Genomic DNA, 70,972 nt, shown 5'->3' with positions numbered 1-70,972 from the left:
CCAAACTGGCTTCATCTGCGGCAGATGCATTGTTGAGAACTTCATCTACGCGGCCGACATCCTCAGTGCCTGCCACATTCAGAAGGCACCTACTATGGTTTTCAAACTTGACTTCCACAAAGTGTTTGACTCTATTTGTTAGGAATCACTCTTCCTCATTCTCCTCTCTAGAGGATTCCCGCCTACCATCATAAGCTGGACCCGAACTCTGCTTGTCTCTAGCAAGACGGTGATGCTGCTAAATGGGACTTCGGGTCATTAGGTCAACTATGAGAATTGTCTACGGCAGGGTGACCCACTTTCACCCTACCTCTTTATCATCGTCGCACACCTGCTTCAATGCTTAATCATTCAGGCTTTCTCGCCCGACCAGCTCTGCCACCTGATCTACACTGGCAGACCTCCGATTGTGCTCCAGTATGCTGACAACACCCTAATCATTGCCCATGCCTCTAGCCATGCCGCAACCACGCTCAAAGACATCGTTGACAAGTTCGTCCTTGCTACTGGCCTCTCTATCAACTTCTAGAAAACTACCTTCGTGCCCATCAACACGGACCCCACAACTAGCCTTAATATCGCCCAGACCTTCGGTTGTGACCTGTCCTCCCTCCCCCAGATTTATCTAGGTCTCCCCCTCTCTCACATGCACCTTCCGTTCTCATCTTTTGAACCCATCATTCAGCGCTTTCTAAAATACCTCTCTGTGTGGGCGGCAAAACTTCTCACCCGAGGAGCTAGACATACCCTCATTTTTTCCACTCTAGACGCCCTCGCTACTCATTTTATGTCTATCTTTAGACTACCCAAGAAGATTATCAAAAGGTTAGACGCTATCTGTAGATCCTTATGCTGGGTGACTAGCGAAAATTGCTCCGGGGTAAAATGCCTTGTCGCCTAGAAAAATGTGTGCACTCCCAAGACGGCTGGCGAGCTTGGTATGAAAATTTTGGCTCTCCAAAACAATTGCCTCCTCATGAAATTCACTTTCAAAGTTCTCCAAAAACTTGACCTGCCTTGTGTGAACTGGTTCTTCCAACACTACTCTCTCAACTTCACATATAAGCCCCCAACCCCCCATTACCTTTGAGAATTGTTTACCAACAGCTCTGTCACCTTCGTAAAATTTCCTTCGTCCTTACTAACAATGGCACTTACACCTTATTTTGGCTCGACGCTTGGCTTCTGCCGACTCCGCTCGCAGAAAACTACCCCCACTTCTTCTCTCACTCCACTTCATCCTCTATATTGGTGGCTCATGTCATGCATAATGGCTTACTCCCAACTCTATAGAACCTCCTAACCAATGTGGCTTCTACCGAGCTTGCGTTTGTTTTGTCTTGCTGCAGGATGTTACCACAAGCAATGCGCCCGGTGACAGATTCCTCACCCAGGACTCCTGGTTCACCTAGAGGTGTGCCTACTCATTGCTCTCCTCCGACCATGAGCTTGATCTCAATGCAAGGCACATTTGGGGCTCCAAGGCACCTATCAAGGTTAAGATCTTCAGCTAGATCCTCTATCGTGACAGGCTAAGCATGATGTCGAACTTACATCGCAAGACCATCACGTCGGTGTCGTCTTTCCCTCACTACGACTTATCTTTTAAGGACACGACGTACCTCGCCTCCTCTACCCATGCGTGGCTCGGGTCTGATCCCTCTTGGGACTCCAGGCCCCTCACTACATCCACCTCATCTAGGATACTCCTACCACTACTAGGGAAAACCCTAGTAGTAGCGCGGGATAATTGCTAATAGTAGCATGGGGGGCTGCGCTACTGCTAGGGCGCTACAGCTAACTTTTAGCAGTAGCGCGGGTGGTACCCGCGCTACTGCTACTTCTAGTAGGAGTAGCATTGTTGCCACCCGCGCTGCTACTACTTAGTTGTAGCGCGGGTCAGCGCCCCGCGCTACTACTAACTAATTCAGAATTAAAAAAATTAATTGCAGCCATGGCGGCTGCTTCTGCTCGGCGTCATCGTCCTCTCCATTCATGGCTACTACTAGTCCTGGAGGGGATGAAGTTGTTCGTGGTGATGGTGCTTTCCCACCCAACTTGTGCCCGCAGCTCTCGTCTACTGCTGCTACAAAAGAAGAGAAAATTATTAGAAAGGGAAGAGAGAGATAGAGAGCAGTAGGAGGAGTAACTCACCGGTGGCCGCCGGAGTTGGTGCCGATGCCCGAAACCCTAGATGGAGCTCGGGGGGCCTGCTGCTGCTTGTCGTGGGACCCTTGACCCGGCGAGGAGGTGCAAGTGGTTGTGTCCATGCATGGATCTGGCCGCCGCCATGTGGACGACGCTCTGCTGGTTTCCCTCTCCTTCCAACAGCGGAGAAGGAGGAGGATGGAGGGGGAGGGGAGGGGTCTGCGAGAGGAGGTCGCCGGATTTGTGAGTGGCGCCGAGGTGCGAGGCCGGCAGTGGTGCTGGGCGAGGAAGGGAATGGCGAGTGGGAGGAGAAGGGGAATCAGAAGAGTGTGGGTTTGGATTTGGGCCTCCGCGCGTAGGGGAAAGGGAGAGGAGGGGGAGGGGGAGGACGGGTGGGGAAAAGGTGGTGGGTGCGAATTAGCAGTAGCGCGGTACGTAAAACGCGCTGTTGCTAAGAAAGTAGCAGCAGCGCACTTTCGGTACAAGCGCTGCTGCTAACTGGGACCAAAAGTGTGCCCGATTTGAAAATTAGCAGCAGCGACCTTAGAAAAACCGCGCTACTGCTACGGCTATAGCAGTAGCGCGGCTCGCGGCACCGCACTGCTGCTAAATGGAGTTGGGTGGGCACTGTCGGTCGATATTTGTAGCAGCGCGGGTTACGCCGAGCGCGCTACTGCTAAGCACTTGTCAGTAGCGGGTTTTCTACACCCGCGCTACTGCTAATTAGCAGCAGCGCTCCTTTTTGAGCCGCTCTGCTGCTAAGATTCTGTGTATAGGGTTTTCCCTAGTAGTGTACGCTGGTTGGCCTCAACATCAACATTTGGCCTACCGCCGTCCTCGCCATCCTATGGGACCTCTGGGACTCCAGGAACGCTCATGTTTTCCATAACAAGATGCACTCCCCCCTAGATACTATTCGGAACATTATCTCAGATTTTACGCTTTGGGCCTTCAGATTTAAGGACCACATTAGCAGGGAGTCTGCCGTGTCTTGGCCCTATACCTCTCCTCTCTCTATAATCTCTAATGTAACCTGCAACCTGCCCTTGGGAACCTTTGAGTAATATAATCAGGTAGGGATCATCTCCCCCCTCTCCCCTAGGAGATTGTTCAAAAAAAGATCAACTCATAAAACTCTGGTCTATTGCCCCCTTTAGAAAGTACATGGCGGAGAACAACCTAGTAGCAAATTCACCAAGCAGCACGTTTAGTAGTAATTCTTGTATATCATTGTATCATTCTGGACTTTCTTTGTAACTATGAACTTAAGTGGCGTCGTAGATCTCCCTAAATATAGATCGTTAAGTGCCAATCTAACCACCAAATCTGAACGTCTTGGTTCTCAAGATATATATTTGTCGCATAGCGTGTTGACTCATTTCATCTCCTTTTGTCATGTGTCGCATTAAATCCTTTCATCTCCATTTGTCGTGTAGTGTGCTGACTCATTGCATCTCTCTTTATCCCATGTTGCATTGACTACTTACATTTCCTTTTTGTCTTGTGCCACTTTAATTCCTTAATTTCATCTCCGTTTGTCATCTGGCACATTGACTCCTTTCATATGCATTCTTTTAGTTTTTGTAAGAACTTTCCACAATACGTCACTTAAATCCAATTAATAGGGTTTGATATAACATATGATTGTATCTCGTAACAAAATTATTCATGTGCATGATTTTTATGATGTCAGTACAACAAACCAACAATTCAAGCTCCATGGAAATTCACAGGATACCATTGCTCTCTGTTATTTTGTGATTAAAAAATGATATGATTGAAGATGACCCACCTTGTGTACATCACAAATAGTTTCTTGTATTCTTCTATCATTTAATGGTGATGGTACAAAATCCATTAGATTATCTTGTCGTTGTTTAGGTGCATCAAGATTTCTTTCTAATATACACCATGTCTACAACTGTGTGAGTACTAAGGGTGATTAATTTCTATGCAAATAAAGTAACATAGAAACACTTACTATCTTCGGAAGAAAATTCCTATACCAAAGTCAATGATTTGTGTCCAATGGAGAGGCATTGAAACCAAAACTTTTGGAGTTAGATTGTTGGATCAGCGGACATGGAGTTAAATTTAGGTCGAGAGATCCCCTTTCATCATTTTATAGTGTAGGTTCTTACAATCATGTAAACCGAGCTAATCATACAAAGGTTTGGATTTGTAGTTTATCTCTATTTCTTTTATGCAACTTGTGCCTTTTACCCAGCCGTTGTAATCTCTATTGTATGGCTCGATCAATATAAGACCATCCGGACCTACGAGGGTCAATATGCTTTGACGTATCGGTATCGTGATTGAATAAATAGCTACCCTTTCCTAGATTCATATCAATGGCATCATCTTTTTCCTCCATTCCTGATTCCCACAGCCAATAAATATCAGAAAACTCACGAGGGAACACTACATTATGTGGGAGCACAAGTCTGGCCCACAGTTCGTGGTGTGCAACTCACTAGTTGTTTTGATGGATCTCCCCCGACACCATGCAAGATTATCGAGAAAACAACCAATGAGGAAAAGAGTGAATCTCCAATCCAGCCTATGTGGTTGGCTTAGGACTAATACATCCTAGGAGATATCCTCAATTTGTTTTTAAAAGACGTCTTGACACAGGTGGTGTGAATGACGAGCGTGCCACAAGTCTGGACCATGCTTGAGAATATCTTATCAGGTCAATTTTGAGCACAAGTCGTCAGTAACAAGATAAGGGTTGCCAACATTCATGAGGGAAACATGAAAGCCATGGAGTATTTCTCCAATATGAAAGCTCTTGAAGATGAGCTCTCTTCCATTGGCAAGCACGTCCATAAGAATTACATGATGTCGTACCTACTAGCCGGGCTCAATGTAAATTATACCCCACTAGTGAGCTTTGTCAACAACTATACTCTTATTTGTATGAATATTGTGTAAGTATGCGACGTGAATACCAACGAAAGATGTATCCATGAATATTATGTAAGTATTGTGCGGTTTGGCTGCGGCGTCCAGCTCGGCGCAGGCTCAACGGTCTTTCTGCTGCTAGGTTCATCGCTCAGGTCAGAGCTGGCTAAACACCAACGCGGGTGGTCATCTGTTTGGCATGGGCCGGTATGGGTCTTGGCGTCTGCTGCGACGAAGGCTTCGTTGATGAAGTTGATGGTGATGTTGGAGTCGTTGGCTCGTGGAGGAGCGATGACGATGAAGCTTGGTGTCAACCTCGACAGTGTTTTTTCTTCTCAGTGGCGTGTGTGTCTTCGTGTGGGTAGCCAGGAAGGACGATGTTGCCATGTGTGGGCTTTTATGATGGTTTTAGACGGGTTTTTCATATATTAACTTGACAACTCTCTCCTCCTTTTTAATGAAACCAGATCCTCCGGGGCGACTTAAAAAAAGGTCGGACATGACCTTGGAGCAATCGTAGGACTCGCAGTAGTTCCCGCCATCACGGTGAGAAAATCCTCATGTGACACCATTCCATCAATATCAGACGAAACGTCAAACAGGGTCCAAACGACATGATTCCATCTGCTGTAACTGAAGAAGACAAGGGGCGCACACCAATAGACGTACAGTCTCATATGAGTCCTCACTATGTTGTTTTGCATATACAGAAATCCTGAACATAAGTGAAGCAAACCTGACCACAAGTTTGGGGCGAAATGACTCTCAGTCAGTGTTACAAACCCCAACACAACTCAGGTAAAGTAAACCAGGTTCGCTCTGTATAGAAATCCTGACCATGAGTGAAGCAACTTAGCTTGCTCTGTCACTAGAACCCAGGAACAGAGCAACACAAATGTGGAGCAGAGGGTCCATTCCAAGGACGAAGAAAACAACAGAGCCCCCAGATTCCTTTAGATCGACAAGAAATGCGACCATTAAACCGAACGAAGTAGGAGTGTGTACTATGCCAAGTAAATCTCACTTTGAAAGAACTAAGCATCTTGTAACTTAGCATGCAGGCTCAATGCAAGTGCATTTACTGAAAATTTCTCCACTAAGAACTCAACTAGTCTTGCTTTCATTTTCGCCATGAAGCTTAGGCTGCAGAAATCTTTACCTAATAATAAAGCAAATTGGGTTTCTTTCGTCCGTCATGGCATTTTTCAACTCGCAGTCCTGTTTTAACTTAAAACGAATCGTTATTTTTGTATTTTACACAAAAGTCCCTGTATTTTCTTGAAATCAATCCGCCGTTCGGATTTAAGTCACACCCGAACCGTTATTTTACATTTTTCAAAACCCCCTCTGATGTTTTAGGTAATTCATCCGTGGATCATATTTAAGTCAAATAAATGCTTCTTAAAATCATCCATATCTTTTAAACCGTAATTCCGATTTAAACATGTTATATATGAAATTTGATTAGAAAAATATGTAGAATATGAATATGAGATTATTTTTACCTGTTAAGTATTTTTAAATATTATTTTGGAATATATTTGAGTCAAACCAAATGATTTTCTAAATTATCTGTATCTTTTAAACCGTAACTTCGATTTTAACATATTATATAAAAATAATTATTAGAAAAATGTGTGGAATCTAAATATGATGTTAATTTTACATGTTAAATATTTTTAAAATATTGTTATGGAAGCAAACTTATAATTTATAGCACAAGATTCATTTTTTTTATACCGGCGGTGATCCAGATTGCAAATAAACACCCCACTATAACCATATACGGAAAATAAAACATCGATAACTACACATGCATACCTCTGAAAAATGTCGTAGGGGAAAACAACAGATTTCTCATCGCGAGAGTGAGAGAAAGCGAGAGAGAGAGAGAGAGGGAGAGGGAGAGAGAGAGAGGGAGAGGGAGGAGAGAGGGAGAGAGAGACGCCTTAGGGTTAACCATATTCAACACACATTTTTTGTTGTTTTGTGTGAACATCGAGGCCATCGCCGGCGAGGATGAGAAGGAGGATAAGCGACAACACAAATATGATACCTCGCAAAAATAAAGGAGATGGACCTATTGTGGTCTTGAGTGATGGTTGTTGAGTTAAGAGCGTGTGTTATGTTTTCTCTCCCGTTGCAATGCACGGGCTCTTTTGCTAGTGATCACAAAAGGGGCAACTAAATTTCTAGCTATGCACATGTTTTTTTTCAAAAATCTAAAAAAAATCTCAAAGTGAAAACTAATGTTTCATGGTTTTACGGGTTTCCAAATAAAGAAACAAAACATCTGGTAAAAAATGAAGCTAAATATTCAGACTGGAACAATTAAAATATAGAAATTCAGTGTATAATTATCATCTCCATAATATAAAAATTCGACACCGATCAATCATTTTAGTAAATAGCTTGCAATAATACTGTTATTTGCTGAAGTTTTAACTCATCTCACGATAGATGTGGTCATGGAAGATAGTTACTCACTGCTTTGGGAAATGAAATTTGCACATAAAAGGAAAAAAAACAGAAACAGTAAATGTACTGCTAGCCAACAGAGCAAAACATATTAGAGAATGTTACTGATATAGCATAGGTTCATATAACAGAGCAGTACATATCGTAAACATTTTACGAAACTTATCCTTCTCCAAATAATATCTAAGAACTTAAGAAAAGGACAAACTAATCTCAGGTTACTAAGGTTTCAATTTAAGTAACTATGCTCAAGTTAATCCACAGTCAGCATATTAAAGTCTGTGTCTCTTAGATGTTTTCTCCCATATATCCGCAATGACAGTAGGGCATTCCCTTTTCAGTTTCTCATAGCCTTTACTTGCCACCACCACAGCAACCATTCTATTCGAAGAGTTCATAATAAACTCAATGCCAGCATCTTTGAGCTGGCTGCAATGGCGCTGGTGGGCTAGAGCTAGCGTGGTACCCCACAGTCTCGGCACTTAGAACCTCGCACAGCTTGCTCTCGCACATCAATTTCATCCTTTCCATGGCATACCTATCTGCAGCGACAAGCAAATGCCTAAGCATTTCTTCATACTCGTCATTATTCAGGTCACCCATCCGAGGCAACGAATCCTTGTAGATGAAATGAAGCAGTCCTCTGAAAGCAGCGGGATGCATGTCTTCAACAGTTACAATGCACCTTTGTTCGTCCCTCATTGGACCATAAAACTCCGCCCAGAAGACCACTGAACGCATTGCGAGAATGATCTTATGAGCTGAGAAAACCTCATGCTTGACAATGAAAGATACATCAGCTCCCTCTGTAGCGCCCAGCAAGTTACTGAGATTATCCAATAGCTCTGATGACGACGGCACTCGGACCACAACTTCCATCTTGGGCTCCTCCACATGCACCTCCTTGAAGTTGATCACTGTAAGATTGCACTGGATGCATAGAATGTCGTCAATAATATACTCTCCAAGTTCACTCTTCCTCCAAAATTTGGTAAAGCCCCAGCTCGGGGTCACGGCTGCATTGTAACGGGTGTCAAAAACTGACGGGTCTATCTGGCTAGGGTTTGGCTGGGCATAAGTCTGTGGCCGCGGATCCACTGTGGCCTGGTCGAGCAGCCACATACTGTAGAGCGCCCTCACCTCAGTGTTCTCGGTCTTGAGCTCGAGGTAGACAGACACCCATTTGTTGCTCTCTTCCCTTCTACCGTCGGGGTAGAAGCGGACGCACCAGTCGTAGCCGCTGACGGCGAAAGTAGCAGACTCGATGACCTTCCCAACGCCATGTGCGATAGGCGGAAAGCGTCTTACCCTCGTATGAGGGGGCGCCGTGCATGTTTATAGGCAGGGGCGCACATCCCTGATGACAGCGCATACAAGTTGTTAAGATTACATCCTTGAAGGAGAACGGATAAGAGAGAATAAGAGGAGTTCGGTTTACAGGAGATAAGCTATCTATCCAGCCGAAGCACTTAAACATCTATCTCTATCTATCCCTATGTCACATACAATGCTACGTTTAACACCCTCCCTTAATCACAACTTCATCAAGTTGAGATTATGCTTGAAGTCTTCAAAACTCCGTGTGGGCAAAGCTTTGGTGAATCCATCTGCAACTTGATCTCTAGAGTGCACAAACCGAATGTCAAGTTGCTTATTAGTAACCCTTTCTTTGACAAAGTGGAAATCTATCTCGATGTGTTTTGTTCTTGCATGAAACACAGGATTAGCAGATAGATAGGTAGCGCCAAGATTGTCACACCACAAACATGGAGTTTGAGTATTTCTCACACCAAGTTCCTTAAGAATGGATTGAACCCATATAATTCCTGCTGTTGCATTTGCCAATGCTTTGTATTATGCATCTGTACTGAATCTAGACAGTTGCCTGTTTTCTTGCACTCCATGATATGAAGTTAGGACAAAAAAATATTGCAGACCCACTAGTGGAGCGCCTATCATCTAGGTTGTCTGCCCAATCAGAGTCTGAGAAGGCACTGACCAAAGTAGATGGTGACTTGCTGAAATTAAGACTAGTGCTCAAAGTATTTTTGACATATCTAACTATACGTTTGGCAACAGTCCAATAAACAGTAGTGGGTGCATGAAGGAACTGGCATACTTTGTTAATAGCAAAAGAAATATCAGGTCTTTTCAATGTTAAGTACTGCAGTGCACCTACCAAACTCCTGTATTTAGTGCTATCTTCTTTACTTAGAGGTGTACCTTCTGTGAGAGACAGTTTCTCAGAACTTGACAAAGGAGTAGGTGAGGGTTTACAACCTTGCAAGCCATCATTTTTCACCAAATCAGTGGCATATTTTTCCTGGAAGAGATGAAGCCCATCATCATGTTTCTTCAATTCAATCCCTAGGAAATAATGAAGATCTCCAAGATCCTTAAGAGCAAAATCTGCACTCAAATCCTTCAACAATCTAGATATTGCCTCATCAGATGAACTTGTAACAATAATATCATCAAAATAAATGAGGAAAAATATGGTAGTGTTCAATTTATTGTAAATGAACAATGAGGTGTCAGACTTGGAAGGAACAAAGCCAAGTGTTTGTATCTTATGGCAGAGACGTGAGTACCATGCCCTTGGTGCTTGCTTTAACCCATAAAGTGTTTTTTCAAATTTGCATACAAATGAGGGTGCATTTTCATTCTCAAACCCAGGAGGTTGTTTCATGTATACCTCCTTGTAACGCCCCAGATATACTTTCCCAATTTGTACTCCAACTCTTGCCGTTTCCGGCGTTAAGTTATATTTATTTCCTCGGGTTCGGGTTTTGTCTCCGTGTGTTGTTTTCGTTTTTCTTGCATCTCATATCATGTCATCATGTGCATTGCATTTTCATACGTGTTCATCTCATGCATTCGAGCATTTTCCCCGTTGTCATTTTTACATTCCGGCGCTTCGTTCTCCTCCGGTGGTCATTTCTAGCTTTCTTTCGTGTGTGGGGATTAAACATTTCCGGATTGGACCGAGACTTGCCATGCGGCCTTGGTTTACTACCGATAGACCGCCTGTCAAGTTTCGTATCATTTGGACTTCGTTTGATACTCCAACGGTTAACCGAGGGACCGAAAAGGCCTCGTGTGTGTTGCAGCCCAACACCCCTCAAATTTGGCCCAAAACCCACCAAACTCTGCTCCATGTCCTAGAGCGTTCGATCACGATCGCGTGGCCGAAAACCGCACCTCATTTGGACTCTCCTAGCCCTACTTATGCCTATTTATACCCCCTCCATTTTCGGATCTTTCCCTACCTCCGAACCCTAGATCCACCCCACGCGCCCGCCGGACAAAGTCCCTGCCGACAGACACGTCCAAACTCCTCCGCCGCCGCCACGTGGCACGCCACGATTCGCCACCGCCGCCGGACCACTTCGCCGCCTCCCGCCGCGTCAGGCCCGCGGGGCCCGCGTCTGGCCCGCGGGGCCCAACTCCCTCGCCGCCTCCTCGCCCCGAGAGCCCATCGCCCCGCCGCCGTCTTCCTCCCGCGCGACCCCGCGCCGGAGACCGCGCGCTGCCGCACCGGAGCTTCGCCGGCCGCCCGCACCGCCTCGTGTCGCCGGCCCAAGTCGCCGGAGCTCGCCGCCGCCTCGCCTCGAAGCCGCCGCCGCCCCACCACGCCGAGTCGCCGCCATGGCGAGCCTCCACGCCGGCCGGCCCAGCCCGGCCTCTCCTCCATCTCCGGCCACCTCCCTCGACGCCGGCGTCCTCGACTTCCGTGCCCCGGCGTGAACAGTGTCGCGCCGATCCAGATCTGACCCGGGATGAACAGTAAACCCTAGGTGAAATTCTTCCAAGTCCCAGGATTTTTAGTCCAAGTTGCTATGTTCGAGGCCCCGTAACTTTGCATCCGTAGCTCCGTTTTGGGCATATAATATATAAAAATGTTCGCCTCGACGGGTACATCATTTCATTACATTGCGTCATTTTCATTCGAGCTGATCTTGATGCCCAAAATGCTGTTGGTAGGAGGCTTCGTGAGTTATTTGTCAGATCTGCTAGTTCATCTTAGACTTTTGTCATTTTTGCCATGTTTATTGTGTGCATGTTATGCCTGTGAGTCCTTCATATGTATTGTTAAGCATTTTGTCTTCTTTCCAGAGGTGCAACCCATGCATTTTTAGGATGTGTGTGGTGACTTGTGCAAGCTTGCAAAGAGAGGCACCCGGGAAATCTGTTTTCAGGGACTTAGTTGTTTTCACTAAGTCTGGGATATTTTAGTTCATGATGCCATATGTTCAGCTTGTTTCCTAATGATCCGTGCCTCTTTTGAGGATGTTCAGTAAGGGACTTTTGTTATCCATGTTATGCTCTATCCATACATGTCTTTGTTTGCAATTATGGTGCACCCTAGCTTGAGTCAATCGAGCTCTACTTTTGCTTCATGGTGAATCTGGGCAGATCGTCAACTCGTTTGCGATTTTGCCGGCGTTGTTGTAGTTGATCCGTGCATGCTATCCCATTGTTCTTGCCATTTCTAGCTTGTATTTTGTGCCTTCATAATGGGTGTGTGCCTGCCTTTCCATGACTTGCACCGTGGTGAGTGCATCGAGCTCGTTTACATGCCTTCGTGAGTTATATTTCAGCATGTCTCAGTTTTCACTAAGTCTGAAAACTGATTGTGTTTTAGCTATGTTCGTGTGCCCGTTAATATATTTTGTGATCCCTTTTGGCCCCAGGTCACTTTGGGACTTTTGTTAAGCTTGTTGAGTAGCTCCATGCCATTTTCTTACTTGTCATGTTCAGGTCATGTATCATGTTGTTTTTCTGCTCCGAAGAGAGCATCGTGATCTGAAATTTTCAGACTAGTGTTAATTTCACTAAGTCTGGAATCTGTTTTGCATATTCATTTTTGCCATGCTTGTTTGAACCTCTTAATGGATGAACTTGCCTATGGCTCAGTGCTAGTGTTTTGTTAACCATCTTGTGTACATCACTTCCATGTACTTTGTTTTCATGTTTGGTGGCTGTAGCATGTTCATTTCGTTGCATTTAGATGCCTACTTGCTGTAAATCGCAGACCGGTGTCATATCTTAAAACGCTTGCCATTTCCAAACCGTAACTCCGATTCCAATGATCTTTATATCGTTTTCAAGCGATTTCATCCCCTCTATCCAGTGGCACCCTGGGAATTCCAAGTTGAGGCCAGGTTCATGCATTTCCTGTCATATCTTGCATTTTGCATCCCGCATCGCATCCCGCATAGCATATCATCATTTCATCATATTGCTTGGTCTTGCACGTGGTTGATTGTATCCTTGTTGCTTGTTTGTCTTGTTTGGGTAGAGCCGGGAGACGAGTTCGCTACCGAGGAGCCCGTTGAGCTTGCTTGTGAGGATCAAGTCAACTTTGACAACTGTGCAGGCAAGATGATCATACCCTCGAAATCACTACTATCTTTGCTATGCTAGTTTGCTCGCTCTTGCTTTGCCAATGCTACGATGCCTACCTTTTGCTTGTCAGCCTCCTAATTGCCATGTCAACCTCTAACCCACCTTGTCCTAGCAAACCGTTGATTGGCTATGTTACCGCTTCGCTCAGCCCCTCTTATAGCGTTGCTAGTTGCAGGTGAAGATTGGAGCCGTTCCTTGTTGGAATATTTATTTACCTGTTGGGATATCATTATATGTCTGTGTTATTTTAATGCATCTATATACTTGGTAAAGGGTGGAAGGCTCGGCCTCTCGTCTAGTGTTTTGTTCCACTCTTGCCGCCCTAGTTTCCGTCATGTCAGTGTTATGTTCCCGGTTTTTGCGTTCCTTACGCGGTTGGGTTATAATGGGAACCCCTTGATAGTTCGCCTTGATTAAAGCTTTTCCAGCAATGCCCAACCTTGGTTTTACCATTTGCCACCTAGCCTTTTTTTCCCTTGGGTTCTGCAGACTCAAGGGTCATCTTATTTTAAACCCCCCCGGGCCAGTGCTCCTCTGAGTGTTGGTCCAAACCGTCAGCCGCCGATGGCTACCAGGGGCAACTCTGGGCTGGCCTATCGGAAGTTTGGACAATCTGAGTGTGCCCTGAGAAAGAGATATGTGCAGCTCCTATCGGGATTTGTCGGCACATTCGGGCGGTGTTGCTGGTCTTGTTTTAACCTGTCGAATTGTCTTGTCGTACCGGGTTACCGAGTCTGATCGGTGTGACTCGGGTGGAGGTCTATTCCTTCGTTGACCGTGAGAGCTTGTCATGGGCTAAGTTGGGACCCCCTGCAGGGTTTGAACTTTCGAAAGCCGTGCCCGCGGTTATGGGCAGATGGGAATTTGTTAATGTCCGGTTGTAGATAACTTAAACCTTAATTAATTAAAATGAATCAACCGAGTGTGTTACCGTGATGGCCTCTTCTCGGCGGAGTCCGGGAAGTGGACACGGTGTTGGTGTAATGCTTGCGCAGGTTGTTCCTCTAGTTTCTCGCTCGCGCCTTGCCTCCTCTTCTCGCTCTCTTTTGCGGATAAGTTAGCCACCACATATATGCTAGTCGCTTGCTGCAGCTCCACATATTCTTGCCCTATCCTTCCTATAAGCTTATATAGTCTTGATCGCGAGGGTGCGAGATTGCTGAGTACCCGTGGCTCACAGATACTATAAACTCCAGATGCAGGTCCAGGTGATTCCGCTCCAGGTGACGAGTACGAGCTCAAGTGGGAGTTCGACGAGGACTCTCAGCGTTATTATGTTTCCTTTCCCGATGATCAGTAGTGGTGCCTAGTTGGGGTTTGATTCAGGGCCTTGTCGCATGTTGGGTTCTTTTCCATTTTGGCGCCGTAGTCGGGCCATGAGTGTTTGTTTGATGGATGTTAATTATGTACTCTGATGTGACGTGGCGAGTGTAAGCCAACTATGTTCTTCCCCCTTTTATTATATATCACATGGGTTGTTGTAATGATTGCCTGACTTGCGACATTGCTTTCAATGCGGTTATGTCTCTAAGTCGTGCCTCGACACGTGGGAGCTATAGCCGCATCGAGGGCGTTACAAGTTGGTAATCAGAGCCTTCCCCGACCTTAGGAGCCCCCATTGCTTGATCGTTTTTAGAAGCCGAGTTGTGTCTAGAAAAATGTTTTGAGTCCTTAGGAATTATATATCGGAGAACTTAGGAATTCTTTTTACTTCTCAGTCTCCTCATCGCTCTGGTAAGGCTTCCTGACGTAGAGTTTTGACTCTTCTCTTCTCAAATTTCACTAAAAAAAATTTTAGGATCACGCGAGTATCTTGGTTTTGTTCCGATGGTTTTGTGACGAGAACATTGTTCTTGGTGCCTCCTGTCTTTAGGGGTTGTGGCAGTGTCCCAGGGAGTTGAGCTCCGAGGTGTTGTCGTCACAATTTTATCGTTGCAATTCTGGTATACTTGAGATTTGTGCGCGACATCGAAAATCTCCTTTATGCAGTTCGTTGGTGAGATAACCTCGACGCCACCCAGTACTGGGGCGGGAGTTCGGGAGTATCGCCATAACTTGTATAACGGATGCTTTTCGAAGGTTGAGATAGATGGTTTCCGAAGGTTTCTTGGTTATGTGTTGAAGGATGGATACAGCTGGATGTAGGATTTGCTAGCTTGAGTGAGATATTATGCTCCCCTGTATCCCCAACACCTGATTGCATAACCGGAAAATTTCGGGAGTTTCATAGGAGGGAATTCAAGTAGCCTTAGGATATCTTTCCGACAGATGTATGATATGAAATTGGGGTTCGACGTCTAGTGGTTCGCCTATTCACGGTCGATTTTACAGTGGTCTCATTGTGTCTTAAAGAGTCCTTGGCTATGCTGACTCGGGGACGCTTCGTATGTCATGTGCACTACCTTGTACATGATGGTGCTGTACGATCGAGCCCGTGTAGGTCCCACCACGAAAACTTCGGACGAAATTTCTATCATGTATTTGTTCCGGCTTATTCCGCAAGCCAACCCTTGGTTTTATTTCGAGTTGTGGCATTCGTTTTGCTTCGACGTCATATGTTGATTCCATCCCTCGTTGTTGTACCCCTTCTACCTGATTCTTCGTGGCTTCGCAATTTAGGAATATGTGACCACTTCAAGAGAAATGCATTCGTTCATTTTGTTCGGATGTGAAGACTTTATGTTGCAATTTTCATTCTGTTGGTTTCAGCTTCATTTATCTGTCTATGTGCTAACGGTGGTCAACCTCTTCAGGATGGCTCCCGCTAAGAGCACCAGTCAGAACCAGAATCAAGATCCGCCACCGCCTCCACCTCCTCCAGAGGCATGGCAATTTGTGATGGCCGCAACCAATGCAAACACTCAGCTGATCATGCAAATTATCCAAGAGCGCAATCAAGGCAGTCAAGGGAATCAAGGCAGCAATCAGAGTCACTTTGCTACACTCAACCAGTTCCTTGCTAATGGGCCAAAGACTTTCAGCAATTGTGTTGAGGCAACCGATGCTGACGATTGGCTTGTGGATCTGTGTAAGCATTTCGAGTGCAGTAACGTCAGGCCTGAGGACTTTGTCAAGTTCGCTTCCTTCCAACTCAAAGATCAGGCTGCAGAGTGGTTCCAGCAGTACAAGGACTCCAGAGGTGGACGTGTTATCACTTGGGATGATTTCCGTCAAGATTTCTGAGCTCATCACATTCCGCAGAGCGTGGTTGAAAGCAAGCGTGAGGAATTCCGCAATCTGAAGCAAGGCTCTTTGTCTGTCTATGACTACAACAAATTGTTCCAGAAGCTTGCCCGCTTTGCCAAGCAGGACGTGCCTGATGAGAAGAGCATGATATACCAGTTCAGGGGTGGTCTCAGAGAAGATATTCAGCTCGCTCTTGTCCTCTTCGAGCCCTTGAGATACGATGAGTTCTACAACATGGCACTGAAGCAAGAGGCTGCTCAGTTGAGGTGTGATGCTTCCAGGAAGCGAGTCAGAGATGTTACTCCTTCTTCCTCTACTCAAGTGGCCAAGCAGCAGAAGTTTTGGCTTCCTCCTCCTCCGTTCCGTCAGCCGTATCAGCAGAAGAGCAAAGGTGGCAGTGGTTCTTCCCACCCATCCAACCCAGGCTTTCAGAACAAGACTTCGTCTCAAGCTCCAAGATCGAGTGCTCCGTATCACCGTCCGCTTTCAGAGGTCACGTGCAACAAGTGCCAACAGAAGGGTCACTATGCCAACAAGTGTTTCAACCAGAGGCGTCTTCCTCCTCCTCCTCCTGTCAGATCGGCAAGTACAGCTGTGGTCAAGCATAACCCCAAGCATGCCAAGGTCAATTTGATGAATGCAGCTCAGGCAGAGGACTCGTCAGATGTGATCATGGGTAACCTTCCTGTTAACGATGTTCCTGCAAAAGTTCTTTTTGACACTGGTGCATCGCATTGCTTTATCTCGAAACCTTTTGCATCTAAGCATGAATTGACTTCCCAAGTTATGCATAAACCGTTAGCAGTCGTCTCTCCGGGTAAATGTTTGCTTGCTAATCACGAGATTCCGGATATTTCTATCATGATGGGTGATTTCAAGTTTCTGGCTTCTCCAATGGTTCTTGGTAACTCGGATATTGATCTTATTCTCGGAATGGATTGGCTTTCTAAGCACAAGGCTCAGCTTGATTGTGCAGCCAGGCAGATCCAATTGACTCATTCGTCTGAGAATGTAATTATCTTTGCCGCTCGGGATAATACTGTCCGTCTGTTTTCTCTCAATGAGAAGGGTGAATTGGATGCCATCTCTCAAATTCCTGTCGTTTGCGAATATCAAGACGTTTTTCCAGAAGAGCTCCCAGGAATGCCTCCGCACCGGCCAGTTGAATTCGTTATTGAACTTGAACCTGGCACGGAACCTGTGTGCAAACGTCCTTACAAGCTCGGACCTGAGGAGTTGAAGGAGCTGAAGAAGCAACTCGATGAGCAAGAAAGATTGGGTCTCATCCGGCCTAGTACTTCTCCGTGGGGTTGTGGTGTTCTTTTTGTGAAGAAGAAGGATGGATCGAGCCGACTTTGTGTTGATTACCGTCCGGTGAACAAGAAGACCATCAAGAACAAATACCCACTTCCCAACATCAATGAGCTGTTCGAACAACTCAAAGGTGCCCAAGTATTCTCCAAGCTTGATCTCCGTATGGGTTATCACCAGATTCGCATTCGTGAAGAAGATATTCCCAAGACGGCGTTCAGAACAAGTTTTGGTTCATATGAATACACCGTCATGTCTTTTGGCCTCGCCAACGCTCCTCCGACGTTCTCTCGCATGATGAACTTCATCTTCAACGCCTACACCAATGACTTCGTTTTGGTCTATCTCGATGACATTCTGGTTTTCTCCAAGAACAAGGAAGATCATGCCAAGCACTTGCGTTTGGTTCTCGATAAGCTCAGGGAACATCAGTTCTACGCCAAGTTCTCCAAGTGTGAATTTTGGCTCGATGAGGTTCTTTATCTTGGTCATATCATCTCTGCCAAGGGCATTTCTGTGAATCCCGAGAAGGTATCCGCAATTGTGAATTGGGAACCTCCTCAGAACGTGAAGCAACTCCGCAGTTTCCTCGGTCTCGCAAGCTATTGTCGAAGATTCGTTGATAACTTTTCCAAGATCGCGAAGCCTCTCTCAAATCTTCTTCAGAAGCATGTCAAGTATGTTTGGTCTCCAGAGTGTGATATTGCTTTAAACACTTTGAAAGAGAAGTTGATCACTGCTCCAGTTCTGACTCCGCCTGATGAAACCAAGCCGTACGAGGTCTTTTGTGATGCCTCTCTCCAAGGTCTCGGCGCAGTTTTGATGCAAGAGAAGAAAGTTGTTGCTTATACATCTCGCCAGTTGAAGCCTAATGAGAAGAACTACCCCACTCATGATCTTGAGTTGGCGGCAGTTGTGCATGCTCTTTTGACTTGGAGGCATCTTCTATTGGGAAGAAAAGTGGACATTTTCACCGATCACAAGAGCCTCAAGTACATCTTCACTCAGCCTAATCTCAACCTAAGGCAAACTCGATGGGTCGAAATGATTCAAGAGTATAATCCGAGTATTGAGTATACTCCAGGCAAGGCCAATGTGATTGCTGACGCTTTGAGCAGAAAGGCCTACTGCAACAGTCTGATTCTCAAGCCTTATCAACCCGAGATTTGTGAAGCTTTCCGCAAGCTGAATCTGCAAGTTGTTCCTCAAGGTTTCCTCGCCAACCTTCAAGTCTCTCCTACCTTGGAAGACCAGATTCGCCAAGCCCAGCTTCTTGATGCTATGGTGAAAAAGGTGAAGATTGGGATTGCCAAGAGTCAGTCCAAGTACAAGTGCTACCGCCTTGATGACAAGGACACTCTCTTCTTCGAGGATCGTATTGTTGTGCCCAAAGGTGAACTTCGTAAAGTGATCATGAACGAGGCTCACAATTCTCTCCTCTCCATCCACCCTGGGAGTACGAAGATGTATCAGGACCTCAAGCAAGCTTATTGGTGGACTCGAATGAAGCGCGAGATCGCTCAATTCGTGAATGAATGTGATGTCTGCAGAAGAGTGAAGGCAGAACACCAAAGGCCAGCTGGTCTCCTCCAACCTCTTGCCATTCCAAAATGGAAGTTTGACCACATTGAAATGGACTTCGTGATTGGGTTTCCAAAGTCCAAGCGTGGCAATGATGCTATATTTGTTGTCATCGACAAGCTCACCAAAGTGGCTCACTTTCTGCCTATCAAAGAGTCGATCACTGCAGCTCAATTGGCGGAACTCTATACCTCTCGCATTGTCTCTCTGCACGGTATTCCTCAAGTGATATCTTCAGACCGTGGCAGCATCTTTACCTCGAAGTTTTGGGATTCTTTTCAGAAGGCCATGGGCACCAACATCCGCTTCAGCACTGCTTTCCATCCTCAAACAAGCGGTCAAGTCGAGCGTGTCAACCAGATTCTTGAAGATATGCTCAGGGCTTGTGTGATCTCCTTCAGCATGAAGTGGGAGGATTGTCTTCCTTATGCTGAATTCTCATACAACAACAGTTTTCAAGCAAGTTCGGGCAAGGCCCCATTTGACATTCTGTATGGCAGGAAGTGTCGTACCCCTCTCAACTGGTCTGAAACCGGTGAACGTCAGCTGCTGGGTAATGACTTAATCACAGAAGCAGAAGAAATGTGCAAAGTCATTCGTGATAACCTCAAAGCAGCCCAATCTCGCCAGAAGAGCTACTATGATAGTAAGCACCGTGAATTGGCTTTCGAGATCGGAGATCATGTTTACCTCCGTGTCTCTCCTATGAAAGGTACTCGTCGCTTCGGTATCAAAGGGAAGCTTGCCCCTAGATACGTGGGACCTTTCAAGATTGTCAGCAAGAGAGGCGACCTCGCCTATCAACTCGAGCTTCCTTCAAACTTTGCAAATGTTCATGATGTGTTCCATGTCTCTCAGCTTCGAAATTGCTTCAAGACTTCTGACCGCACCGTCAACTTCGAGGACATTGAGCTCCAAGAAGATCTCTCTTATCGTGAGCACCCAGTTGCTATTCTTGAACAGACTGAACGCAAGACTCGCAACAAGTCAATCAAATTTCTCAAAGTCAAGTGGTCTCACCATTCCGACCGTGAAGCTACCTGGGAACGCGAGGATCACCTCCGTTCTGAGTACCCGGAGTTCTTTCAGTCCTAGATCTCGGGACGAGATCTTTTCGTAGTGGTGGAGTGTTGTAACGCCCCAGATATACTTTCCCAATTTGTACTCCAACTCTTGCCGTTTCCGGCGTTAAGTTATATTTATTTCCTCGGGTTCGGGTTTTGTCTCCGTGTGTTGTTTTCGTTTTTCTTGCATCTCATATCATGTCATCATGTGCATTGCATTTGCATACGTGTTCATCTCATGCATTCGAGCATTTTCCCCGTTGTCCGTTTTACATTCCGGCGCTTCGTTCTCCTCCGGTGGTCATTTCTAGCTTTCTTTCGTGTGTGGGGATTAAACATTTCCGGATTGGACCGAGACTTGCCATGCGGCCTTGGTTTACTACCGATAGACCGCCTGTCAAGTTTCGTATCATTTGGACTTCGTTTGATACTCCAACGGTTAACCGAGGGACCGAAAAGGCCTCGTGTGTGTTGCAGCCCAACACCCCTCAAATTTGGCCCAAAATCCACCAAACTCTGCTCCATATCCTAGAGCGTTCGATCACGATCGCGTGGCCGAAAACCGCACCTCATTTGGACTCTCCTAGCCCTACTTATGCCTATTTATACCCCCTCCATTTTCGGATCTTTCCCTACCTCCGAACCCTAGATCCACCCCACGCGCCCGCCGGACAAAGTCCCTGCCGACGGACACGTCCAAACTCCTCCTCCGCCGCCACATGGCACGCCACGATTCGCCACCGCCGCCGGACCACTTCGCCGCCTCCCGCCGCGTCAGGCCCGCGGGGCCCGCGTCTGGCCCGCGGGGCCCAACTCCCTCGCCGCCTCCTCGCCCCGAGAGCCCATCGCCCTGCCGCCGTCTTCCTCCCGCGCGACCCCGCGCCGGAGACCACGCGCTGCCGCACCGGAGCTTCGCCGGCCGCCCGCACCGCCTCGTGTCGCCGGCCCAAGTCGCCGGAGCTCGCCGCCGCCTCGCCTCGAAGCCGCCGCCGCCCCACCACGCCGAGTCGCCGCCACGGCGAGCCTCCACGCCGGCCGGCCCAGCCCGGCCTCTCCTCCATCTCCGGCCACCTCCCTCGACGCCGGCGTCCTCGACTTCCGTGCCCCGGCGTGAACAGTGTCGCGCCGATCCAGATCTGACCCGGGATGAACAGTAAACCCTAGGTGAAATTCTTCCAAGTCCCAGGATTTTTAGTCCAAGTTGCTATGTTCGAGGCCCCGTAACTTTGCATCCGTAGCTCCGTTTTGGGCATATAATATATAAAAATGTTCGCCTCGACGGGTACATCATTTCATTACATTGCGTCATTTTCATTCGAGCTGATCTTGATGCCCAAAATGCTGTTGGTAGGAGGCTTCGTGAGTTATTTGTCAGATCTGCTAGTTCATCTTAGACTTTTGTCATTTTTGCCATGTTTATTGTGTGCATGTTATGCCTGTGAGTCCTTCATATGTATTGTTAAGCATTTTGTCTTCTTTCCAGAGGTGCAACCCATGCATTTTTAGGATGTGTGTGGTGACTTGTGCAAGCTTGCAAAGAGAGGCACCCGGGAAATCTGTTTTCAGGGACTTAGTTGTTTTCACTAAGTCTGGGATATTTTAGTTCATGATGCCATATGTTCAGCTTGTTTCCTAATGATCCGTGCCTCTTTTGAGGATGTTCAGTAAGGGACTTTTGTTATCCATGTTATGCTCTATCCATACATGTCTTTGTTTGCAATTATGGTGCACCCTAGCTTGAGTCAATCGAGCTCTACTTTTGCTTCGTGGTGAATCTGGGCAGATCGTCAACTCGTTTGCGATTTTGCCGGCGTTGTTGTAGTTGATCCGTGCATGCTATGCCATTGTTCTTGCCATTTCTAGCTTGTATTTTGTGCCTTCATAATGGGTGTGTGCCTGACTTGCCATGACTTGCACCGTGGTGAGTGCATCGAGCTCGTTTACATGCCTTCGTGAGTTATATTTCAGCATGTCTCAGTTTTCACTGTCTGAAAACTGATTGTGTTTTAGCTATGTTCGTGTGCCCGTTAATATATTTTGTGATCCCTTTTGGCCCCAGGTCACTTTGGGACTTTTGTTAAGCTTGTTGAGTAGCTCCATGCCATGTTCTTACTTGTCATGTTCAGGTCATGTATCATATTGTTTTTCTGCTCCGAAGAGAGCATCGTGATCTGAAATTTTCAGACTAGTGTTAATTTCACTAAGTCTGGAATCTGTTTTGCATATTCATTTTTGCCATGCTTGTTTGAACCTCTTAATGGATGAACTTGCCTATGGCTCAGTGCTAGTGTTTTGTTAACCATCTTGTGTACATCACTGCCATGTACTTTGTTTTCATGTTTGGTGGCTGTAGCATGTTCATTTCATTGCATTTAGATGCCTACTTGCTGTAAATCGCAGACCGGTGTCATATCTTAAAACGCTTGCCATTTCCAAACCGTAACTCCGATTCCAATGATCTTTATATCGTTTTCAAGCGATTTCATCCTCTCTATCCAGTGGCACCCTTGGAATTCCAAGTTGAGGCCAGGTTCATGCATTTCCTGTCATATCTTGCATTTTGCATCCCGCATCGCATCCCGCATAGCATATCATCATTTCATCATATTGCTTGGTCTTGCACGTGGTTGATTGTATCCTTGTTGCTTGTTCGTCTTGTTTGGATAGAGCCGGGAGACGAGTTCTCTACCGAGGAGCCCGTTGAGCTTGCTTGTGAGGATCCAGTCAACTTTGACAACTGTGCAGGCAAGATGATCATACCCTCGAAATCACTACTATCTTTGCTATGCTAGTTTGCTCGCTCTTGCTTTGCCAATGCTACGATGCCTACCTTTTGCTTGTCAGCCTCCTAATTGCCATGTCAACCTCTAACCCACCTTGTCCTAGCAAACCGTTGATTGGCTATGTTACCGCTTCGCTCAGCCCCTCTTATAGCGTTGCTAGTTGCAGGTGAAGATTGGAGCCGTTCCTTGTTGGAATATTTATTTACCTGTTGGGATATCATTATATGGCTGTGTTATTTTAATGCATCTATATACTTGGTAAAGGGTGGAAGGCTCGGCCTCTCGTCTAGTGTTTTGTTCCACTCTTGCCGCCCTAGTTTCCGTCATGTCGGTGTTATGTTCCCGGTTTTTGCGTTCCTTACGCGGTTGGGTTATAATGGGAACCCCTTGATAGTTCGCCTTGATTAAAGCTTTTCCAGCAATGCCCAACCTTGGTTTTACCATTTGCCACCTAGCCTTTTTTTCCCTTGGGTTCTGCAGACTCAAGGGTCATCTTATTGTAAACCCCCCCCCCCCGGGCCAGTGCTCCTCTGAGTGTTGGTCCAAACCGTCAGCCGCCGATGGCTACCAGGGGCAACTCTGGGCTGGCCTATCGGAAGTTTGGACAATCTGAGTGTGCCCTGAGAAAGAGATATGTGCAGCTCCTATCGGGATTTGTCGGCACATTCGGGCGGTGTTGCTGGTCTTGTTTTAACCTGTCGAATTGTCTTGTTGTACCGGGTTACCGAGTCTGATCGGTGTGACTCGGGTGGAGGTCTATTCCTTCGTTGACCGTGAGAGCTTGTCATGGGCTAAGTTGGGACCCCCTGCAGGGTTTGAACTTTCGAAAGCCGTGCCCGCGGTTATGGGCAGATGGGAATTTGTTAATGTCCGGTTGTAGATAACTTAAACCTTAATTAATTAAAATGAATCAACCGAGTGTGTTACCGTGATGGCCTCTTCTCGGCGGAGTCCGGGAAGTGGACACGGTGTTGGTGTAATGCTTGCGCAGGTTGTTCCTCTAGTTTCTCGCTCGCGCCTTGCCTCCTCTTCTCGCTCTCTTTTGCGGATAAGTTAGCCACCACATATATGCTAGTCGCTTGCTGCAGCTCCACATATTCTTGCCTTATCCTTCCTATAAGCTTATATAGTCTTGATCGCGAGGGTGCGAGATTGCTGAGTACCCGTGGCTCACAGATACTATAAACTCCAGATGCAGGTCCAGGTGATTCCGCTCCAGGTGACGAGTACGAGCTCAAGTGGGAGTTCGACGAGGACTCTCAGCGTTATTATGTTTCCTTTCCCGATGATCAGTAGTGGTGCCTAGTTGGGGTTTGATTCAGGGCCTTGTCGCATGTTGGGTTCTTTTCCATTTTGGCGCCGTAGTCGGGCCATGAGTGTTTGTTTGATGGATGTTAATTATGTACTCTGATGTGATGTGGCGAGTGTAAGCCAACTATGTTCTTCCCCCTTTTATTATATATCACATGGGTTGTTGTAATGATTGCCTGACTTGCGACATTGCTTTCAATGCGGTTATGTCTCTAAGTCGTGCCTCGACACGTGGGAGCTATAGCCGCATCGAGGGCGTTACACTCCTCTTCCAGAACGCCATGCAGAAACGCATTCTATACATCCAGTTGTCTGAGACTCCAGCCCCTGGAAACAGCAATGGACAAAACAAGACGTATGGTTGCAACTTTAACAACGAGACTAAAGGTATCCTCATAGTCTATTCCATAACGTTGCTTGAAACCCTTGGCAACAAGTATTGCCTTGTACCGATTAATGGTTCCATCAGACTTCCTTTTTATTTTGAAGACCCATTTGCAATCAATAAGATTTTTACCTTATTATGGAGGAACTAGATGCCACGTGTTATTTTTCTCTAGTGCCAAAAATTCTTCCTTCATTGCCTTTTTCCATTTTTCATCACAAAGTGCTTACTCAAGAGTGCTTGGCGAACCTGGTTCACCTGTGGAACAAACTAGGCCATATTTCGTTATATGCTTATAATCAACAGGTTGGATCACACCTTGTTGTAGTCTAGTTCTTCGTTGTGACAGTGTAGCAGGATCAGTTGGCGCAGAAGATCCCGGAGCAAGGACAGGAGTTCTAGATGCTGCGACACCCAAGGCAGATTCGCCTCGTGCTTCTCCTGGATCTTCTGTGGCCGCATCTCATGACCCAGGCACTGTAGAGGCTGCAGAAGATCCCGGCCGGCCGACCGGCTCATCATGGGCGCATGATTGCGCGGGACCGAGCAGATCAGCACCGGATCCAGCGCCTGTCAGCCGCGGCTCAGCGCGCCGCTTGTAGCAGCGCGACTCATCGGGGAAGCACGCGGCGCGTTGGCCACTTGGGGGCTGCCAGGTGTGAGGCGACGACCGGGGCCACCTCCAGCAGGCGCGGGGCCACCTCCAGCTGCGGTCGGTTGCGTGGCGCGTGCGGAGTCGTGGCGGTTGTGCGGGCGTGCGGCGCAGCTGTCGGCTCTGGCGCGTCAGCCCACACCGATCCCGCGCAGATTGCCTGCGCTGCTGCTCCTGCAGCAATCCCGAGGCGGATCCAGCGGGTTCCAAGGAAGATTTGCCCCCCACGCCATGACACATGAAATATGGCATTTGGGAAGTGATTTGTGCATCATTTTCTTCTCTGTTTTCACTGTTGTTTTCTCCTGCAACATCACAAAGCTCATGAGTATGGTTAAGAGGGTTAGTCAGCATCTGATCAGCACAATTATTTTCTCCCTCGTGATCAAGGCCGGATAGATGAGATGGCAAAAGAAGGATTTCTTGACGGAGTCTAGCGCCGGCATTAGGATGAAGATCAGCAAAAGGAAATTTTGTTTCATCAAAGATCACATCACGAGAAATATAGACACGACCAGTGGAGATGTCAAGGCACTTAACACCTTTATGAAGTGGACTATACCCAAGAAAAACACATTGCTTTGAGCGGAACATGAGTTTGCGATTGTTGTATGGGTGAAGATTAGGCCAACATGCACACCCAAACACACAAAGTGATTTGTAGTCGGGTTTAACATGAAGTAACCTTTCTACTGGAGTTTCATTATTGATGACACGACTAGGAAGCATGTTGTGGACAGCCGTGAGAAAGGCCTCGTCTCAAAATTTAAGGGGCATAGAGGCGCCGGCTAAGAGAGCTAGTCCTACCTCCGCAATGTGGCTGTCCTTATGTTCTGCCGAACCGTTTTGTTGGTGAGCGTGGGGACAGGACACATGATGGGAGATGCCAAGGTTTTGGAAGAACGAGTTTAACTTTTCATACCCCCCCCCCTAGTCTGATTGAACAGCAATGATCTTGTTGTCAAACTTGCGCTCAATAAGAGCTTGAAAGTTTTAAAAAACTTGAAAGACATCGGATCTTTTCTTAAGAAGATAGATCCAAGAGTATTTGTTGTAGTCATCAATAAAACTCACGTAATATGTGTGTCTACCAACGGAGCTAGGGGTAGGACTCAAAACATCGAAAAAAATTAATTGCAAAGGTTTTGTAGACACACTAGTTGATATTGGATATGGCAACTGATGACTCTTAGCATGTTGACATAAATCACAAACTGTTTCAACATTGCACTCACCAACAAACGGGAGCTTATTTTTCCTAAGCAATCTTTCAACTAAAGAAAAAGAGGCATGTCCTAATCGATCATGCCATCGTGTTGACGAAAGTTTGGCAACACCATAAGCATGTTTATTGAATCTTCGACGCTCCGGGATCAACGGGTAGAGTCCTCGAATGCATCTACCTCGATAAAGCACTTTCTTCGTTGCCTGATCATTGATCAAAAAGAAAAAGGGATGAAACTCGAGGAATACATGATTGTCAATGGCAATTCGATGAACGGAAAGAAGATTCATACTAGCACTAGGGACATGCAAAAAATTTCTAAGATGAAGTTTGCGATGGGGAGTTTTAATAATTGTATGACCAACGTGACGAATCCTCATACCTGCACCACTAGCAGTGTGGATTTGGTCCTTGCCGGGGTATTTTTCCCGCGTGGTCACCTTCTCAAGTTCGCTGGTGATGTGTTCGGTGGCACCACTGTCGACGTACCGGTTGGTGTCGACGCTGTATGAGCCATCCGCAGCAGCCGCCACCTTGTCTTCATCCTGGGACTCATCATCCTCCTCATCATAGCGATACCAGCAGTCCCAGGCGTTGTGCCCGAGCTTACCACAGATCTGGCATCACGACGCATCAGGGCGCGCTTGGTTGGAGCCGCGGCCACCACCTCCGCCCCGGCCCTTGGAGTTGGTGGAGGGGGGAACGACCGGCGCGGGGAGTGGTGTTGTTGGAGGAGTTGCCACCACTGCCCGATCTGGTCTTGCCGCGTTGAGGTCCGCCGCGGCGGCCGCCGCGGCCACGAGAGGCGGCGTTCGAAGATGACTTGAAGCCGCCTGAACCCTGGTAGAGTGCCATGCGCTGGTCAAAATTGCTTAGCATGGTGAACAGCTCATCCAGGGTGACGGGGGAGGTGCGGGCGTCGAGGGCCGACACCAGAGGCTGGTACTCCATGTCCGGCGCATGGATGATGTAGGAGACGATCTCGTCGTCTTGCAGCGGTTTGCCGGCCGCAGCGAGTTCATCAGCGAGGTCACGCATGTGGGCGAAGAAGGTGGCGATCGGCTGAGTTCCCTTCTGCGCATGAAGCAAAGCCGTGCGGATTTTGTTGACGCGGCTGAGCGACTGCGAGGAGAACATGGCCGCCAGGGTTTTCCAGAGCGCATGCGTCGTGGTGATTGCGGTCACCTGCACCAACACCTCTTTGGAGAGATTATTGAGCAGGTACCCGAGCACTTGTTGATCCTCCCGGACCCAGATTGGGTGGAGAGGGTTGGGCTCGGTGGAGTCCTTGCCGTCCTTGTCCTTGCCAGGAAGGAAGCGGTCTGGCTCCGGCGTGCTACCGTCGGCATAGCCGAAGACGCCAGCTCCCCTTAGCTGTGGCGTGATCTGGACGCGCCACAGTACGTAGTTCGTACAGGTGAGCTTCTCCATGACCTGGCTGTTGAGGCCGATCTGGGAGGAGCCGGAGGAAGACATGCTATGCACTAATGGAGATTGGAAAAGCTAGATGTAGTGGAAGAGGGATGCTCTGATTAACATGTGCGATAGGCAGAAAGCGTCTTACCCTCGTATGAGGGGGCGCCGTGCATGTTTATAGGCAGGGGCACACATCCCTGATGACAACGCATACAAGTTGTTAAGATTACATCCTTGGAGGAGAAGGGATAAGAGAGAATAAAAGGAGTTCGGTTTACAGAAGATAAGCTATCTATCCAGCTGAAGCACTTAAACATCTATTTCTATCTATCCCTATGTCACGTACAATGCTACGTTTAACACGCCGAAGCCCCTGTACAGGCTGTACCTGTCCATCTTGAAGACGTGCGTCCCATGCATAGTCTCGGGGGCGCAGGTCGAGGCGGTCCTCGTTAGTGAGCTCTCGGGCGCGGCCATCGCTGGCCTCTAGGTGGGCAGAAACTAAGCATGCCGGCGGCGGTGATGGGAGCCGCGGCGAAGGGGAACAGCGACGGGGCGATTCGGGAGGCGGCAGTAGCGCACAGCGAGTGGTGGGAACAATCGAGTACAGTTGGCGAAAAGAATTTTGCAATTATATGGCGAAATTGTTCGGCCCAACTATTCCATGAAGGATTCCAATTACAGCTTACCAAAAAACTGACCAAGACGGATTCCATACAAGCTGAATTGAGACCAATTCGGAAACAGGCTGGCCGGGCCGGTTTCCGGAAATTTTGGTGAACCCTGAAAAAATTGAATACCATCCTAAAAATTCAAAAAAAAATTAAAAAAAGTGGTCACGCTGCAGTACGCAGGAACCGAACAGGCGCCCTTCTGCTCAAAAGGAGGCCTTCTGACCACCAGTAGAAACGGGGTTAAATTAAATATATTTTGACGCTACAATTTTTTGAATTTAATTGTTATTTGAAAACTGGGTTTTCCGGCCTGAACCAGAAAAAATAAAACTTGATTCAGACACCTATTCCATGACAGATTCCCATTCCAATTCCAACTTGCCGAAATTTTATACCTTTGAAAAGGAAAAATTAAATGGATAGTGTGTGAACTCTGAAAGTTTTGTAATCCCATTTTTCTTTCATGAGAAGTGGAATCTTTTTTTATTCTGCATAAAATCATTCTCATAGTGTGAATGGAATTGCCCATTACACACGCGGAATTATCTGCCAATTTATGTGTGACTAGGAGAGCTATTGTTCAACCAACAAGGTGACATGTGGGAAGTGCATGGATGAATCCGGATACATATGAACCCACTTTGAAAAACACATTTCTTAATACTAAAAAAATCTGAAAAAGGTTGCACGGGTACGTCTTCATATTATATGTGCATGCATAAAGTTTCATGAAAAAAATAACTTTTTCTGTGACCTGTGCAAAAAAGACAAAAAATTATGTCGTGAAACGCTATTTAGAAGCACTAAAATTTGTCTTTTTTGTGGAGGCAACAAAAAAACATTTTTTTACAAAACTTTGTGCCGCCCACACACATTTGGCAACATGTATGCATGAAATTTTCTTTTATATTTTTTGACATTTTAAAACATGCTTAAAATGCATTTTTTTTCAAAAGTGGGTGCAAATGCCCCTGGGTTCAGGACGTGCCCACTCCGTGACATGTCCGCTATGGAACTCTGTCTTTTTTATAAAAGGATCAAATCAATTGTAAAAATTCACTCGAAGTACAAATCACGTCAAACATAATAAAAATTACATCGATATGCATGGACCATCGAACGACCACAGCCGCTACCAAACATAATAAAAATTACATCGATGTCCTTGCCTTCGCTCCCAACCGGAGCTGGCCTAACCTTGCCGATGACAGCCGGGAGTCTTCGTGCACGTGCCACTAAGGACCAGCGCCACAAAGCCACGGTTGTTGTTGTTGAATCCTTGAATAGATCTAAAGAACCTGGCAGCAAATCTCGTCGTTGGGTATGCACGATGAGAAATCCTAACCACGCCACCCTGAAGAGCTGGCATGAATGTACGTTGGAGCTTCGTGTAATCCATCCTGATGCATGAACTTTTGGAGGATCGGAGCCCGGAAGATTGGCTCAAAGAAGAAACGACTAAAACCCAACCAAACTACTAGCCAGAGCCGAGGCATTTGGATTCGCCTCCTCTCTATTGGCCACCGAAGCGGCAGGCGAAGGGGAGGCGAATTTGTGGGCTAGTTAGCGGAGATTGAATGGAGGAAAACTTTGCCTAGTCACCTTGCAAGAAGGGAAAGAAAAGCATTGCGAAAGTCTATCCTTGCACCACTCTGGCTTATTGCATGGTTTTATCAAGCGATAGAGCCGGAGGAGGCATGTGTGGAAAAACTTGAGGCGGCTTCTACACCTGTGTCCTACATCGTTTGAGGTTGTCCCATGCCTGAATTGGGAAAAGAGAAAGTACAAATATATGAGATTTATTTATAAAGTAAAAGAACACCGACGTGAAAAGGAGGAGGGGGCCATTGGATGACATGGAGAATGCAAGCACGCCACATCCATATTCTACCAACATATTATCATGCATAGTAAAACCTTCCTAACTAAAAATAAGAGGGTTTTGCGATTCAAATTTTGAACTGCGAAAAAGTCTTATATTCAATTGCAGAGGGAGTGGTAGTCAAATAATTATTGGAAAGTTGCACCTTATGTGTGTCTAAATGGATGGAGCATTGTTCTTGGATATCAAAGTCATAAAGTAGGGATAATACACTACTCTTTTTTCCATGGCTTTGCATCTTATATTGAAGCCATAAAGTAGGCACAAACATTAAATGTCTATGGGCCTTCGTAAATTTGCTTCGTGAAATCACTAATTAAGGGGTACTTTTTGCTAAGGTCACTCTTACTTTCTCTGGTGCGGACAAGTGGCCACTGTATGTATGCCTCTGATCTCAACCTGATAGTTTCCATTTTTCTTAGTTTCGTTTTTCTAGAACAATTTATCTCTTGAACTATGCGTTCATATCACAAACCGCTTTCACGTTGGACTTCTCACATCGAGGTCTTTGAAACTAGGTCTCATGTTAATAGGTTTCGACAATATTTTTTTGTCACATAACAATGGAAATCAAAAAAGGAAATTAGAAAAATAAAAACCAAGAGAACGAAAACCGAAAAAGGTCCAAAACTCGTAAAACAAACGGTCAGTGCTTTTTCATAAAATAAATTTGGAAGCACAGGTTGTGCTTTTCCTTTTTTCGTGGAAGTACAACTATGTTTTTCTTTTTTAGGAAGCATAGTTGTGCTTCACGCAGAAGCAAATGCTGTATCTTTTTCTTTTTAGGAATCACAGGTTGTACTTTTCTCTTTTCGGAAAGCATAATTGTGCTTCTTGTGGAAGCACGGACTGTGCTTTTTCTTTTCTTGGAGAAGCACAACTGTGCTTTTATTTTTTCAAAAAGCACAATTGTGTACCGCATGGAAGCGCGGGCTATGCTTTTTCCTTTTTTAGGAAAGCCCAACTATGTTTTTTCCCTTTTCGAGAAGCACAACCGCGCTTCTTGCATAAGCACATGTTGTGCTTCTCCTGAAAAACCACTACTTCTTGAGAACCAAGGGAAAAATGTGTTAAAACTTGCAAAAGACTAAGAAAAAAACAAAATGCCAAAAAAATAAAACAAAAGCGTGTGCAGAAAAAAAATTAAGGGTGCGTCCAAAGCGCGACATGGCGACGGTTGGGCGCACTACTTGGCACGCTCCCGGGGCTCAAAAGGTGACATCTACGGTAGCGTCCAAAGGAGTACCCGCTAGTTGCTCCCATTGTTTTGAGGTACCCTGTGAGGGGTATATCAAGACCCCCTATTCAATGCCTGCAGGAGTCAAACAGTCAGGTGTGAGCGCATTGCATTTTTTAAAAGTGTATTTTCTTTTTAATAATTTTCTGTAATATACACATTTTAATAATATAGTGGACATTATTTTAAAAAGACACTGAACCTTGTTTTAACTGATGGTGAACATTTCTTTAATACAGTGAACTATTGGTAATATACATTGAACATCTTTTAAATATATATTTAACATTCCTTTAATATACGTTGGATATTTTCTTAATACACGATGAATATTTTATAACGCACGATGAACTTTTGCTAATATAAGATTAACATTTTTATAATATACGGTGAATTTCTTTTACATTCACACTGACCTTTTCTCTAAACACTTAACTTTTTTGTAATATAAGGTGAACATTTTCTTAATATACAATGACCAATAACGAATTGTTCACCATGTATTAGGAAACCAAATAAACAAACAAATATTCATTGTATACTAATGAATTGTTCACCATGTACTTAAAAATCAAAACAAACAAATGTTCATCGTGTAGTAATCAATTCTTCACCATGAATCAAAAAATTTCTTAATATGTATTAATAAAAACCCAAACAAACAAAAACTGGAAAGAACTAGAAAGAAAAGGTCAAACATAAAAACAAAGAAAAAAGCAATAGGAAAACAAACAAAAAGAAATATTAAACGAACCTACAGCACGCACTGCCACGAATTGGGTTGGCACACCTGTGGGCACTGCGGCGAAGGCACCTCTATTTGCGGACGGCATATAGGATGTGTCATCTATATCTCGGGAGCAACTAACTAAGGGTTACCCTTTGTGGGGCTATCAAAAGGGTCGCTTTTTGGCCTGAGAGCGTACCAAATGGTGCGCCCAGACGCCGCCATGTGTCACGTGTAGGGGTTCCCTCTAGATTTTGGTTTTTTATTTTATTTTTTTGTATGTGTTTCCGACTTTTAGATCATCTTTTGGGGCATTTTTAGCTTTTGACTAGTTTTTCCTAGGTTTTAGAGGAATTTTTTTTCTGGGAAGCAGTGCTTTCCCGCAAAGAGGCACAACGTGTGCTTTAGCGGGAAGAACGGTTGTGCTTTCTAGAAAAGTGAAAAATACAGCATGTGCTTCCACGAGAAGCACAAACTGTGCTTTTCAAAAAGGGAACAGCACAATTGTGCTTCCATGAAAAAGGCAAAAGGACAACTGTGCTTCCGCGAGAAGCACAGATTTGCTTCCATGAGAAGCATAGCCTTTACTTCCAAAGAAATTGAAAACGGCAACTGTGCTTTTTGGCTCCGGGCTTTTTTATATTTATTTTTCTGTTGCCTCTTTTTATTATTCTTTGGATTGTTTTTATTTTTATTCAGTTTCCAAGGTTTTTTGTAAAAAAAGTTCACCGAAAACTATTAACATGGGATCTAGTTTCAGAGATATCGGCTAGAAATTCAACATAGGAAACGGTTCGGTATTTGGACGCACCGTTTAGGAGACAAAATATTTTGAATAAATGAATCTACGAAAGAGGGGAACGTCCAAATTGCGATATATGGTGCACATGCAGTGAGCCACTTGTCAGCACCAAAGAAGGTGGGGAGTGGCCTTTGCAAGGGGTAACCCTTAACTGGTGATTTTGATATATCTCGACCGTACCAAGAGAATCGTTCGCCTCACCTCTGGTGTGACGGTAGCGGGCCGGTGCAATACAGTAGCTCTCAGAAAATGTTTGTATGAAGATGCGATGGCCGGCTTTAGAAGCTTTTGTGCTTTTTCCCCTCTTTTTTCTTTGTGCTTTTTGTGTAGGTTTTCTTCGGCATTCTTCTTTTCTTTCTTTTTCCTTTTTTCCTTTCTTTCAATCAATGTCTACTTTTTCAATACACAATGCACATTTTTCGTATACACAAGAAAATTTATACTCATTGAACTTTTTTGAAATACGTGGTGAAATTTTTTAATGTATGTTCTGAACATGTTCTGGAATACATGTAAAACATTTTTCAAACACACATTGAAACATATTTGTGACTGGTACAAAACAATTTTCTAAATTATACAAACATTTTTTTGTATTGTATAAAAAATTTGAAATGCATGTGAAAAATGTTTTCGAACATGTTAAACTCTTTTTTCAAATACACGTTGCACAGTTTTTTGCATGATATGAAACATATTTTACATTGATGTATTGCTTTTTAATACTTCAAGAACATACTTTTTGAAACATGTGAACATGGTTTTAAAAATGTTACAGAACATTTTGTTGAATGGTACAATATTTTATTTATGTTACACAAACACCTTTAAAAATTGTATAATTTTTTTTAAAATCATGAACATTTTTTGGTAAACAACTGAACATTTTTTAAATGACACAAACATTTTTTTGAATGCTATCAATATTTTAAAAAAGTGGGGATATTTTGTACACTGCATGTACATATTTTAGATGTGTGATGAACAATTTTTTAAAACATAAGTAAATTCAATTTTGAATATATAATTTTAGAATTTTTTTAATATAAACAAAATAAAAAGGCCAGAAATGAACGAAAATATAAGCATTCGAACATGTCGCTTGTGTGCTGGAAGTACGCAGGTCTTATGCTGTTGGCCAGGTTCAATACCCGAGTGCGAGGAGCAACACGTCGTTGGTACTTGCTAGAAGCCTAGAACCGTATCCGCTCCGCTTGAATGCCACTAAAATAACTTCCCCTCAAAATTGTCTCAAAAATAAAATCCCACTTAGAAAAAAAAGAAGACTGATTTCTACTCATTTACTTTAAAAACAATAAAACTTCTACTCTTTTGTCGCCGATTTGTCAGTACCACAACACCGAGCTCTAACTATCCTAAAAAAGGTACCTCTAGCAACATTATCATTTCCAGCACATGCCAAAAGATGTTGTCTACGCATGCAACTTCCTGGCCGCTGCTTCTACAAGGTCTTAGTTTTTTAAAAAAATGTTTGCTACGTCCAGATGGAGTCCCGGAGACATTATGGAGCTATGCTCACAGCGCCGCCAATGGACAGAGGAGGAAGAAGATGCCAAGTATTTGGATGTTATTTTATTTATTTTTGTATGAGTGTTTTTTTAGGCGAAATGGGTGTGTTTGTAAGGACCTGTGATATGCAATATATGGCCTTGGGCCTTTCACAAAAAATAATGTCGAAGGATGTTTTGCAATTCTTGCAACAACTGCTGGATCTAAATCCGACTCCCGAGACTCTTATGTGAAGAAGTCTGAAGAAGAAAATAATAGAAGAATTACAGATGGGGTGTTTCCCTCTTGCACACCAAAAAGGTTCTTGAAGACAACTAGCAGATCATCAAAGCACGCCAAGCTCAGATTCTGTGTAAAAGCTCAAAGGCTCAGAGTTTATCTGCGAACTGACCTCTCCTAACATAGTACAAAAACCTGGCAACTTGGGCAAAATGTCATAGGGAAAATCACTGAATTCTAAATCCCAATAGGGAAATAGGTGGCACATGCATCACATCTCACGTTCTGAAGCTGGACAGAACTGCCCAGTGGCACACCACGTCGAGCATCGATTCCCCAATCCCCCTTAATCGCCAAAATCTCAAAACTAAACCTAGGATCAGATAACGGCATGGAACTGCAACAGTAAAGCGCATTCGTCAGGCAATGCCGCCAGTTAGCTAACTCATACATATAATTTCCCCCGTAAGAGAAATAACAGGTCAATCTCACCAATTCAGCAAAACCTGACCATAAGTGAGGCGAAAAAGTGAAATAACTCTCGGTCAGTGTTACAAACCCTAACACAACTCCGGTAGATTAAACCAAGTTGCTATGTATAGAAATCCCGGGTATGAGTGAAGCAACTTAGCTTGCTCTGTCACTAGTCCAGGAACAGAGCAACACAAATGTGGAGTGGAGGGTCCGTTGGAAGGACCAAAAAACAGAACCTCCAGAATCCTGAAGGAAGTATGCCAAGTAAATCTCTCTTCAAAAGAAATAAGCATCTTGTAACATAGCATGCAGGCTCAAGACCAGTGCATTTACAGAAAATTTCTCCACTAAGAACACAACTAGTCTAGCTTTCTTTTTCGTCATGAATCCTGCAGGTAGGCCGCAGAAAAGATCACAAGAGGGGCAACTAATCTGCTACCTATTCCAGAGCTTATCAAGTCAAAATAGTGTCTCTATAAATTGTTTGATTTAACAATGCAGAATTGTAGTACTCGGTAAGGAACGGCAAAGAACAGTAAAGCCGGCTGGAGAAGCTGGTTTTGCACATGTTTTGTTCAAAAATCGCTAAGTGGAAATAAATGTCTCAAGGTTTTACCAGCCACCAAATAAAGAAAAAACACATGGTAACAAAAATGAAACTAAATGTTCAGGTTGGAACAACGATGCAAACAATTAAGATATTCGTATATTAACAGACATATTAGGAATACAGTGTATGATTATCATCTCCATAATATACATATAAAAAATCGGCACCGATCAATCATTTTCCTAAATCACTTGCAATAATGCTGATATTTGCTGAAGTTTTATCTCATTTCACGATAGATGTGGTCATGGAAGATAGTTACTCACTGCTTTAGGAAATGAAATGAGCACATAAAAGAAAAAACATAAACAGTAAACGTACTGCTAGTCAACAGAGCAAAACATATTAGAGAATGTTACGGACATAGCATAGGTTCATATAACAGGCAGAACATATCACAAACATTTTGCGAAACTTACCCTTCTCCAAAAGATCTAAGAACTTGAGAAATAGACAAACTAATCACAGGTTGCTAAGGTTTCAACTTAAGTTACTACGCTCAAGTTAATCCACGAACAGCATACTAAAGTTTGCGACTCTTTGCTGTTTTCTCCCAAATATCCGCAATGATAGTAGGGCATTCCCTTTTCAGTTGCTCATACCCTTTACTGGCCACCACATCACAAATTATGTTTGAAGAGTTCATAAACTCAATGCAAGCATCTTTGAGCTGGCTGCAATGGTGCTGGTCGGCTAGAGCTAGCGTGGTCGCGACAGTCTCGGCACAAAGAACCTCGCACAGCTTACTCTCGCACATCAATTTCATCCTTTCCATGGCATACCTATCTGCAGCGACAAGCAAATGCCTAAGCATTTCTTCATACTCTTCATCATTGAGCTCATCCATCGGAGGCAACGAATCCTTGTAGATGAAGTGAAGCAGTCCTCTGAAAGCAGCAGGCTGCATATCTTCGACAGTTATGCTGCGCCTTTTTTTGTCCCTCATTGGCCCGTAGAACTCTGCCCTGAAGACCGCCGAACGCATCGCAAGGATTATCTTATGAGCTGAGAAAACATCATGTTTCACATTGAAAGATACATCAGCTCCCTCTGTGGCATCCAGCAAGTTACTGAGATTATCAAACAGATCAGATGGCGGCACTTGGACCACAACATTCGTCTTGGCCTCCTCCACCTGCGCCTCCTTGAACTTGATAACTGTAAGATTGCACTGGATGCAAAGAATGTCATCAATAATATACTCTCCAAGTTCACTCTTCCTCCAGAATGTGGTAAAGCCCCAGCTCGCGGCTGCATTGTCACGGGTGTCAAAAACCGACGGGTCTATCTGGCTAGGGTTTGGCCAGGCATAAGGCGGTGGTGGTGGAGGCCCTGTGGGCTGGTCGAGCAGCCACATATCATAGAGCACCCTCGCCTCCGTGTTCTCGGTCTTGAGCTCGAGGTAGGCCGACACCCAGCCATTGCTGTCTTCCCTGTCACCGTCGGGGTAGAAGCGGAGGCACCAGTCGTAGCCGCCGACGGCGAAGGTAGCGGAGTGGATGAACTTGCCGACCCCGAAGCCCCTGTGCAGGCTGTACCCGTCGATCTTGAAGACGTGCGACCCGTGCGCAGTCTCCGGGGCGCAGGTCGAGGCGGTCCTCGTCAGTGAGCTCTCGGACGCGGCCATTCCTGGCCTCTGGTCGGGCAGAAAGTAAGCGCGGCGGCGGCGGCACGCGCGGTTATGGGAGCCGCGGGCAAGGGGAACTGCGACGGGGCGATAGGGGAGGTGGCGCGGCGCGGGGAACGGCGGCACGCGGTGGCGTACAGTGAGCGGCGGCGAGATGGGGAATTTTTCTGGGGGGATGGGGGATGGCCGGATGGGGACGAAGATTCGCGCGAGAGAAAGGAGAGAGATTTGGGAAAAATATTTCGGCCCAGTTCAAGCCCAAATCCTCCAACCGGTGTGCGTGTTGGTCCATTGGGCTTTTTGAGTTGTCGTTTCTATCATTTTTAGATATATATTTTTACGTTCTAAAAAAAGATATATTTTTACCCCTCGATTTTTTTTAAATTCGTTGCATATAGTATTTTTAGAGGAGTTCATTAGATGATTTGTTAGACACAAGGCATACCAATGGCAAACTATACACAAAACAGTGCAAGATATGCCCCTACAGAAAAGCAGTGCAAGATTTAATCGATGCACTCCAAAAAAAATCTACATGTAAGACTGTGCAAAAATAGCAATCCGGGTACTACACTATTTGCCCCAACTACCCAAGGTAAGTAGTATAAAGACAACAACTAGAGAATTACACGGTAAAAAATGACAACCCACCGAGAACCAACACAACATATAAGGGGTGGTTGCATCCCAGCTCATAAGGGATCAAACCACAGGCTTGACACATGCGTGTTTCATAAAGCGAGAATTTTCTTTTTAAGTGCGAGGTGACGTTTTTGTCGATAGCGAGGCTGAGGCATCTGCGGTGACGAATTTGTTAATCTCAAGATCCGCCGGCTCAATCTCTCGAAGATGCTCATAGGAGTACGGTGTGCGTGGGTGCGTTCATAAGGATGAGTGCATGTTGGTGTATTTGAGTTTTTATGTTGTACTGCGTTTCCTGCAATAAAATGGCATTCCACCTTTTAGGCAATACAAGAAAAACATGTATGGCATTACATGTACCATACATAAGGAAATACTACAAGAAAATGAACTTTTATGTCATTACACCAACCAGACACATGGCAATAGATAACTCTAACCTCGTGAAACCAGCCACTAGAAGTGATCCGACAAGCCTTGGGTGTCTCCTTGAGGCCTTGACGCGACGGATCGCTCTATGGTGGTTCATGCACCCTTCTCGTCACATTGGTGATATATCCATCCTCATTGTGTTCTTCTCTAGAGCGGTCGACTGTGGGAGAAGACTTCTACAATGGCCGCTTCTTCACCATGGCATTGGTACAACTGGACTTTAGCATGACGACTCCCTCAGCCGCATGATACAATGCCAGGCCGACTCCAGCAATAGAGCGGCGATGACATACCTTCAGGGTGTGCTGGAGATTGAGTTTGTTTGGTTCTCTAAAGACCTGGTTGTTATCTTCTTGTTTTATAAGATGTCATGTATCATTAGAAGAGTCCATGTCCTTATTAAAAAAAGATACAATGAAATGCAAGAATAATACACACCTTTTGTTTTTGGGATACACCTTGAGTGAAACAGTACACACCTAAGGTGGATAAGAAGAGTTCAATTAAACAATACTACTAAGAGACATGAAAATGTGAAAAGAAATTACGACAATACGTACGAGATACAAGACAAACGAGAAGGTGGAAAGTTGAGCAATGTATCAAGGTTCGAAGAGCTCGCAAGAAGAGCTCATTTATGCAAAAATTATCGCATTTTTGCAAGTAAAAAGGTGAAAATTTTATCGCATTTATAACAAAATTATGCACGCAACTGTGGACCGCGCGTGTGGTATGATCACAAATGCGACGCAATGATCTCCAAATCATGCGCGCGGGGGGCCGGGGGGGGATCTCCAAACCACGCACGGTGGCCTAGCCTGCTGCGTGGAGCGGACGCATGCCTGCCGAGTGCGGAGATCGGTCCAGGGTTGTTTTTTTTTGCGATGGGTCCAAGGTTTTTTGCTCCGGCCACGGCCGACCCGCAAGAAGAGATCAAGAGCCGGCGGCCGGAACCAAATGCCCGGACAAGACAACAGTACGCGGCCAACCCGACTCACGGCGCCCTCCGGCCGGGGCCGGCCATCTTTATCCTCTCGGCGACTCATTCCGGCCGGCACGACCATGCGCGAGTAGGAAGAAGGAAACGTAAAAGTTTTAATCAAAAAAAGATAAGAAAGCGACCGTAGGCTAAGCCAAACATTCATTCAGAAAACTTTCGTACAATGCCACTTTAATTACTTTATTAATTACTACTCGTCTCGCCTGGTTTGGATTCGCAAAGTACGGTGGTTACTTGGTTGGCGTAAGTGTGACGGTGACAGGGCGGCACGAGCACACGACCCACGAGAGAAAAATAAAATAAAATAAAATAAACAGGACGCATGGCGATACATATGGGGCTATGGGCATATGGCGGTCCGGTCCATGGGTTCTTCGGTTTCTGGCATGCGGGGCCTCCCGACAGTTCTGGTGCGGAATTGATTGATTCTCTTGGGGTGGGCGCAGCGCGCAGAGAAGCAGGGGTGATGGGATTGGATCCTGGCCCCGGAGATACGGCCGCGTGATCGTCATAATGCGGGCGGATGGGGCATTCCTCTCCTGCCCACGGCTCGTGCCTTGATTTTCTTTTGGTTCAAAAAAATGTGCTCCCTTCGTTCTAATGCCCTTTTCACTATTCCGACCTTATCAGAAAACTTTAGCACAAAATAAGCTTCCCATAAAACTATTTCATACTCTTACCCTTTTTAGAAACACCGCGGCTTGTGGCCTTGCTGCTCTAGTGGAAAACACCAAACTCGCCCGCGTTGCTGGCCCGATTAAGACGGTACGTGACAAGGCAAAAACGCCAGCGTGTCTGGCGTTACTGGAAACGACATGGTGTATGGCGTTGCTGCCCAACCATGCAATGCCAGGGTGTGTGGCGTTTCCAACAACTTGTTTACCATTTGCCACTTATCTAAAAAGGAAGCAACGTAGGCTGGTTTGACGTTTTCATATAGCGAAGAAACGTCACGGCTTGTGACGTTATCAACAGGGTCAGATCGTGAAATAATATTATGAGAAGTTTATTTTGTGCTAACGTTTCGTCATAAGGTCAGACCAGTGACAAAGGCCTCGTTCTAAAATACTTCCTCTGTAAAAGAGTACAATCTAAACGCTCTTAACGGTTGAACTAAAATAATGACAAGTATTTCAAAACAGATGGAGTAATACATTTCTTCTTTCCTTTTTGTGGATACATTACTTCTTCTTTTTGCTGGCTTGAATTTGAATGTTTGCATACTTGAAACGAGTTGATGATGGTACTGCTACATCTTTCAGGTTACACGTCTGCTTCAGCTAGCTGCCCCCTTATTTCTGCTTCTTTTTCGATTTCTTTCTTCAGTGTTTTTGTTGCGGCATGATAGCACTCCAGACGTATGAATGTTATTTAAATCCGATCTATTAGTAAGATGCAAGGGCATTTCCAACACCGACTCTCAAACCACCACCCGCATTCATCTGAACCATGTGATTCAGACGTGTTATGTCATCCAACGCGGTACCCCCATCCATCCGCAGACCGGCTCAAACGTCCATTTTTCCTGCAAACCGGAGGGCTTTGCGGGCATCTAGACCGCTATGACCCATGCGTCCGACAAACTTGGTCCTACCCTAAACTCCCGCCCTCGCCTGTGCCCTTTCCCGTCAGAGCGGTTGCCCAGTATTCATGCCACTTCTAGAGCGCCAGCTCCGTGCTGATGCCGCCCAGAGCGGACGGGACCTCTCTAGCGCCGGCATTGAAGCGGCTCACCGCTTGAGCACTGCCAAACTGTGTTCCCGTTGTCCGCGCTAGTTCAATGCCGTAGATATGTCACTGGCCGGGACGGGACGAATATGTACCACATTCAAACAGGTTGCCCATCCGTCCGCCTGCCATCATTAAATAGCTACGCCGACTTAGAAACCAATTCCAACATTCGCATTGACACACCTAGCCGGTTGGTCTCATTGGCATCCGCTAGTTAAACGGGGCCACTCTCGGCAAAAACTGCAGTACAACACGTCCGCTGCACATTCTTCTCCCGTGCACCACATCTTCCATGACAGCAAGCGGCAACGCATTGTGGGAGAGCCTCTCGACGGGCAGAAGCACGAGGTGTCCACCCTTGCGGCCAATTGGAAGGACCACCGTGCCAGACAGATAGAGGTCGTCATGTCGGCCAGCTCCTCGGAGGTCTCCAACGACGACCCGCCGATGGAGACGGGCTCCGACAACAACTCGATGCCCCTGCCCCCGCCGGTTCATGCCGGCTTGACCCATGGAGCAGGTGTAGACGCACTTCAGTGACGCCATGGTAGAGGAGCAGCCAGCGCCACCGTCGTTGTCGATGTTCTAGCAGGCGCAGGTGGAGCAGCGGTAGAACTTTTCCCTCCTCGAGCAGCACAGGCTGAGGGACGGCCAAATCTACGGCGCACGCGAGCAAGGTGGTCATAGTGGCCATGGTGTCGGAGAACCCTAACTTTGCCACTGAGCAGTAGGTGCTCTACAATAATAGTGGTGGAGAGTTGTCCTAAACGTCTGGATAGTGGTGCCCGAGTGGTTTTTTAGCATTCAACATAGCGCCTCAGACGCGCCATGGATGTGTTGGGGAACGTAGTAATTTCAAAAAATTCCCTACGCACACGCAAGATCATGGTGATGCATAGCAACGAGAGGGGAGAGTATGATCTACGTACCCTTGTAGATCGACAACGGAAGCGTTAACTTGGTTGATGTAGTCGTACGTCTTCACGGCCCGATCGATCAAGCACCGAAAATACGGCACCTTCGAGTTCTAGCACACGTTCAGCTCGATGACGATCCCCGGACTCCGATCCAGCAAAGTGTCGGGGAAGAGTTCCGTTAGCACGACGGCGTGGTGACGATCTTGATGTACTACCGTCGCAGGGCTTTGCCTAAGCACCGCTACAATATTATCGAGGACTATGGTGGAAGGGGGCACCGCACACGGCTAAGAATATGATCACGTGGATCAACTTGTGTCTCTAGGGGTGTCTCGTGCCTCCGTATATAAAGGCTCAAAGGGGGGGGGGCTGGCCGGCAAAGAGGTGGCGCGCCAGGAGGAGTCCTACTCCTTCCGGGAGTAGGACTCCCCCCCTTTCCTAGTTGGAATAGGATTCGCGGAGGGGGGAAAAGAGGAGAGAGAGGAGGAAGGGGGGCCGACCCCCTCTCCTTGTCCTATTCGGACCAAGGGGGGGAGGGGCGCGCGGCCCATCTCTGGCCACCTCTCCTCTCTTCCACTAAGGCCCACTAAGGCCCATATACCTCCCGGGGGGTTCCGGTAACCTTCCGGTACTCCGGTAAAATCCCGATTTCACCCGGAACACTTCCGATATCCAAACACAGGCTTCCAATATATCAATCTTTATGTCTCGACCATTTCGAGACTCCTCGTTATGTCCGTGATCACATTCGGGACTCCGAACAAACTTCGGTACATCAAAATGCATAAACTCATAATATAACTGTCATCGAAACCTTAAGCGTGCGGACCCTACGGGTTCGAGAACAATGTAGACATGACCGAGACACGTCTCCGGTCAATAACCAATAGCGGAACCTGGATGCTCATATTGGCTCGTACATATTCTACGAAGATCTTTTATCGGTCAGACCGCATAACAACATACGTTGTTCCCTTTGTCATCGGTATGTTACTTTCCCGAGATTCGATCGTCGGTATCCAATACCTAGTTCAATCTCGTTACCGGCAAGTCTCTTTACTCGTTCCGTAATCCATCATCCTGCAACTAACTCATTAGTCGCAATGCTTGCAAGGCTTATGTGATGTGCATTACCGAGAGGGCCCAGAGATACCTCTCCGACAATCGGAGTGACAAATCCTAATCTCGAAATACGCCAACCCAACATGTACCTTTGGAGACACCTGTAGAGCTCATTTATAATCACCCAGTTACGTTGTGACGTTTGGTAGCACACAAAGTGTTCCTCCGGCAAACGGGAGTTGCATAATCTCATAGTCATAAAAACATGTATAAGTCATGAAGAAAGCAATAGCAACATACTAAACGATCGGGTGCTAAGCTAATGGAATGGGTCATGTCAATCAGATCATTCATCTAATGATGTGATCCTGTTAATCAAATGACAACTCTTTGTCCATGGTTAGGAAACATAACCATCTTTGATTAACAAGCTAGTCTAGTAGAGGCATACTAGTGACACTCTGTTTGTCTATGTATTCACACATGTATTATGTTTCTGGTTAATACAATTCTAGCATGAATAATAAACTTTTATCATGATATATAAGGAAATAAATAATAACTTTATTATTGCCTCTAGGGCATATTTCCTTCAGGATGTGTCCGTGCGTCCAAATTACACAAATCAGCATCAAATTGAGGAGATGTTTGCGGATGTACGGACCTCCGCAACGTAGGACTCCAACACCCCTGACTCACCCAAAACCCCACCGAAGCCCTCACATTTTCACCATTTTCATATTATTTTTCAGGCCAAAGCTGGTGCTTTCACACCCTCTCCGCTCTAATTGTCGCCGCCATCCACCCCAGTTCCTGCCTTTTTTAGCGTCCACCGCCACATGTCCAAAGTGCCGCACACAATATTAACTTATCGAAATGCAACTTGCGCCGCCGCAAAAGGAGGAGCAGGGAGGTAGCAGATGCGGTTGTTGGTTAGGCGGCACCTCTTAAGGTGAAGAAACTCGACGGGAGGGGGCGCCAATGCACTTGCCGGCCCCGCCAAAGCAGCAACAGTCGTTGTACTACTACACTGCCAAGCAACACAGTCATCGGCATTGGTCCCCGACCACCTCCACTCTACACATGCCATGGAGCGTCGATCTCAACGTGACCATCAATTTAGCCGACTCGTCATCGCCACAACTTGTCCAATCACGGACATCGGGGCGTGGATCAACTAGGTTTCCCGCACTCTGTTTGCCAGTTTGTCTCAGCCGGGGCGCGCGTCATGGCGGACGACGGGGAGATCTTGGGCATCATCCACGACGGAGGAGACTTCGAGGATGGGCAAGTGGATGACTCCCAGCCGGAGCCGGGCATGTAGACCCAACATACGGTGCTTTTGGGTGTGATTGCATATGTTCTCAACTATTTAAACATATATTTAATTTGCTATTGATCAACATACACATGCCAAAATGGAGGATGCCTTTCGTAGGGCGGACCTTTGGTGCATATGGTAGGATGACCGGCTCTCGTATCTGTGTTCGTGGACGCGTCCGCGGATGTTTACTATGTCCGGATTAAGATACGCCATTGGGGACGCCCTCGAGGGCGGTTTGGGGCACAATGTTGGAGCTGCCCTCGGCGGGTGAAAATCGTTTCAGAAGTATAAAGAGAGCTCGTGGGGAAATCATTCGAAATGAGCCTGCTCAGGAGATGAGACATTTGTACGCACCTTAGGAACTGATCCAGCTACAACGACAAGTTTCTTCCGTCGGCTGGTTCTGCCGCCACGGATGAGGACAACTGAGCACGAGGATGGTGTGGGATTGTCGAAGCGTCCCGAGTTGGGATTTTGGCGATGCAATCCTCCCTCGATCTCCGTCGCAATATGCTACGGCGACCTTCGCTGTTCGGTGGCTTTGGTGGCGACTGGCTCTTTGTTGCGGCTCAATTGCCTGCTAGTGCCAACATGGTCTTTACTTGCGTGACATTCACATCAAGACCATGCTATGCGTATAGCCGCTGGGATCGCGGAAGCTGGTGGAGACATTACATGATGACTTCGATTTGGTGTTGCTTCTCAAGTACCGGTCTCGAGCTCCGGGGTGAAAACCTAAGGTCAGACCCTAATTGGCTATACCTGGCAATGGGCGATGTTTTTGTGTTGTCGCCTTGTTGAAGGCATTGCTCGGACTTGATCTCCAGACGATTGGACCTGACGATGGTGGCGCTTGAGAGTCGTCCCCTTCCTGAAGGCATTGCCGTTGAAGAACTTTTTCTTATACTTATGATGTCAAGAATGATTGGTGCGGATATGGCCGCTGTTGTAACTTGTTGATCACTGTTTTGATCACTTTAGAGTTTTTCTTTCTTACTCCACTGAGGTGTAGCTTGGGTCTTGTATGACATTGCTACTTGCCAGTGTGATGCTTTATGCGTGTGCGTTGGTGTTGGTTATGTGCATCTTAGCTATACAAAAGTCGGGCGTATGCTCATTAGGGCATGTACAATGGTTGATAAGATAGTCTTATCTTAAGTCTTGCATATAATTTAGATATGACAAGAAAAACATGTCTACAATGGGTCCTCTCTTAGTTTTATCATCAATAACTAGTTATTCCTAAAAATGTGGTGAAACATATTGTGCTAAGAGATCATCTCTTGTCTTTTCTTAAATACTAGTAAGCATGCACGTGCAACGCACGTCTCCGCAATTCAATCCATTTTTTGAATTTCACAATTATTTATTTAGTTCCCTTTTCTATTGGTTTTGTTCATCTACACCTTTTTAAATTCAAAAAACTATAGAAAAAAAATATGATATGTGCTATTCCCAAAAGTAAAAAATGGAAATGTGACATACGTAATGAATGGGGATTATCTAGGATAATAAGTACACCATTTTGTTAACTATCCCCGAGACACTAACATAATTTTTTGAAGTGCATTGTTTGACCATACACACAAGAGTAAAGAGCTTATTTGAAAAGTGTGCAAAAAGGGATCTTCAGATATATTGTATCAAACAAAGAGTGAGTCTGCCAAATCAAAATTCAGAAACTAAGACTTGATAATAGCATCCATTAGCTGCCATATATATATATATATATATATATATATATATATATATATATATATATATATATATATCACTTCTAATAATTAACCTCCAGGAACTCTTCCTGTCGAGAGAACTATACAACAAGACATGAAAAGGAATTGTATGGTTAGACCAAATAATTACTAATCTTGAACCATAGCTTCAGACCAAATAACCAAATAACTAACACGCAGCTGGTGAAATCAACTACAGTATTCCCAACAATATGAACATATTTTCGATGCAAAACAACTACATACACATAATTTGGTGTCCAAGATTTGGCATCTTATCAATTCGTCCAAGCTTTCCATGTGGCTCCGCATCTCGTTCTTATTCTCTCGTTGCAACAGCAAAACAGAAGAATGTTATTGCTGCAATTTTTACATTTCAAAGTACCACAAATACACCTCATACTCGGATTTGTACAACAATAGGATGAAACTATTGCTATGCAATATATTTTTTGTCAAGAGACTTGAAATATCCTAGATTTAATGCTTGTACAAGTTCAGTTAAAATGGCTTAACAAGTGTACAGTCTACAGACTGAACTTATTTTGACTGCGTAGATTAATCAAAAAATTGGGGGGTTTCACACCAACTCACCGTAGTATCAAATACCACATACCAACTCATGTACTCCCTCCGTTCGGAATTACTTGTCTCGGATATGGATGTATCTAGAACTAAAATACATTTAGATACAATGACAGAATGACTATAGGTAGCAGACGTGCATAGAAAGGCATGGGCAAAAAAATCGATGATTTTCATCACATAGTAATCATGCACGCGCAACACACGTGTAACTATGATATGGCCGCGTGTAATTTAAGTGCGATGATCACTGTTGATACAACAACGTATTCATCTAGTACTGAATATGCTACAGATGTTTTTCAAGATGAAGATGGATTTGTAGGCATCACATCTAAGCGTGACACAGTTGTACAAATAATGAGCAAGTATGGAGTTATGTTTCTATATTCCCCTAAATCAGGACGTGAAGGAGCACACATGCATGGGTGTGGGTCCAGCCAAAAGTCAATTAGAAGCCATCAAGTTGTGTACTACGTGGATGTGCAAGAGTTTAATTCCTTCTCAAAGGGAATAAATCACGTTAGTTATTTCTTTGGACGGTTACAGCCACCTGAACGACCAAAAGTTACACGCAGATGGAAGTTTATCACGTGGAAGATCATGAGTTTAAATGAGTCTGGGTGGGGGCCGCCATGTTGGAAAAAATAGATCAAGAAGCAATCAAATAAAATAGTCAAACTTTATTTTAGTAGGTCTTTTTGCATGCTTGCCGAGATGTAAAAGGCAAGTTAGTTTAAATCTAGAAAGAGTCCAGCCTTTAGGAGGTACATGTGCGTGCCTCTTCCAAGTTATTTCTATAAATAGCTAGGTCCGGTCCATGTAAAAGCAGGTTATTTTTATATGAAATAGACACAATGTGTTTTTCAGGGTAGACACACCTGTATCAAGTTTTGGAGGGATCTTCAGAAAACCTCTGTTTTGCGATTTCTCTTCGTGGAAATTGTTTTGCGCGTGAGTACCTTCGTCGAGATTGGTTTTCTCGTGCTGGGCCGCAAGGTTCAAACCCTCTACTTCGTGTACATCGCGTGCACGGGCGAGAGGTTGCTACTGCTGGTGGTGGAGTGTCGTGAAAGATCGGGCCCCAACAACGGATCGGGTCTCACCTTGAGCTTCGGTCTACATCAAACTATAGGAAGAAATATACTCATTCAATCCTATTTAGTAGGTAATTATTAAATAAAATCAACAAAATAATATACAGCAGAATCCACGTCAAGTGGAACTAACAACAAGTCATATGTTGTCTTAAAAAACATGATGTGAAATAGATCTAGTCATACGAAAATCAGTTACCAACAATTGGATTTTCCTTTTGCTAGTAGCTAGAAACCTGAATTGGTGCTCAGCGGCTCACAGAGATTAATACTATGTTTTTTGGTGGGGGTTGCCACATTATTCTTTAAATATTTTTTTACGGAGCCTAGAAAATCCAACTTACTGTTGTGGCCCATATATCTTGATCTGTCGGACACGGGTGTCCCTCTCATTCAGGTGATTGGCCAACACCGTGACTTGGAGCATAAATGTGTGAATGAATGTTTCTCTGTACAAACATGAAAGAAAAAGAGTTCTACAACTGTCTGCAAAGGCAGTAAAATTAAGTTGTGGTATCCAAATAGTATCATTATCCCATTCAATTAGTTTCCACTCTTAAGAGATGAAAAGGCTGAAACCCTCATGTATTTTTAGTAGCAAATTGTTATGTCAAAGAGGAAGCTAATATGACATTAATAGACTGAAATGAGTTAATTGCAGCATCAGATATGCTTGACACTTTGACAGAACGTTAGTAACACTGTTAGCACTATGAAGAATATATTATTTGGAAATTCTATAACATAAATGCATAGTATGTGATCAGATCGTACTGTGAGTCTCTGAGCTACCTTTTGAAATTCAAATGCTAGAAGGACTTGTATGATTATCCTACAATTACAAATGCATACTTGGAATAATGAGAAAATTATGGTTCAGACTCAAAGTGTCAGGCTGAATGACAAGAGCGAATCGAACAGTAAAAATCATGGTGCAGGAAAATAGCAACACAGATCAAGAAAAAAAACTGGGGCTGAATATTGTAAAACACACATAAGCAAAAATCATGTACGCTGTAAAACACACATAAATTTTTTCTTATGATTTCTCTCTCCTCCACCTCATCATTTATCCTATGTGGCATTGCTAAGATAGAATCATTGTACATGCCCTTATGTTTTCCTTGATGCTTCATCTTGAGTTAATTAAAAAAACGGATCTCGTTTGTTTCATCCTCGATGCCGGCCGCCTGACACGTCCAAACAAACGCACGCCTCCAACGGCAACAAAGAAGAAGGGTCCAAACGACGGCAGGGTTTGCAGTTGGAGCAACTCGACCGAACTGCACCCAAGCCAAGAAGCGGCCAAGGGAGGACGCTCGGCAACGCAACAAGGAATTCCTCCGTCCTCTCAAGTAGTACTCCTCAACGCCATTGATAAAATCCTCACGTGTACTACAGCCTCACATGATCACCTCTATCGCTTGGGTAAACTGCCGCCCGCCCGTGATCCCTCTGCCTCTGCCGCATGGCCCCCGCGCGGGCCTCTTTCTCCTGCGCCCCGTGCGCCCCCCCCCCGGCGAGGACGAGTGCTGGTAGTTTATAGCTTTTGACTCCTCCGTTCGCTTTTTCCTCTCTTTTCTTCCGGCTTCGGGTTCCCTCACTCCCATGCCGCCTCGCCACAACGCCGCCAGCTTTCTTGTGCTCTCCCCCCACTCCCGGTAGGATTTCCCGAGAGAGAGAGGGGGAGAGCAAAAGATAAAGATCGAGAGGTCAGGAGAGAGGTGGGTGTATGGAGATGCCGGCGGCCCCGCCCCCATTGCTGCCGCTGCGCTCCTCTGTTCTCTTCTTGCTCCTGCTGTCCTCGTGCTCGTTGGCCAGCGGGAGGGCCGCCGTTTCTTCCCCAGCGCCGGCGTCGGTGGGGGCCGCCAATGGGACCGCATCTTCTTCTTCTTCTCCGGTCGTTCTGGCGTCTCCCCCCGTCGGTACGTGTGTGGCTGCCGCCCAGGGATCAGGATTCAGGGCCTGCATTTCTCGTTCCTTCCTCTGAATTTCCTGTGTGTGTGTTCTTGCTTTTTTCTATCCGAACTTCGGAACATCTAGCAAGTTCAGAGTTTTTTCCTCTGGGAATTTAATTTGGATTGGAACTGTTATGCACATCTCGGATCTTTGTAATTTCATTCTCGCAAATATCAACGAATTACGATGGGTTAGTTAGTTTTCTCCAGCTGGGGAATTTTTCCTCGCCTTCTTTTATTCGACCTCTGTGGCCAAAAACTGCCTTTCGGGATCTCACATTCCGTCCAAATTTTCGGGGGAGCAGAACCTGCTCTCCCTTTAACGTCACTGCGGAATTTCTGGATCGAGTTTAATGCCATTAAACCGCTTGTTCCGTTAGAATCCACTGCATCCAAAATTCAAATCTCTCTTCAGGTTCAGGGAAGGGCCGTTCCAAAGATTTTTTATATAGCCCACCGATAAAAAGCTCTACTACTGTTCATCTTCTCGAGTTGGTAGATTGTGCTTCTTGAAATGTCCAATTCCACCTAATTCCAACTCCTCTGTGTGTTGCAGTGATCACAGTGGAGAGGCACCACCACTACCACCGGGAGCTGGTCATCGCCACCGTGCTCGCCTCGGTCGCCACCATCATGATCTTCCTCACCACCTTCTACGCCTGGACCATGTGGCGCCGGTCTCGCCGGATCCCCCACGGCAAGGCCGCCCGGCGACCAGGTCCTGCCTCACCCTCATTGCTTCTTCAGCTCATAATCGTGCTTGCTTGGGATGATTAAGCCAGACCATTCACCAACTTGTTACATTGTTCAGACACCACCACCACGAAAGGGATCACGCTGGTGCCGATCCTGAGCAAGTTCAACACGGTGAAGATGAGCAAGAAGGGGCTGGTGGCCATGATCGAGTACCCGTCGCTGGAGGCGGCGACGGGCAAGTTCAGCGAGAGCAACGTGCTCGGCGTCGGCGGCTTCGGCTGCGTCTACAAGGCGGCGTTCGACGGCGGCGCCACCGCCGCGGTGAAGAGGCTCGAAGGCGGCGGGCCGGACTGCGAGAAAGAATTCGAGGTGAATGTTGCCTCCTTGTTACCACTGTCCATTGCCTCCACAAGTGCTAGTGGTGGGTTCTTGCTGTAAGTGTAAAAATGCTTGTGCTGTGGTTGTTGGGCAGAATGAGCTGGATTTGCTTGGCAGGATCAGGCACCCCAACATAGTGTCCCTCCTGGGCTTCTGCGTCCATGGTGGCAATCACTACATTGTTTATGAGCTCATGGAGAAGGGATCATTGGAGACACAACTGCATGGTGTGTATATGATTGGCCCTGCCACTTATTGGCTGCAGCTCTTTCTTGAGATCTTCCTGATTGGGAGCTTTTGATGCATTGTCTTCAGGGCCTTCACATGGATCGGCCATGAGCTGGCACGTCCGGATGAAGATCGCGCTCGACACGGCCAGGTTCTTATGATCTAATAATCCCTACACTTTACTTCGCACCGAGCCCGAGCGATGATTTTTCAATTCATGTGCCGATGACTGTCTGTTTGTATAATATGGTAAATTGAAACCGGGCAGGGGATTAGAGTATCTTCATGAGCACTGCAATCCATCGGTCATCCATAGGGATCTGAAATCGTCTAATATACTCTTGGATTCAGACTTCAATGCTAAGGTACACTGCTTCAACTTTTCATTAAGGTCAGCTTATTTTTTTACATGCTGACTGCAGGTAACAGAGTTGAAATGTGCATTTCTTTTTACTTGTCGATTGCACAGATTGCAGATTTTGGCCTTGCTGTGACAAGTGGGAATCTTGACAAAGGGAACCTGAAGATCTCTGGGACCTTGGGATATGTAGCTCCTGAGTACTTATTAGACGGTGCAATCTCCTTTTGTTCTAAAATTCGACTTCTATCTTTTCTGTAAAAGGATTAAACTATGAACAGCAAAATTCTCCTTTCATCATGTAACTATCAAGCGACCCTGTCAATTTCAGGGAAGTTGACTGAGAAGAGCGACGTCTACGCATTTGGCGTAGTGCTTCTAGAGCTCCTGATGGGAAGGAAGCCTGTTGAGAAGATGTCACCATCTCAGTGCCAATCAATTGTGTCATGGGTAATCTGCATTTCGTACTCTGAACTTACCAAGGCATCGAGTAATTCATTTGTATTTCACAATTTGATCAGCAAGCTTAGGAAGTAACTAGTTCTCTTTCAGTATTCATATTTCTGTTGCAACATAGCATACTTTGAATTTATCTGTGCAGTAATATCATTTGACATGTTCAAAACCGCACGCAGGCCATGCCTCAGCTAACCGACAGATCGAAGCTCCCCAACATCATCGACCCAGTGATCAAGGACACAATGGACCCAAAGCACTTATACCAAGTACCCATCATGAACAAACTGCCATTATTCTCTAATGTAGACACATTTATCTTTCCAACTATTTAGGCTGTTGTTCTCTGTGCCTGTGCAGGTTGCGGCGGTGGCCGTTCTATGCGTGCAGCCCGAGCCGAGTTACAGACCGCTGATAACAGATGTTCTCCACTCTCTTGTTCCTCTGGTGCCTGCGGATCTCGGGGGAACGCTCAGAGTTACAGAGCCACATTCTCCACACCAAATGCACTATCCTTCTTGAGAAATGATCCTACAAGTTTCGTCGAAGCGGGAGAAAGGGAATTATACGGTCCAGAGTAGATTGCTGTTTATTTTGTAACTTATATCTCACCTGTCCCTGCTGCTTATCTGAGGACGAGTGAGAGCTCCAGCCTGCTGCTTTTGCTGGTTGGGCAGAGAGAATTCTGCTTTGGAGAGAGTTGTCTCATATATGTCTTTTCATGTACAAAGAAACGAAAGCATTTTTCTCTTCTGCTCTGTGGATCTGGTCACTGCTGTGCGGATCCAAAATTTTCCACACACTGTTGTCTCGATTGCGTTTGAGATAGCTGTGATTTGGACTCCACACAGGCCTCAACAGTTGCCAACAGCTCTGTTTACTGCATACGAAATCTGATTATGGATTTTCCGACAGTGATCGCAACGCTTCCTCCCAAAAAACATAAATGTAATGCAGCAGGTGCACATGTTCATATCAGGCAGGAAAATAATAATAATAATAATAATAATCACATGGTTGCATTATCTTAATTTGACTGAACATGAACGGATGGAGCGGGCATCCGTGCATAGTTTCACAAGGAGCATGTCCATATATGTTTTGAGTAAGCAAACCATAAGTGGCAGTGACATGGACTCAGTGCTTTACTAGCCTAGGCCTGCTTTGTAGCTCTGCTGGCAAGTGACAGTCTCCTCCCAACCACAACACCATGGTTGCCCTGCGCTCAAGGTAGGACATCATGGGCAATCAAGGTGGTCAGTAAACATCAAGTCCCCCTCTCATTTTCCCCAGGGCAGTCAGGTAATCTCCATGCATAAAAAATGCTGCTTTACATGCCATCTAGAACCTGCCTTGCTTCTGATGCCCTCCTCATCATGCAGGCTATGATATGATATGATATGATCAGAATTCAGAGACAAAAACTTGCACAAGACAACCTCTGGATGCATCTCGCTGAAGCCCCTCCAGGTCGGCAGAGAAGATATGTTTTCCTTGCTTGATGGGGAGATGGCAGCTGCTTCATTCAATTGTGACAATAACTGCACATGCATGCACAGCCAGCTTGGGGCAGCAACTACTGCTCACTCCACAGCTCCCTGTCCTCCCTCCTCTTGAGTCTTATGTTTTTGTTTTGCTTATTTGCTGTAGAAGAACTGTGTGTGGCAATCTCCTTGGCCAGTATTGCTGATTATTAGTGGTAAGCTTTTGATTCTTGTTGCTGTAGCTGCACTTTGGGAGGGCTTCAGCTAGCTAGCTAGCTAGCTATTTCAGCTACATGCTTTCTGCCTCCCTGTACTTGCTGCCCCCTTTATTATGGGCCTCGCCTTTCTGCATTTGAGGATGATTTGACAGGTTGTTGTTTGTTTCAACATTATTACTTTTGATAAAATACATGTATCTTTTCAAATCCTTATAAACACATGCATGTAAGCTTTTCGTGATACTTCCTGAATGCTGTTGCAAGTATGTGCCTCATTCATTTCCTCTGCTCCCACCAGCAAAGCATTATTAACAATAAAATGATCAACGACCAAATCATAGAAAACCCAAATGCTCAAATAATAATATGAAAATAATAATAATAATAATAATCAACAACCAATTTTCGTACCAGCACAAAAAATGTCAGGGGCGATGGCTCTCTGAAACCGATGTAGGATGGGCTCTGACAGAGAAGCGGCCGGTTGTTAGTGTCAGTTAGGCGTTGAAATCAAGCAGCGGGAGAGACGGGATCGTATGCCGCGGCCACCACCGGAGCCGAAGTGGATGCTGTGACTAGGAAGGGACGTGCCAACAGCGGGATTGGACCATGCCTCATGATGCATGCTGCAACCACCGGCCTTCAATGTTACTATCTCTTTTTTGTTTGAGGAATGAATGGGCAATGCTCGTTGGCACACGGATGTCATTGCTTTTTTGTTGTTGTTGTTGAGTTGCTTTACTTTCGAAATTACGAAACATCTTTTAAAAATTAGGTGAAATTTACAGTATCGAATATTTTTAAAACGTGACATATTTTAAAATTTAAACTATTTAAAAAATACTCCCTCCGTTCCTAAATATAAGTATTTTTAGACATTTTAAATGGACAACAACATACGGATGTATGTAGACATATTTTAGAGTGTAGATTCACCCACTTTGCTCCGTATGTAGTCAATTTTGTTAATAACCTGAAATAAAAAGGAAAACCTAAAAATAAAATGAAAAGGAAAAAAGAAATAGTTGCCCTGCCCATTCCCCCATTGGGCTGGCCCAAAAGCAAGTACTATGGAGCCCCCCCCCCCCCCCCCCCCCCCGTGTAGGGCACTTTTCCTAGCGCCTTCATGTGTCACGTGTTGGTTGCTCCCCCAATCGGAACAATTGTTCTTTTCGGATTTCTTCTTTCTTCAATTTTTGTTTGCCAGAAACGTGGAGCATAATTGTGCTTCTCCATTGAAAGCAAAAGTGTGATTTCCACAAAAGGGAAGCACGAATCGCACGAAACCCAAAGTGCTTCTATGCTTCACCAAAGTGAAGCAAAGTTGTGTTTCCGCATGAAGCACAATTGTACTTCTCCGAAAGTGAAGCACAATTAATATAGTTTGAAAGCATGGTGTAGTTTAATTTTAAATCACGGGTTAGTACAGATTTGGAGCACATATTTCTCTCAAAGTTCGTCAAATCTATTAAGATGAGATCCAGTTTTGAAGATCTTGGCATTAGGACACAAACTGATTGTGGTTTGGAAGCACAGTTTGAGAGATAAATCACTTGAAAAATCGAATGTATAGGAAAGTGCAGAAATAAACCCATCCGTCTCTCCCCGCACATAGAAAGAAACTCTACGAGAAAAAGATGGGAGTAACCTTTGCAAGAGCTATCCCTTAATTAGTGATTTTGAGGGACACGTTGTGCGCCAAATACTATTCCCTGCGTTATGTGGGAATACTAGGCAAATGTGCACCTCAACCTGGCCCTGCTATATTGGGCCAACCTATTTTATTTTTTCCTTATGTATGCTTTTCACCGGTTTGGGGGAGGTTCTAAAAACTACCCTGAACTAGAATTTCTTTCCTGTGCTTTCATTTTGTCGGTTTACTTTTGGTTTCCACTTATTACTACCACTGTACCAAAAGATAAGACATTTTTTCTATTTAATTTGAATTAGTGTACATCTTTTGTGTTCACGATTTCTTGAACCCATGAACATTTTTGAAATTAAAAACAATTTAAAATTGCGACAACTACACCATTAGTGCTAAAACTTGGCACCAATGGTCACCTTAGCACTAAAACTTGTGGTGTACATTAAAGTGGTGCAAGAAGTTGGCAGAGAAGTGCAAATGCGGTTTCAATCCCAATCGCATATTCCCGCGGCACTGATGTGACACTATAGATCCGTACTCTACACATAGACGATGCCATGTAGGCAATTTCTAATCATGTGTAGGTAGGACCCACTCACAAATTTAGCGAACCTTTTTTGGTTTCTTGAACTTGTTATGAATCTATGAATATTTTGAAACTGGTGAACATATTTTCGATTCATGAACATTGTCAGAAGTCGTGAACTTTTTTCAATTTGCAAACATGTTTTGGGAAATTGTGAACATTTATCAAATTCGAATGTTTTTCCAATTAATTAACCTTTTCAAATTCATGAACAATTTTTTTAATTCACCGCCATTTTTGAGATCCATGAACGTTGTTTTGAATTCTTGAATATGGAATGTTTTTTCGATTTCGTGAAGTTTCATTAATTGGGAAACATTCTTGAATTCACAACATTTGTATGATTCACATTCTTCTATTGAGATTGGCGAACATTTTTTTAGTTGTCGAACATTCATTAAATTCTTGAATATTTTTAAATTCACAAACATTTTTTGAATAAGTAAACTATTTATAATTTCACCCATATTTGTGAAATTCGGAATATTTTTTGTATTCTTCAACATTTTTGTCCTGAAATTCCCAATCTCTTTTTAGTTCATGAATAATTTCAATATCCACGGTTGTTTTTAGGAGATTTGAAAGATTGTTTTTGAAATCACACAATGTTTCTGAATCTGGAATTTTCCGAAAAAATTTACAAACATATATTTGTGTTTTATTTTGTAGGTTTTTGTTCTTTTTTGTTTCGGTTTTTTCTTAATTATTCCCTTTTCCATATTCTCGTAAATTTTTTGAATGCCTGAACATGTTTTAATTTCAGAATAATTTAAATTTTGTGTACCTATTTTCATGTCCTGAACATTTTTATATTCATGAACATAATTTGGCTTTGATTTTAAAGAACATAGATGTTTTTGAACTCACAAACATTGTTTGGTTTGCAATTATTTTTTGAATTTGCATACATTCCCTAAATTCATGAACTTTTTTGAAATTCATAAACAATTTTTATATTCATGAATGTTTTGCAGTTAGGTTTTGATCCAGCCCCGTCATAAATATTGGGCTAGGCCCTGCAGGCTATTTTCAGAAAAATAATTGAAAGATAAAAAGAGTAAAGAAAAAACACAAAATAACAAAAGACTCAAAATTATAAAAGACTCAAATTGATCAATAAAAAACTCAAAATAATAAAACACGCAAAATTATAAAAGATTCAAAATAATAAAATAATTTAAAACAAAAAAATACTCAAAAATAATAAAAGACTTTAAGACAATAAATAGATTCAAAATAATAAACGTCTTTAAGAAAATAAAAAGACTCAAAATAATGAAATACTTTAAAACAATAAAAATACTCAAAATAATAAAAGTCTTTAGAACGATGAAAAGACTGAAAATAATAAGAATATAAAAAATATAGAACATTCAAAGGAATAAAAAGACTCAAAATTATAAAAAAATTAAAATAATAAAAGAGTTTAAAACAATAAAAAGACTCAAAATAATAAAATAGTTTAAAACAATTAAAAGACACAAAATAATAACAATAAATCAAATTATAAAAAGATTCAAAATAATAAATAAAAACTCAAAATTATAAAAGATTTGAATACTCCGGTTGGTCCATTTGCCAACCACGTAGCTAGCTAAGAGGGAACAACAAAAACTAAGAGGAGCTAGCTAGTTAGGGAGAAGAGTTTTGTGGAGAATGAAAGTGAATGTGTTTGAGAAACAAGCGCCGCCAAAACACCTATATATAGGCAAAACTTAGTGGTGGCGTTCCAATACAAGCACTGTTGGAAATATGCCCTGGGCGCAATAATATTATATTATTATATTTCCACGTTTATAATTAATAGTTTATATTCTATGCTTTAACTATTACTCCCTCCTTCCATCAATATAGGGCCTAATGCGTTTTTTAAGACTGACTTTGACTATTGACAAGATTAGTAGTACATGACATGCACAATGTGAAAATTATATCATTGAAAGCTCCTTTCACACACGAATTTAACGGTGTGCCTTGTGTAAGTTGCATGTCATATATTATTGTTCTAGTATTTGGTCAAAGTTAGCCTCGAAAAACGCATTAGGCCCTATATAGATGGAATGAGGGAGTATGATCCTGGAATGTGCGATTCAACGGAAAACTCATATGCACGTGTGGAATGATAAACGGTAAAACCAAATTCCTAGTCTCTCCTCTAAGACTAGCTGAAGTGTTGTTAGTGATCATGTCTTTTGAATCTTAGAATGTGTTAAGTGTAACGGTAGTCCTAAAACAATTTTGAGAATAAGGCGTTGAAAAAATAATGATATAAAATGTTATAAATCTTCCCAAGAGGGAATCACAAAGATAAGTGCCCATAATGACAAATGTGGAGTAAAAAACCCAAAAAACAACAACATATGCGATAAATGGTTCGGTTGCCACCTTTTTTGGCGAATACGGTTGCCACCTTTTAACTTACCAGGAGCGCTACGCTCCTCGGCAACGGCGCTAGAAAAGAGTTTTGATGACCCACAATGTAGGGGGTCAACTATAGATCTTTTTGATATGTAAAAGTATAGATCCCACGAGAAGCTGAAGAAAATGATAAGCACAAAAATAGCAAGGCTTCACTGCAAGTGCTAAAAGATTTTGTAGTTTGTGTTCTGTGAGTATAATCAAGCAATGGAAATTGATCAATAATAAAAATAAAAGAATGCAACATGTGGCTCAACTCTTGATAATGCCAAGGACAAGCCGATTGTCTTACTTTTGATGATCAAATGTTCTTGAGGACAGCGGGATAACGAGCTAATGTACTGTGAAGCATTGCATGTCATCGATGAACGCTCAATATTTCACTATCATGCGTCAATCATGTCATGTCTTGGGGTGCACCGCCCATTGGTATCTCCCAAAGTTAATTAGCTCCCCACTCCCCTACTGCATTCCTAGCACCTTCACACACATCCATGGCGACATAAGCAGCTGGTCTGCACGAACAAGATGGCAGAAGTATAGGTGGGCGCCAACCGTTCAACCGGATGCCCATCAAAGACAGTAGAAGAAAAGGAAGAAAAAAAAGATTCATGGGCACTAGCACCCAGGACATAGTTTTATAAAAAAAACCGATCCCCGGGGTGAGGCACCAGAAAATTCAACCCCGACGGGGTTCGAATCCTGGCCGCAAGGTGAGCCACTGCCCAACCTTGCCACTAGACCACAGCCTAGTCCTCAAAAGGAGGAACCAGGAGATGAGATGGAGAGATGATTATTGACACATGGATCATGACTAGTCTAAAACCCCTTGTCTAAACCTCTTGTCGCACGAGGGATCAGAGTTGTCCGGATAGCAGTGCAAAAATTGAGGGATGAAACCAACACTTCTTTAAAAAAAAATCCGCACTTGTCGATCAGTTGATAGTCTAAATTTTTACTTTTCTTTAATCTACATTATGTGTGTGCTAAAATAAAATTGCATTTTCTTCAAGTAATTAAATTAATTTAGTTTAATTATGAGATGCACATCTTACAGCTGGAACCAAGCCATCCAGACTAGGACATTCATTTCGACGACTAGGCTAAGCACCGTGTCTAATTATGTACTAGAACTAGAATCTATTCCGTCAAAGCGATTTACACACGACTAGGCTAAGCACCGTGTCATCGTATATCAGAAATGGAAATATTTTTGGGGGGCGAGAAAACAAAATCTCACCAAAATCTGGAGGGTTTTATTTGTTGCCATCCCGCCGTCCCCCGGCCACCTTTCCAGCCCTTAAAAAGATCTCAGATCCCCCAGAACTGGATCCATCGCCCGCACGCCGCCGGAGACGGGCGCCATGGCCGCCTCCCTCGAAGACCTCCGCAACGAGAGCATCGATCTCGTGAGTCCTCCGCCGCCGCTCCCCTGATCCTCGTCTCGTCGCCCTGCCATGCATGCGCATGCACGTTCGGTAGCTAGTGGCGGCGCCGCTGCCGTCCTGAAATGTATGTAACTCGATGATGGCTACGTGTTGCAGGAGGCGATCCCGATCGCGGAGGTGTTCCAGGTGCTCAAGTGCAAGCCGCACGGGCTCACCTCCGATGAGGCCGCCAGCCGCCTCCAGGCCTTCGGCCCCAACAAACTCGAGGAGAAGAAGGTATGATCTCATCTCATCTCATCTCGGTGGAGAAGAACGCGGTTTCAGTTAATTTGATCCATTTTTCATGGCGCCGTGTGTGGGTTTGCAGGAGAGCAAGTTCCTCAAGTTTTTAGGGTTCATGTGGAACCCTCTGTCGTGGGTCATGGAGGCGGCGGCGATCATGGCCATCGCCCTCGCCAACGGCGGCGGCAAGCCCCCCGACTGGCAGGACTTCGTGGGCATCGTCACCCTGCTCATCATCAACTCCACCATCAGCTTCATCGAGGAGAACAACGCCGGCAACGCCGCGGCGGCGCTGATGGCCAGCCTGGCGCCGCAGACCAAGGTGCTCCGGGACGGCAAGTGGGCGGAGCAGGACGCGGCGATACTGGTGCCGGGCGACATCATCAGCATCAAGCTGGGCGACATCATCCCGGCGGACGCGCGGCTGATGGAGGGCGACCCGCTCAAGATCGACCAGTCGGCGCTCACCGGCGAGTCCCTCCCCGTCAACAAGCTCCCCGGCGACAGCGTGTACTCCGGCTCCACGTGCAAGCAGGGCGAGATCGAGGCCGTCGTCATCGCCACCGGCGTCCACACCTTCTTCGGCAAGGCCGCGCATCTCGTCGACAGCACCAACAACGTCGGCCACTTCCAAAAGGTAACTCGTTTTTTTCCACTCAAACACTTTCTCATTCTTGGCTGTGCTAATTAATTAATGCCTAATGGGCCGCGTCCTCGTGAATGTTCGAGCAGGTTCTTACTGCGATCGGCAACTTCTGCATCGTGTCCATCGCCATCGGCATGCTGGTGGAGATCGTCGTCATGTACCCGATCCAGCACCGCCGGTACCGCGACGGCATCGACAACCTGCTCGTGCTCCTCATCGGCGGCATCCCCATCGCCATGCCCACCGTGCTCTCCGTCACCATGGCCATCGGCTCCCACAAGCTCTCGCAGCAGGGCGCCATCACCAAGCGGATGACGGCCATCGAGGAGATGGCCGGCATGGACGTGCTCTGCAGCGACAAGACGGGCACCCTCACGCTCAACAAGCTCACCGTCGACAAGAACATGATCGAGTCCTTCGTCAAGGACGTCGACAAGGACGCCGTCGTGCTCTATGCCGCCAGGGCGTCACGGACTGAGAATCAGGACGCCATCGACGCCTCCATTGTCGGCATGCTCGCCGACCCCAAGGAGGCCCGCGCCGGCATCCAGGAGGTGCACTTCATGCCGTTCAACCCCGTCGACAAGCGTACAGCCATCACCTACGTCGACTCCGACGGGACATGGCACCGGGTCAGCAAGGGCGCTCCGGAGCAGATCATCGACCTGTGCGGGCTGCGCGAGGACGTGCGGCGGCGGGTGCACGGCATCACCGGCAAGTTCGCCGACCGCGGGCTGCGGTCGCTAGCGGTGGCGCGGCAGAGCGTGCCAGAGCGGAGCAAAGAGGCCAAGGGCGCACCGTGGCAGTTCCTGGCCGTGCTGCCGCTGTTTGACCCGCCGCGGCACGACAGCGCAGAGACCATCCGTCGCGCGCTCCAGCTGGGCGTCAACGTGAAGATGATCACCGGCGACCAGCTGGCCATCGGCAAGGAGACGGGCCGTCGGCTCGGCATGGGCACCAACATGTACCCGTCGAGCTCCCTCCTCAAGGACGGCGACAGCTGCGGGCTCCCCGTGGACGAGCTGATCGAGAAGGCGGACGGCTTCGCCGGCGTGTTCCCGGAGCACAAGTACGAGATCGTGCGGCGGCTGCAGGAGATGAAGCACATCTGCGGGATGACGGGCGACGGCGTGAACGACGCGCCGGCGCTGAAGAAGGCGGACATCGGCATCGCCGTGGCCGACGCGACGGACGCGGCCCGGAGCGCGTCGGACATCGTGCTGACGGAGCCCGGGCTGAGCGTGATCATCAGCGCCGTGCTGACGAGCCGCGCCATCTTCCAGCGGATGAAGAACTACACCATCTACGCCGTGTCCATCACCATCCGGGTGGTCCTCGGCTTCCTCCTCCTGGCGCTCATCTGGAAGTTCGACTTCGCGCCCTTCATGGTGCTCATCATCGCCATCCTCAACGACGGCACCATCATGACCATCTCCAAGGACAGGGTCGTGCCGTCGCCCACCCCCGACTCGTGGCGCCTCAAGGAGATCTTCGCCACCGGCGTCGTCCTCGGCACCTACCAGGCCATCGCCACCGTCGTCTTCTTCTGGGCCGTGCACTCCACAGACTTCTTCACGGTCTCTCATCTCTCCGTTTTCTATCTAGTAGCTACATATACATGCATACGCCAGCGGCCACCGTCCCCTCCCTGACATGCATTGTACTGTTTCTCGTTTGCTATGTAAACGTTGCAGAGTAAGCTCCACGTGCACCCGATCGGCCGCAACACGGAGGAGCTGATGGCGGCGGTGTACCTGCAGGTGAGCATCATCAGCCAGGCGCTCATCTTCGTGACGCGGTCGCGGGGGTGGTCGTTCCGGGAGCGGCCGGGGGCGCTGCTCTTCGGCGCTTTCCTGGCGGCGCAGATGGTGGCGACGCTGATCGCCGTGTACGCCGACTGGCCGTTCGCCAAGATGAAGGGGATCGGGTGGGGGTGGGCGGGCGCCATCTGGCTCTTCACCATCGTCACCTACTTCCCGCTGGACGTGCTCAAGTTCACCATCCGCTACTTCCTCTCCGGCAGGGGGTGGAGCAACGTGTTCGACGGCAAGACGGCGTTCGCGCAGGGGGTCGACTACGGCACCGACAAGCGCAAGGCGGAGTGGGCCGTCGCGCAGAGGTCGCTACACGGCCTGCACGCCTCCAGCGGCGGCGAGGCCTCCTCCTCCGGCGTCTTGGAAGACAAGAGCGACATCTCGGAGATCGCCGAGCAGGCCAGGCGGCGCGCCGAGATCGCCAGGCTGCGGGAGCTGCACACGCTCAAGGGCCACGTCGACTCGGTGGTCAAGCTCAAGGGGCTCGACATCGACAACATCAACCACAACTACACCGTCTGATGATCCGTCCGTCGACACCTCAAAAGATCGATCTTTGGTTTAGCTATAAAAAACTAGTCAGGAACTCAGGATACTGCCACTCTTTTTTTCAGCTGCAGATTAAATTAGTGATGTGATGATGATGAATAATCATGTACGTTAGCATTGGTGAACTAGTCCCCCTTTTTGAAGATAATTATATTGTAGCTAGGATTGTTGGATATTGTAGAATAAAATTGTTCAAGATCATTGCTATACCGTCTCTAAATTTGTAGATCAAATAGACTGTGCTATCGTTTGGAACCTTGACTAAATTCTAGACCAGGCGGCATTTCACCATTTCTTTAGAAAAATCGATTACAACGAAGACACACATGCCCACACAATGGCCTATTTAACACAGGCATTCGGCCATTCTTATTTGCTCATCTTTGTATAGCTGTTTTTCTGGCCCATTAACCTCTGGCTGGATCCAGTAGGCTGTACAAAGTGCAAAATCTACAGACAACATTTTAAATACCCAGTACTAAATCGTTTGGACTCAGCTTTACTAAATAGACCAGACGGCATTTTGCCAAAAAAATTATAAACATCGGTTACAAAAGGAGTAAAATGCATTATAAGCCCTGAAACTATTGGAGGTGTGTCAGTTTATTCATATACCTTGAAAAGTGCAGTATTAGGTCCCAAAACTATGTAAGTTGTTCATCTTAGGTCCTAAGCTCGCATTCGCATGACCAGTGTTGATCCATTGACGTGTCACTTGGACCATTGCCACGTTGACCCAAGGGACCCACAAGGTTAACGGATGAAGGATAAAGATGCAAAAAAAAAAAACTAAAGCATTACCCTGGTCATCTCAGCCTCACCCCGCAATAGCATAACAACATGCTCCCCACTCGTGGTTGTCGTTGGGGATGCATCACTCTCGCCGACCTTTGCTTGAGATTCATGGTGTCTGCACGCTCCTCTGACAATAGTGGCAAGTCTGCTAGGTCCTCCATGAGCTTGGCACCTTCCTGCATGTCTGCTATCTGCACATCGTTTGACTGCTCACCTTCTCCAATTAGCAAGACGAGGTTGTGCTCGTAGTAGCATGGATGGCGTCCTCCATGCCAAACCTCTTGGTGAGGCCGTCCTGCAGCTCACGTCAACACTGGGGGTGGTCGTGCAGGCTGCAACACACGTTGCGCGAGGGAAGCAGATGGACCACTATTGTGGAAGGAAACACATACTCACATGAATATGAATGATCAGAATTTTCTTTTGGGGAGAAGACAAGGGAAAGAGGAAGATGCACCGGCTAGCATGGCGTCACCTTATTAAGTCGAAGTCCCAAGGGGGTCTTGGTTTTCGCGACTTGTGCCTTTTCAATCAGGCCTTGCTCGCCCGGCAAGCATGGCGCTTACTAACCCACCCGGAGAACTTGTGTGCTCGTATTTTAAAGGCGCGGTACTATCCAAACGGAAGCTTGGAAGATATTTTTTTCCGGAGGGGCTTCAGCGACATGGCAGGGAGTGCAACACGGCCTACATCTCTTGAAAACCGGCCTGGCTTGGCGCATGGGCAACGACAACTCAATCGGAATTTGGCGGGAATAGTGGTTACCAAGGAGTGGGACGAGACGACCAGTGACACCGCAAGGCCGTTGTCGTCTACGTTGGGTATGTGAGCTACTGGACAACCACGATGCTTGGAGAACAGACCTCATTTGAGATACTTTTCTCCCGATCGATGCAGACGAGATTGTCAAGATTCGCAATTCTCCTCGGATGGGCAAGGACCTCCTTGCTCAGGGTCCTGAACGCAATGGATGCTTCTCGGTGCGGAGTGCTTATCGACTCGCTTTGGAGGATTATCTTCGACCTTCATCAGTCGTGGCGAGCAGGGCACCGGACCGGGACAAGGCATCTGGGCTTTTTATTTGGAGGTGCCCTACTCCTCCCAAGGTTCGCACCTTTATTTTGCGCTTGATTACAGACTCTCTCCCCACTTGGGTTAATAAAAAGCATCAAGGTCTTGAAGTGTCTGACCAATGCCCTCTTTGTGCGACGGAGCCGGATGACACGCTTCATGCTTTTTGCAGGTGTCCGAGGGTAGTGGCGCTGTGGCAAGCGATGGCGAAGCAATGGAGGATACCTGATGCAGTGACCTTCCGTCAGACGGGCTTGGATTGCTCGCCCAAACTCTCTGTGATCTCCCTGACACGGAGAGGATGGAGCTCATGATGACTCTGTAGAGGTGTTGGCACGTTCGAAACGAGATGACGCAAGACAAGCGCGTCCAAAAAGTTTTTAATGAGCTATGTTGACTCCTTGGTGGGCATTCAGAACTACCCTAATGCAAACCCGGTGAAAGGCAAGCAAGTAGTCCATGTGATCATGCCATGCAAGCCTATACTGCATGCATCGACTGCTCCTGTTGCTAGCCAGCCACCAAGACGGATGCCGCCAGTGGAAGGTTGGACTAAGCTCACTGTGGATGGCTCCTTCTGCGCGAACTCTGGGATGGCCGGGGCCGGAATGATTCTCCGCGACAGTCCCGGCAAGATCATCTTCTTTTCTTGCAGGGAGTTGCGGACGTGTGTTCAGCCATTGGAGGCCGAGCTAGCTGCATGCATGGAGGGGCTCAACCTCACACTACAGTGGACTCAGCTGCCTATTGAGATTGAGGCGGACTGTCTCACGGCTATCAACATGATCAATGCACCTGATAGAGATAGGTTTAGACATGCTCTGTTAATTTATTAGACAAACAGACTTACGTGTGGAGAGAGCAAAACGGAGTTAGTCATTATTTAGCTTAGTTTGGTAGAACTGAAGGTCGAACAGTTGTGTGGTTGGGATCGGACCGGGTGAGGTCTCCGAAACTTTGTAAGAAGGACCTAGTAAAATATCCCTTCCACCTGCAAAAAAAAAATCAAGTCTCGTTCTGGAGTTTTCAATTCACTCCTATGAAGAAATTGAACGCATAAAAAAGAATTCAATGACAATCAATGGAGAAGAAGCCCAAGGGAAGATGAAGCCCGAAAAGCCCATTCATGTTGATCCCTCATGTACCAAGTGTATGGACCAAAGAAGACTGCAATAAGCTTGATTTTCTTTTCGTTCAGAGGGCATTTCGGACTTCTATAGAATAGACAAAAATTCCCTTAACATTTCCTTCCCACAAAAGGCATGGGTATGGTGTTCATTTGTACAAGGTTAATTACCTGTAAGACATCCTCAAAGGAATACAAGCTCTCATCCCTCAAGGTGTTGCCTAACTTCTAGAGGGGTCTCTCCTAACAATTTTGCTGAGATAATTTTTCCCACTACTTCTATGCGGAAGGGAAAGTCCGAAGGAAGTTAGTGTTGCATCATCAAGAACATCGACTATACGACACCATGCAATTGTCCTTGTGCCACACTCTAAATGGGACTACACCCCTCTCGATCGTGAGTTGCGGCCGAACCCGCTTAAAAAATATCGTGTCCCATTCTCTCAAGTATACGTCGACCCATTTCAATTGCCATATATGCCCATTTTTACAATTTCCATTTGTGAAGCTTGCTAGCGTCGTTGCACATCAATAACGATGAGAATCCAACTTCTAGTTTATGCTGTTTTTCACCATAACAACATGTATGACATTAGATTAAGATTAGATTGGTTTAATTAGCAGTCGGTCATGTAAATGGGGCATCTCATCGAATGGACAACGTAAATTGGGGGTATTTCATCCATGTCAAAGTAAAAGAGCCTAGGGAACATGGGTAAATTAAGTGTGTCATTTTCTCAAATAGCCCGATTGTTTTTCTGGCCCACCACTATGATATATTGAACATGTATATCTAGTTAACAACAATGAAAGTACGGCGCAAAAAAACTTTTAGTAGCTGAGTCTTCAGTTTAGCTTAATTTGCACATTAAATGGAAAATATATTATCCCCTGAACTAACAAACTGAAATTTCTCTAATGTGGTGGACAAACTGAACAAAGCTACTACATCTGAATTACACATCCAACATTTGCCTCTTTCTCTAGATCATGAAATTACAGAAAACACAGTACAAGGAAAACCCAAGCATTGGATAGGGTATCATCAGTAATATAATTTGTTTTACATGTATATATAGCTCACAACTGCTGGCCCTTGTACAAATTTCACTGCACAAATGGTATAAGGAAATACTCTGCATAGAATAGCTGCATGAAAGTGACAGAAAAAGTGCAAATAATCATTAGGCATACATAGCCAAAGTCTAATGGCTTAGAGAATGCACAATATAGGCGAGCAACTTAATTAATTTATTACCTTCCAAATGAACATGTAAAATGATGTGACACGCGCTTGATTTTCAACCTCAAGGTGCCGCGCTCTCTGCCAAAGTGTTAGTGCAAGCAGGCCATGACCAGACACCTGGATGATCAAAGCATTTGTAACAATGGAAGATTTCTTAGCTTATAAATTGTTTGTGTCTCTTCCAAATTCTGGATTTTTCATTAAAACGGATAGCTCACAGTGATTATCTTTTGAAGTAGGTGTGTGGATGAAGCTCCTACTATAGTGGCAGCCGCATAGGCTGTCAACAGTATGCTTATGCAGAGCTGATACACCTACAGTAGGAAGAATTAAGTTCAAAAGCGATACCAATTTACAGTGGCATATGTTTTACTAGAAACACTTTCTATTCTTACTCTTTGTGGCCCCAATCTCACACTCAAGGATTGGATGCCAAAATCTCGGTCTCCATCAACATCAGGTATATCCTGAAAGCTCAGGACATAAATAAAAAATATTGTTTGAAGATACCAAAATTAGTAGGTCATTGCATTATTTACCTTGAATAGAGCTATGACGGCAGAGAAGCAACACATGAACAATGTTGCAAACACCAGTGATTTTGTTGCTGCCAAGGGCCTTTTCAGAACATGTTGCTGCCAAATGAATCATCAAACACTAACAAAGGAAGCCAAATAAGTATGAATTTTCTGTGCTACTGAAGATATGTACTTTGCTGAGTACCTGCATATGTGCAAAGAAAGCCAACTGGACCAAGATAGCCCTCACAAATAGGATACAGGATGCAGCGAGGAGTGCGTGCCGTTTCCACCGGAGCAACGGAGCCTGAAAAGGATCAAATATGAGATGAAAATGATCATCACTTGACATTTGATGGATTTATGATACTTTGCAATTCTCAACATGGTAAGTGCTACTTACCTCAATGGAGTATGCACTTCCAAGAAGGAAGCTGACAACTAAAGCATACATCAGTGGCACCGATCCGGAATGTATTCCGATGCTAAAGCTCTGGAAGCAACAAAACTTAAGTATTTAGACCTGAAGCCATTTTTAAACACTAGAGCAACATTATGTTGAACCTAATATACCATGATCAGGAATGTGACTACTAAAAATACCCCAGTTGCTACTGAAAATTCCCCAGCTGCCAATGGAAGACCTGGCTTGTTGATCTCCAAAACAGAGTATAATTTAGTCTAAATGATTCTACAGTATAAAGGATTAAGAAGGTACGTTTGTTTTTCAAATCACAAGGGAAAAAAAATACTACCTTGTCAATCTGAATGTCATATAGCTGATTCAGCCCTACCACATAAATGTTCATACATAAAGCAGCAGCCAAAGCCTGCACACAAAGAGAAAATTCAGAAATTTATTTAAGAGTGGTCGGTGTAAAAATTTCTCATAAAAATGACTACATATATTGCCATTTGCCAAAGCATATTACTCATAAGAGATACAAATCCGTAATACCTCGAGATACCCTTTTAGTACCGTTGCAGTAAAATCATCTATGCTCTTCATTGGCAGGAGAGACACTGAAGTTATGCCTATGATCTAACAACACAATCCACATAAGAAACAGAGCATCGGGCAGTGTGCATCGAAACTACATGTGTAAACTGGAACCAAAGATGCCAGAGCTCACAGTGCCAAAGATTGTGTGTGGTCTGCAGAACTGGTAGAAAGCGCGCAATTTCTTCGAAACTTCTTGGCTGATTTCCTCAAACCAGTTCACGTCGTAACCATGTTGATCGCGATTAACCTTGCTGCATCCAGCTTGGAGGGCTGACTGATCATCGCTGCACTGCCTCCTTGCCTTTCTTCTAGGGCTTGTAGCTTGAGAAATGGCACTGAATCTATGCGTGACAGTAGTAGCACTGCTGTTAAGAAGCAAACCAACAGAAATTAGCGACGTGCACGCCGATGAACGAGACGTCACGCCAAAAACGATTTACTTGCCTTTGGCACCGGCCTGCAAAAGCTTCCACTGCAAATCGACCTGCAATTTGCAAAATGGACGACAGAATAGTTAATGAATTGGGGAGAAAAAAAAAGACTCGATAAGTTCCATTTCAGTAAGAAATATGAATATTCCAACACTTGTATCAACAGAAAACCTCTTTTATGCTGTTAATCTGTTGTAAAAAGAACACTAGTTGAAGACCTGGCATATTCCAGTTCCTCTATATTTAGAGAGAAAAATTGTGTTCATAGCACCCATTTTAAATCCCATCCTGTCTTCTAAATAGCAACACATATCCCAGATGAAAGAAAACATAACAGCACGCAAGCACAAAATGTTCTCAATTGTGCAATCTCTGCATCCATATACACGGTTCAGAGGTTCGATTCGTCCCCATCAGTCCCCAGTTCTCCATTTCCTGTCTGGAATCGTTGATTTGTACCTAAAGAAGATAAAACAACAGCAGGGAAATCATCAATCAATCAAGATACAGAGCGGACGTATACCTGGCCAGGATAATCTCGTCGCTCCCAGCCGAGCCCTACTACATCTGGGCCCTCTCCTCGTATCTGCACCACACAAGACGGAACGGCCGATGCCGAGTCAAGATAAAAACCCTCAATCCGAACCAAATCAAATCAAATCTGACCCACAATTCGGAAAACAAAATCTAATCTAATCTAACCCAACAAAAGGACCCGAGCGAGATCTCTCCGAAGCAAGGAAGAATCATATACTGATCGGAGAGACGTGATTGCCTGTTAGCAGCTGCGCCGCCGCCGCCGCGGCCGTGGTGGCTTGCATCCTCGCCGGGCGCCCTCCGGAGGAGGAAATCGGCCTGTGGATCTGTGTGAAAGGAGCAGATGGGACGGTGGGGGTTCAGGAGGAGGAGTGGGAGGGGGTTTATGTGCCGATTGATTACTGCATGGCGTGCGTAGTGTAATCCGGCTGCATGCGCCATGTGATTCTAAAAAAAGGGGCGGACTCGCCATGCATGGTGCCGTGCGGTGGACTCACTGCCGGTGTGACGCACAGACGTTTTGGCAGAATTGACTTCCCAAAACGAAGCGTACGAAGCGATCCTCGGTGGGTGAGGTGAGGTAGACCGAGCCATGCGTCCTCCCGTGCGTGTCAGCGTGTGTTGGCCTGTCACGGCCCGATCGTGGAATGGATCGAGATCGGACAAATCACTTGAGTACCTTGGCAGTTTTGGATAATTTGAGGAGAATCGAAGGGAGGATCAGTGATGTAAGGTAGAACCCTAACCGCCCGATTTTTCATGAAAGGAGCGGATCCCGCGAAGAACACGAGGACACACGAGGGGAAAACGAAGGAAATCACGAGGGGAAACATGAGAGAAACACTAAACTAACAAGAACAAGGTACACATGCGCTAGATCCTCGAGTACATAAAGTAAGATACACGATCCACGATCAACTAGGGACGATACACGGTAACCGGTCTTCTTCGTGAGGAGGTCTTGAATCCACGGGGGG

At 45.6% G+C, this 70,972-nt stretch overlaps 3 protein-coding genes and 2 pseudogenes across 9 annotated transcripts; 2 read left to right on the top strand and 3 right to left on the bottom strand.

The window, feature by feature from the left end:
- Positions 1-7,802: 7,802 nt before the first annotated feature.
- On the bottom strand, positions 7,803-28,330 carry LOC125524218 (BTB/POZ and MATH domain-containing protein 2-like; annotated as a pseudogene).
- Positions 28,331-36,304: 7,974 nt separating this feature from the next.
- On the bottom strand, positions 36,305-37,825 carry LOC125519772 (BTB/POZ and MATH domain-containing protein 1 pseudogene; annotated as a pseudogene).
- An 11,835-nt stretch (positions 37,826-49,660) lies between these two features.
- On the top strand, positions 49,661-52,988 carry LOC147961835 (putative receptor-like protein kinase At1g80640). Its single transcript, XM_087535089.1, has 10 exons — positions 49,661-50,086; positions 50,676-50,837; positions 50,931-51,184; positions 51,288-51,420; positions 51,509-51,572; positions 51,690-51,786; positions 51,891-51,993; positions 52,111-52,229; positions 52,415-52,504; positions 52,596-52,988. Exons 1-10 carry the CDS (start codon positions 49,894-49,896, stop codon positions 52,755-52,757), a joined length of 1,377 nt encoding a protein of 458 aa, XP_087391215.1. The 5' UTR covers positions 49,661-49,893; the 3' UTR covers positions 52,758-52,988.
- A 6,916-nt stretch (positions 52,989-59,904) lies between these two features.
- On the top strand, positions 59,905-63,482 carry LOC125523014 (plasma membrane ATPase-like). The gene is made up of 5 exons (XM_048688045.2): positions 59,905-59,998; positions 60,134-60,253; positions 60,345-60,896; positions 60,992-62,482; positions 62,600-63,482. Exons 1-5 carry the CDS (start codon positions 59,954-59,956, stop codon positions 63,239-63,241), a joined length of 2,850 nt encoding a protein of 949 aa, XP_048544002.2. The 5' UTR covers positions 59,905-59,953; the 3' UTR covers positions 63,242-63,482.
- A 3,711-nt stretch (positions 63,483-67,193) lies between these two features.
- LOC125519393 (homogentisate geranylgeranyltransferase) lies at positions 67,194-70,424 on the bottom strand. Of its 7 annotated transcripts, none has more exons than XM_087536494.1 (14): positions 70,213-70,424; positions 69,982-70,044; positions 69,472-69,511; positions 69,158-69,368; positions 68,983-69,066; positions 68,780-68,854; positions 68,598-68,681; positions 68,428-68,517; positions 68,230-68,331; positions 68,046-68,141; positions 67,902-67,973; positions 67,725-67,820; positions 67,519-67,623; positions 67,194-67,409 (listed from the first exon to the last, which is right to left on the bottom strand). In XM_087536494.1, exons 1-14 carry the CDS (start codon positions 70,277-70,279, stop codon positions 67,368-67,370), a joined length of 1,227 nt encoding a protein of 408 aa, XP_087392620.1. In that variant the 5' UTR covers positions 70,280-70,424; the 3' UTR covers positions 67,194-67,367. The 7 variants fall into 7 exon arrangements, with proteins under 7 accessions (XP_087392620.1, XP_087392616.1, XP_087392617.1 ...); XM_087536490.1 differs by having other exon boundaries at positions 69,158-69,392; positions 70,213-70,423; XM_087536491.1 differs by having other exon boundaries at positions 69,158-69,389; positions 70,213-70,423.
- Positions 70,425-70,972: the final 548 nt, after the last annotated feature.

Source organism: Triticum urartu, chromosome 7A, assembly GCF_056163025.1.
Source record: "Triticum urartu cultivar PI428250 chromosome 7A, HENAU_Tu73, whole genome shotgun sequence".
Taxonomy (NCBI): Eukaryota; Viridiplantae; Streptophyta; class Magnoliopsida; order Poales; family Poaceae; genus Triticum; species Triticum urartu.
The sequence above is the reverse complement of the archived record's forward strand: the minus strand, read 5'-3'. Positions and strand labels throughout refer to the sequence as shown.

What these genes read in the sequence shown, in the direction of transcription:
- LOC125523014 (XM_048688045.2), top strand. Translation starts at nt 59,954, where the DNA reads ATGGCCGCCTCCCTCGAAGACCTCCGCAACGAGAGCATCGATCTC. An exon ending in GCAACGAGAGCATCGATCTC is followed by an intron (nt 59,999 to 60,133) that starts GTGAGTCCTCCG and finishes TACGTGTTGCAG; the next exon opens with GAGGCGATCCCGATCGCGGA. An exon ending in ACGTCGGCCACTTCCAAAAG is followed by an intron (nt 60,897 to 60,991) that starts GTAACTCGTTTT and finishes ATGTTCGAGCAG; the next exon opens with GTTCTTACTGCGATCGGCAA.
- LOC147961835 (XM_087535089.1), top strand. Translation starts at nt 49,894, where the DNA reads ATGGAGATGCCGGCGGCCCCGCCCCCATTGCTGCCGCTGCGCTCCTCT. An exon ending in ACTGCGAGAAAGAATTCGAG is followed by an intron (nt 51,185 to 51,287) that starts GTGAATGTTGCC and finishes GTTGTTGGGCAG; the next exon opens with AATGAGCTGGATTTGCTTGG. An exon ending in GCCAATCAATTGTGTCATGG is followed by an intron (nt 52,230 to 52,414) that starts GTAATCTGCATT and finishes AACCGCACGCAG; the next exon opens with GCCATGCCTCAGCTAACCGA.
- LOC125519393 (XM_087536490.1), bottom strand. Translation starts at nt 70,279, where the DNA reads ATGCAAGCCACCACGGCCGCGGCGGCGGCGGCGCAGCTGCTAACAGGC. An exon ending in ATGACATTCAGATTGACAAG is followed by an intron (nt 68,682 to 68,779) that starts GTAGTATTTTTT and finishes TCTGTTTTGGAG; the next exon opens with ATCAACAAGCCAGGTCTTCC. An exon ending in TGAGATTGGGGCCACAAAGA is followed by an intron (nt 67,821 to 67,901) that starts GTAAGAATAGAA and finishes TTCCTACTGTAG; the next exon opens with GTGTATCAGCTCTGCATAAG.